The following is a 69,653-nucleotide window of genomic DNA, read 5'->3' as shown; positions in this document are numbered from 1 at the left end:
GAAGGCATCACCAATATGAAGAGGCCCAATTAGTTTGGATTCCAAAGAAGATTTGAAATTCACAAGTTGGCTTGGGGATTTGGAAACTTGGCTCGTAAGATGAAGTAATGGTTCAAGCAAAGAAGTCAAGTATACAAGATTAGATGCATTAATGAAGATTATAATCATCATATACCCAAATTATTATCCAAAGGTAAACAAGACAAAGGTTTTAGATGCTAAATTCTCTAAATTGATGAATTTACTTGCCTTGTCTAGGATTGCATGCTCTCAATTCAATTTATTATAATTTCTACTGTAGTTTTTTTTTCATATGGTAGGTTGCTTGTGTTTCTTCCTTTCTTATGAGCAACCTATATGGTTCATTAAATGTAGGTCCTTTCATAACACTAGTTTTATAATTGGTATCTTTCATTGTGATTTTGGGACTAACATATTTTTCAAGTAATATCTTTTGTAGTCTCATGTAGTGATCAACAAGTTCCCAGAGATATGCAATACTTAAAGGCTTCATTTGGTATCATAGTCAATTCATTTGTTCATTTAAGCTACCTCCATACATGATATAACTTAAACTTCCTACCTCTACTTATTATCTAGATGCGCATATATTGCTACATTCTTACAAGTGGTATTCATAAGTGGGTCCCATTATATATATATATATATATATATATATATATATATATATATATATATATATATATATATATGCACACATGAAGGGGAGTTTAAATTATATAATGTGAGTTTTATGAATTATGATCCTTGTTTGTCTTTTTTTAATTTATATTAATGTCTCATATCCTTACAATTGGTATATCCTTTCAATTAGTATCATTTTATTGGATCATGATTTTTGAAGCTCTCTCCCATGTGCTTTAATGCTTTTCCTCAAGTTCAGCATATGTTTGTAACCCTTTTTGAGATTATTGATAAAGGAGGATAAGTTTAATGACCAAAGCAAAAAGCAATATGCAAGATGTCTAGGAATGCCGAAGTTAACAAAGAGAGAGAAGAAGAAGATACAAGAAGCAACATGAGGCACCTAGGTTGACAAAGGAGTGAAGTTCTTGCATGGGTCGATAAAGAAGATAGTGGCAATAGAGAAAGGAGGAGCCACAACAAAAGGAAACTAAACGGTAAGAACATGCATCCAAGCAATATAGTAAGACTTTATTCTCTTTATGATTGGTATCATTTATTATTTGCCACTCATTTTGGTTGTATTGTCATCAATCAAAAAAAGGAAGATTGTAGCGAAAATGATCCTATTAAGCCCTGATTGTGATTTTAATGATTAATGACAACATGGTCATTTGGGCAAAGATGTTTGATTAAATTGGAGAAGTCCCGTGAGAATTGACCTCACTGATGGTCCGGTGTTCAGGGTTGAACTCATTGGAGTATTTTGTCCAGAGACAAAGTGAAGGCTGATGACTTCACTGGACGGTCCGGTGCTCTGTGTGATAAACTTACCAAAGTATTTGTGACAAAGGAAGAGAAAGATGAGGACCTAACCAGATAGTCCAATGATCTGCACTGGGTAACACCGGAATATTTCCTGCAGAGAAGAATACAAGTGCATAAGACTGAAGATCAACCCATCGGATGGTCCGGTATTTGATATGTGCACACCAGATTATAGCACCGAAGTATTTCTTACAGAGGCAACTGCAAGTGTTGAAGAATGAAGAATAATCCACCGGAAGGTCTGGTGCTCTAAAGATGAATGCACCAGAGTATTTTACACAAAGAGCCTGCAAAGGCTCGGATGGCTCAAGATAACTCACTGGAAGGTCCAGTGATGGATTTGAAGGCACACTGGAGCATCCGGTGTTCACAGAGGTATTGAGTGGAGTTCTAACAGCTAGTTTATGAGGTTGTACTCACCGGATGATCCGGTGTCAGTACTACTGTTCTTGCCGGATCATCCGGTTTTAACAGCTTCTCTAAGCCTTTAGGAAAACGGCTAGTTCGCGGGTTTACGATTATAAATACCACTTCATTCAGTAATTTGAAGGTGTGGCAAGCTGTTGTAGTCTAGATGAAGCCCATACACACTTGAGAAGACATCCAAGCCACCAAAGTGTTTAAAGTGATCATCCAAGACAATTAAACACAAGATTAGTGAGTGATTAGTGCTTATAGGCCTAGAGAGAGTTGTAGCTAGGTGCTGCAACTTTGAGAGGGGATCAAGGAGTGATCCTAACTTGTACCAAGAGGTACGTTTAGATAGAATTTGATATAAGTTTATCTTATGAAGTTTTTGGAGCCAATTAGGTTTGAAGTGTCCTAATTCACCTCCCACTTAGGCCATCACCGATCCTCACAACCGTCGATGTGCTTTTGTGATGACCTTTGTAGGCTTTACGAGTCACATAACATATACTACACATATGGCATACGCTTCTTCATGTGTGTCAACTACCAGTACGACCCGCCTTGATATGTACCGTACGAGTATCCACTGGTATAGCGACATAGATCACTAATATAACTTCATAGAATGCACTCGTTGAGTCCCTGGATTTATTGCATGACACTTTTCCATACGGTTTCATGCATTGTCTTACTATTCTCCCCTCTTATTTTATTTGTCTAGTCTTCTTCACCTATCTGTGACTTCATAGAATGGTTGGATATGGAGCAAAATTAGAACCAGAAGTAGTTGGTGGACATGGAGATATGGTGGAGGAGGAAAGCTTACGAATGCCGCAAGTACTAGCAATATAAGGAGGAACGACGGATGAAGCGGCAAGAGAAAGAGCGTATCAGGACGACCGCAAAGGAGCATGCTGTGGCTGAAGCACGTGAAGCAGAGAGGGAAAGGAAGCGAGAGAGGGCCCGTCGCGCTAAGGCATAGTGCTCTGATGCCTTTGGAAAGGGCAAATATCCTAGGTGCATTTGGTAGAGAGCATCTATTATAACCCAATATATTTTTATTTTCTAAGATATGTTAGGATTAGCAGCAGCAAACTATCAGTTTAGTCTTTAGACATACCTTACATGCTAACATTTGTTATCGTCATCTCTTTATGGTTATTAGCGTATGTAACCTCCATACTAGGTTCTATGATAATTGTGATTCGCAATTACTATTTTCATAAAATTAGATTTCGTATCCTCTCAACGTTACTTTACTAAAATATTACTCACACAAATTTAGATCAACTAAATAAATAAATGTAGATAAAATCACATCAAACTAAAATTAGGGAAAAAAATGAACCATTCTGAGATGCCATTATTTCAGCCTCATTACAAAATATCCACTCGCCTCATTGCCTCAGCCTCCTTGTAGCCATAATTGCTATTTTCGAACGAGTGTGACTTCTATAGAATATACATGAGTTCTGGCTCTGCCTCATTAATATTTCTCAAGTTTTCATTAAAAACAAAAAACAGATATAACATGTCGGCACGTGGAATACCGACAGATCTGTCGAGTATTCCAATTACCAACAGATATGTCGGTATTCCAATTACCGATAGGTCTATCGATATTCCACGTGCCGACAGGCTTGTCGGCTGTCAACTGGACCGATACTCGTATCGGTGTCTACGCGGAGGCCTGTCGGCACGCGGAATACCGACAGGCCTCCGGGCCTAGTGTCACATAGCATGTCTGCATGCGAAGTACCGACATGTCTTTTATCGGTACTCCGTATGCCAACAGGTAGTTACTCTTGTAATTTTATGTTTTTGATTATTATTTTTATAATTTTTTAATAAAATAATATTATTAAAAAACCAGGTTCGATTCCTGTCCTCTGTCATTCCAATGTGTGGAACCCACGTATCAGTCATGACAGTTTGGGAAAAATGGATCCCGACACTAGGAATGAACCTTGAACGAACTGCTGCTGTTTAGTGTTTGGAAAGACGAGATAGATTAACCATTTTAAATTCGAAACAATTCAAATAATGCCGAAATATTTTGGCCCGTATGAACTAATACCCTAGGGTCCGGTATGCTGAAAATCGCCGGTTTTCGGCGAAAATGTGAACCACTCAGCGACCTCCCCTAGAGCTATCCTGTACAGGTAACACTGGAGCCTGACCTTAATCCTCCTGTTCCTTCGTGTCACGTTGTCCGTGAATGCGCTTATGAGTAATAACACGAGGGGACTTCATCGACCCTCTGTTTGGTACAACTTGTCACAACTCACAAGAAGACGCTAATTCGTCGAAAAGAAAACAAGAGTGCAGCATAGCCTTCTTTCTGCTGTTGAGCCCCTGCTCGAGGTATAGCGTGCTGCTCAAGTGCTCAATCAGATGTGATTCAGACAGCTTTGTGAATAAGGTCCAGTCGTATGCGGATTTATTGAGGATATAAGTTGAAGTTCTGATTTCAGGGAGTGGGGCTGTCTCAGTTTCTTCCAAGCTGATCAATAGTTAATTCTCGGTCTGAATCATATCAGTGTGTGTCCTGCATAGAACAAATTGACGGACTCAAAGATAAATGAAGAAATAGCAATAACCTTATTAAACTGTGTCGTTCGTAATTTTTTTGGATTAAATAAAATTGTTCATCATACAATTGTTCAGGCTCATAATACGGCACAAAACATGTGGATCGATCCTGCCCAAAGGGAGCAGGCAGGAAGTGAAAATGTGCAGGAGCTACGTGTGGAATCAAAGAATCTTTGCTGCAACCTAGTAAGATGTAAGATCGCCCTGTCACCCTGCGCCTCTCTGCCCTAGCGCATGCTATGCTTCTTTCTGTTGAGGAATCAGAAGTCGAAGATGAGCTTCCGGAACTTCTCCATGTGCTCGGCCTGCAGCGAGATGGCCACGGACAGGCTGCCGTCGCGGTTGGCGCTCGGGAGCACGAACGCGAGCCCCTCGTAGGCGATGCCGCCGGGGCCCATGAACACCGGCCTTCCCCACCCGAAGTCGGCGTCGTGGATGGGGAGGCGCACCCAGCTGGTGAGCCCCAGATTGGGGCACCGGAACGTGTGCGCGCCGCGGACCAGCGCCGACAGGTCCGGCTGCAGCTCCAGGTAGTCCAGCGCCGACCGGCAGTAGCCATCGTCCATCCGGTCCAGCGCCGCCTGGATCACGGCCGCGCCCTCCGCCACCCCGGCAGTCACCGTGCCGGCCTCGGCCAGTGGCGTGGCCGTGAAGATCACGTTGCCGAAGTAGCCCTCGGGCAGCGGCGGCTGCAGCCGCTGCCGCCCGTCCGTGGCGCAGTACAGCTTGGTGGGCTGGTCCGCGGGCAGGCCGCGCGCCAGGGACGCGCACCGCCACACGTGCGCGGCCAGCACCGCATACGTGCTGAACCGCGGCGCGCCCTCGCGCACGGGGAGCTGGGAACGGAGGCGGCCAAGGTCGGATCGGTTGAGCCTGAAGATAGCCACCGCGGTGGGCGGCGTCGCCGGCTTGGCCGTGAGGGCCTGCGGCGGCTCCGAGGACAGCATGGCGGGCGCGGGCTGGTACTCGACGTGCGGGTAGGACGGGGTCGGCGGGTCGCGCGCGCGGAGGAGGGTGCGGTCGATGAAGGGTAAGACGGCGATTGGGACGCCGCGGCAGAGGTCAGCCCACGAGTTGATGAAGTGCAGGCCGGAGAAGCCGTCGGCGACGTGGTGCTGCATGCCCACGCCGAGCGCCACGCCACCGCACTTGAAGTGGGTCACCTGGAGCAAAAGCGCGCGAATTTAAGTTAGGTTCAGAAATCACATCACATTTTTGTTTTAACTAAGCAGGTGTTTTAATTTGTGAATAGATTAACGATCACAACGTTATACTCCATGGACCAAGATCCAAACTTCATCAATATCAAATTGTAAACACTAGATTGCAGTCCATGACTCTTTGGCAGAACTCCAACTTACAGTCCTCATCGGATTTTAAGTTTATAAGTTAAAATAAAATAGTTTAAGTTTTTATTTTTAGTTTAAAATAAAAATAAGATTACTCATCTAAATACTATCAATATACTCTAGCCTCCACAAACTTGTGAAACTAACAATACCCCGCTACAAACGGGCCTAACAGCAGTAGATGCAAGTACGCAACCGTGTAGAGCGTGAGACTGATGATATTTCTTTCTTTTGCGCTGAGTGGCTGACAACTAAGCACTGACACAACAACCAACTGGGTTGTCTGAATTAGTTTGGCATGTTTCGACTTCAGTCTAATCAAGAGGTTAGCACGTTCCATCAAAGTACAGTTTTGCGCTTCCCGCAAAAAAAGTACAGTTTTGTGCTTAAGGTTTAATGTCAATGTTGGATTATTGCATCCCTACCCAAAAAAATACGAGGATTTGGTCGTGCCTGCCTAACCAACCTGGAAGTTTCAGACTACCTAACGTGACGTGTATTCAGAATAATTCAGAATGCAATATAATCATGGATCGACAGCAAAGTATGGACAAAAAACCGATAGCTACGAGCCAAGAGAACTTCGTGTCAGAATAGAAGAAACAATCAAAAGTTGCTTTGCTGTCGCAAGGAAAAGATTTTTGACACTCCAGTTAGACTATCACTTTCTTCGAACGAGCATATGACGTGCATCCGAAGCAAAAATCAGCTAGCAAGTAACCACATCTCCCTGATTGACGAAAGGAGATACCCACGCTACTCATAAGAGTCGTTGCTGAGTCACATCATGATGTGCACATGATTATGGTCTGGCAACGCTAACATATTAAATTAAAGGAGTTTATTTTTTTTAAGTTCAAAATGTGTTGGTTCGAAATCATGCTTCAGAAGATGCCATCATGTTCACGAGTCGAAAAAGTGAAGGCCTACGAAATGCCAATCGGGTAATGCGGTGCCTCCGTAGAAACAAAGCAACACCAGAATAGACCAAAGAGGGATAAGCTCGGCCTCGAGGTTTTTCTGAATCAGTGATGTCAGATTTGTTTTCATTCCCAAGGCAAAAGGCTGTTCGAACATCCATTTCAACCTAACAGTCGGTTGGCACCAATAACGAATGCAATGGTATCCAAGTTAAATCATGGTAGAACTCGCGTAATTCTATTTGGCATTCTCGTACTAGCCTAAGCTGACAGACGAAAATTCTGTCCAAAGACCTATGAAACGAAAACAATTTCTACTCTTGTCCACGAACCAAAACAGCGAGGGCGTGTTTCGAATGGATGATTTTCATAGGAATCTTGCAAGAATTCCAAGAGAAACGGTGTAATTCCTAACAAAAAACACATTTCAGACGAGACTTCAAGGCACGAATTCATTGTTGCAAGAAATGAGGATTACGTACATTTTCGCGGAACAAGAAACGAGGATATAATGATATATCGCAACACCTATAGCGCTAGCGACATATATTTCCAAATACTAGGCAAGATGATATTCTGCAAGGGCCGAAGATCAGCCTTGGTTTTTCCAGCCTGAAGAGGGTCTAAGGCTAACTCTAGCAGTGACTGTAAATTTATAGAATCTAGTACTACAATACTTTATGGTACTGTAGCACTAAAAATCATCTCCAGTAGAGTCTGAATCTAAGTGCTACAACGCTGCTACAATATTATAGAGAGAACATGGAGTATTATAGTGCTGCTACAATGTTAAGAAGGGAACATGAAACTATAAAATTGCGAAGTTATTGTAACATCCACAACACTGTTAAACTGTAGCAAAGGCTGACAGCGGGTTCAGAGAGAGAAAAAGAGAAAAAGATAAGAAATAGAGTAGCGGCTGAAGGTGAAAAAAAATACTATAATATTAATAAAGGATACTGTAATAGTTTTTTTTTTATAGCTGCCGGAGATGGTATAAGAGTGTTGGTACGAATTTCTTGCGTTGTTACAGAATCTCCCCACCGACAGATGAGCACAGTCGACAGATGAGCACAGTGATTAAAATATGGCACGGCACGCGTGACCCGGCCCCCCCGTCGCCCACCGATTACTTTCCACGGCCTTTCGTCGTGGAGACAGCGGATTTTTGGTGGCTCTCGCCGGCACATCTCATTCGGCCCAGGGCCATGTGTCGTCGTCGACGACGACGCGGCGCATGCGCCGACCCAGACGAGCCCCCACCCCCCGCGTCTGCCTATGTTGACCGAGACGTTGGGAACTAGCGGCTCGATCCAAATCAAATCAACCACCTCGCGCAACCAGACTACGGCGGCGCCGAGCAGGCGAGCACTCTGCTTCCAAGCCTAGATCGAATCCTAGCAGTACTAACAGCCGATGGGTGGGTGAGGTCGATTAGTCAGGTTTACCTGGACCACAAGGAGCGGGAAGGCGGAGATGTCGTCGGTGTACTCGACTGCGGGGATGAGGCGCTTGAGCCCCATGGTGGGCGCGAAGTCGCCGAAGTCGTCGACGGTGGCGTCGGGCGCGTCGGCCTCCTGGAAGAGCACCCCGGCCGCGTTGCAGTCGATCTCCACCCGCCCGTCCTCGTCGTGCGCCAGCCGCCCCGCCATCGGGTAGAACGGTACCAGCGCCTCCGCCAGCGCGCGCCGCATCCGCTCCCCGTCGAAGAAGCTCCCGTCCGCGCCCACCTGGTCCTCCCCGTCCCGGTTCTTCCGCCGGAAGAAGTAGACGCTGGGCGTGTGGAACCGCGGCACCACCAGGTCCGGGCTGGAGTTCCACAGGCGCCGGCGCGGCGTCTCCGCCGCCGGGTACACCGTCACAGACCCGCGCACCGTGATCTTCATCTGCACCAACACCCCGGCCCCGCACGCGTCAATTCACCCCCAAAAATCCACGCGACGCACGCAGATCACCAAACAGAGGACAGCCATCCAACCAGGAAAGGCAAGAACAGAGGCCACCAACCTTGCGCGCCCGATCGAAGAACTCCGCGGATCTGCGATGCGAGAACCGGATGCCCTCAAACTCAACGTGGCAGCAAACGGCGCGTTGTAAAGAAGTCGTCGTTAGGTAGTAGTGGTATTAGCTCTTGATGGAGAGCTGGTGAGCTACGGGGGGTGGAGCGCCTTTTATAGGTAGCCGGACGAGGCATCCGTGCGCCTAACTCTTCTCCTCTTCCTTTACCATGACTGAATTCGATTTTTTTTCTCTTTTAAGTTAGTGTTCGGTTCATGAAGTGAGACAGTATAGAGTGAATCTATTTTATTTTTGAGTTATTTAAAAGAAGAGTAGTGAGATAAAATAGTTTGAATTAAAATATTTTTTTTTAAGATTCGAGATTGTAGAAATTTTTTAAAAAAAATGTAGAAGTAGTCGTCCTGATAATAAATCTAAGATATTAAGATATATTTTTCATCTTACTTGCCAAATAAACATGTATATATATATATAAATAAAATTATTTTATCTATAAATATATAAATAACATCATCTTATCTTATTTTATTCTCCGATCAAATGCTAGCTAAAAAAGCTTAAGCGTTTGGTGAGATGGATGACCTGCGGAAAGCTATGGAGGTGGGAGTGGATCCGGTTGGTTTTTGGCTTTACGCGGACGAGGAGCTGATCTGGAACGCGTGGTGCCTTCCTCGGTGGACGCGGTCCACCCCCACCGGACAGGTGGACGCGGGAGCCGGTGATCCACCCCGATCTGATGATATCCGCACTGCATCAGCAGTGACAAGCCTAGGAGTTTTTCTACTGTCGCCAGCCAAACGCTGCCACGGACTCGCTCTTTATAAGCCAGGGCTGCCCGATCTGATTTTCCTCTTAATTACCGGGATTGCACACTGATTACAGAGATATATTTGTTACCAACTACAGCCTAATCTATACAGCTGATCATATCTTGGTATACAAAGTTACAAGTTATCCTCTCCGATTATAAATACACATCGTTTTAGAAAAGATTCAGTTAAACTTCTAAAATTTTGATTAATAATAGTCTTTAAAATATTTAGTTTGAAAGCCTCAAAATTATATATGTAGATTTATCTTAAAAATATTTTCATAATATTACAAATTCAATTAATTTTATAAATATATTTTAATAAAAAATAATTATAAAAAATATGTATTAGGACCGTATCTTATACTAAAGATCATATGTTTATGATGGAATGAAGCAGCTAAGTTAACAAGGCGATGCTAAAGGAACCATCGCAGCCTCATTGCAACGCAGCCAGCGCTGCGATCGCATGGCGTTTGGAATGTTAAAATGTGCACACGGTTTTTTAATATATTCCTTGTATGTTAAGTATAGATCGATTTAGATTGGATTCTGCAGTTGTAAGTTGTTACATATTGCTGAGTAATCCTACTCGTTGTAATCTATTTGTAAGCTCTTGGCTATGCCATATATATACATGCTCCCCTGAACCTTGAAGTTTAGTGCGTCAATTTGAAAGTGTATCTAGCACTATATATGTTTTTTAATTAATTACAATATTTATGGACTAACAATAGTGGTGAGAATTATTAGTAGTTTATTCCATACGTAATGTATGGAGAAGTGATATGTATCAAGATGACTGAGCTCTAAGTGATGCTCAGGTAAGTCAATGATAATATCTATGAACTAACAATTATGTTGAGAATTGTTATTAGTTTATTCTATAGGAGATGTATAATTAATGAAGTATGGATTCATTAAGAAATATTATGAGTTTAAAGAATTACATCAAAGTTATTGCAATCTTAGTGATGCTCATGAGAAAAAAGGAAAAGCTCAAAGAAAAAACTTAAAGCATAGAGGCTAAGTTACTTGTGAAGATCAAGTAACTAAATATATGAAATTGTCAAGTTTTATGGACTAATCCATGTGCTTTGTACATGAGAGTGAGTTGGGGTTAGGATCTATAAAAAGACATAAGTTGAATTGAAATCATATATGCCAAAAGTAAAAAAACAAGAGTGGACTTCATATTTGATAAAGTGAATTCCTTAAGTATATTGAATATAAAATAGTTTTGTATGGCATAACGGTGAAGGGCAAGCAAGACTCGGCTGTGATGGACCATCCGGTGGTGAAGGGTAAACAAATAGTTTGGCACCGGAGTACTAAGGCAGTGGTAAAGAGCAAGTGAATGCTTTGCGCCAACAGACTGTGTGAGACTATAGGAAGCTATGAGTGATTCGCATCAATCATATGAAGAATCAAGAAGAGATAGAGTGAAGAATATATAGAAGTTGACAACCCTCAAAGTTTGAATGAAGAAGTGGTACTTGAAGGTAGTCAAAGACTCAAATTGTTTCAAACAAGTTTTATCTTTAAAATTGAGTATATGTATGCCGCACTATTAAGAGGGATGCAACGTAGAGCTAATTGTCATGTCTCGGTGCTCAAGAGTTTTCTAACCAACCCAAAGTGAGAGTTAACTTTAGGAAACTGGTGTGGAAAGTGTGGAAGTGTCGAAATGAGCTCGTCTTTGATGATGGAGAAGCTCATCTTCTCATACAGCACGTACAACTCCTTCACCTCGTTCACCCAGCAAAGCAACCACAATGCGCAGCACTTCTCAGCGTTACAGAACAAGAGTGCTAAATTTCTCATCAAGATCTACACGTGAGATACATAGTCGTTGGTTAGGTGGTGCTCACATGAGGTTTTGGAGCCGATCACGGTGGGCTCCTCGCACCCCAGTGTAGGTCTGCTGAACTGCTTCAAGGACGCACACCCCATGGGATGCGAGCTTCAAATAGCAACGCCCGCGACGCGACGACGGGCTCGGCAACTCCTCTCCTGACCTTCGAATCGACCACCCACCGTCATCTTCTCCCCTGACCTTCGAATCGGCCAACCCGCACCCGCAGGCTCGAGGAATCTAGAGCGTCCTCGAGCGTCAGCTCGAAGCATTTAGAATCTGTAGAGGCACCGATAAACGCTGCTCCGTCGTTGCACGTCCTGTTGGTAGGTGTCGATTTTGTGTGGGGGAACGGGGCGTGTCGAGGAGGGCGGCGGCTGGGGAGTGTCGTCCGCCCGCTATTTGGAGGGGGAGGCACAACAAGAGGACGACAGCGGGAAGGTGTGGTCTCGGTCGGAGCTCGATGCACGCAAAGAAGACGGCTGCTCGAAGGCGCGGCTTTAGCCGGATATCTGCACGGCACGACAGAACCGCCGGCGAGCGGCGGGGGGTAGGGGGAGTGGGCGAACGGAGGGAGTTACGGGGCTTACTCGTAGGTACCGATGACAGTGGTGAGGAGGAGCGTGGCGGAGATCCAGTTCTCGGAGAGCATGTGGTGGATCTCGGTGGTGATGTCCTTCCACAGCCCCGACATCACCTTCTGCTGGAACGGCGAAAACGCATACACCACCACCTTCATCCGCACCGGCGTCTTCCCTATCGTCCCCCTTCCGCCTCGCCTCGCCCTCCTCCTCCTCTCCTGCTCCGATTGCCTCGCGCCATGGGTGGGTGGGGTGGCTTTTGGATTGTTCGCTCGCGCCGGCGGGTTCTGATGGGATCGAGTGGAGACAGTGAAGAGGCGGGGGCGGCGACGGAAGACTTGTGGCGGTGGTGAAGAGGAGGGGCGGTGGTGGCGGTGTGGCACTCGTCCATGGCGGCGATGGGGGTGGCGATGAGCGGCGTAGGGGAGGTGTGGAGGTTGTGGCGGCGCGGCGGGAGTGGCGCTCGGGGAGGCTTAGGGTTGTGTGGCACAGCATGGGGTGGCCGGCCGGATTCTTTTCCTTTGATAACTCTGTTTTTTAAGTTTGGGTTTTTTTCGGTTTTTTATTAGGTGTGAGGAGGAGGCAGGAAACAGACCGGGCAGAACGTGGTGAGAGATAAAGGGGTCGTTGGATTGTATCTGAAGGGTTAGATGGTGTGCTCGACATCAAACGCTTTCATGCTTTTATAGTTTAGATCTATCTATAAGCTCATCTATACCATATATATACATGCGCCCATGAACCTGAAGGTTAGTGCGGCAATTAGCCAGATCTCGTATGGAAGGCCGCGCGCGCTCGTCCGCTCGACAGCCTCGGGCCCTCGGCTCGACCTTGTCCTTCGTTTTGCAGTGATGGGTCGGTGGCTCAGTGCACCAGCGGCAGCGACGTACGGCTTCCGGTCTGTGAGCGGGCCGGAGCAATGCTAGCTGCAGCCACGATCAAATCTAGTACGAAACCTTTGTAGAAAATTCTCATTGGTCTGTGGCGAACTGAAGGAGGACCGCTTCAATGGCGTGCGTACGAGGACGGACATATGCACACGCGCGAAGCGATCGAGAGAAAGGATCACAACAAATACAATGCATGCATGCAGATCGTTTCAACCTGTGCAGGTGGAGGGTTAGACCCGGTACTATATTATACCTTGTGATGATCTCTATTGATCGTACCATTTATTTTGGTTTTAGTACGTACGAGCTCCGTAGTCACATATGATAATTATTACTCCCACTAGTGCCTGTCATGCATGATCCAGTGTCAAATGACTTGACATTTGATTTGGAGCCTCTCAACCTTTCTCAAATTGTGTTACTCCACTATTTTAAGGCCGCATTTGGAACGCGGAAGAGTTCCATGTGATTCTCGCGGGAGTTGAGCTGTTTTCTAGGCCCTAAGATTTTGGTTCGCTGTAGCCGGCCTGTAGGGGATCAACTAAGCACGTCCTGGCAGCAACAGGCAGCTCTACCGTTTTCTGAACTCGTGCCTTTTGCTCCATCTGATAGCTAGGATCATACAAGACATGGAGCTTTCAGGAGTGCAGATCAAGCAAGCAGCCTACAGTTGCGATTCTTAGGTGAGACTCTAATACAGCTTGGAAGGACAAGCACAGCCGTAAGCTAGCGTGTTTGGTGAGAGGAAATGGAAAGAATGCACGTGTGGCTCGAGCAATCAGCTGTGGTGGGTCGGTGTAATTAAGTGCAACACCGCTGCCACCACGGGGGCCACATGCAGTCTGAGCTGCCTCGACCGATCGACAAGAGCCCGAGAAGTGATTATTGCCCTTCATCGGCCTCAAGAAGTGATCCGAGTCAGCAAGAGGTCACCGCACACGTACGCCGGTCATGCGATTTTTTTTAGGAACCAACGGTGTGTTTCGGCTCTCCGCCGGCGTGCGCTATTACGATGCTAATTTACGTTAAGATTCGTATTTAAAAGATAGATAAAAAATTAGAAAATCAATTAGAAAATCAATAAATAAAAAATATTAAATGAAAGAAATAAATAGTAGAGATAAGCTGTATCTAAGTTTTTAGCATGCAGTATTGCATTTCCTGCAACAGACCACGCAGTTCTGACTCGTGATGCCGCAGCTGCCGGCTGAGCCGATTAGACCTTCACCTCTTGATCTGCCCTCTCGGTCTCAAACATCTCCAGCAGCTATTTTAAATTTTCATCCTCAAAATATTATTACAGTATCCCCTATCACTATTACAATATCTCTTATTTTTTTTCATCTCCAACAGCTACCTATTTTCTATCTTATACTACTCTTTTCCCCTCTTTTCCTCCCTCCGAACCCACTATCAACCTCTATGAATATTGTTACTACAGTGTTTTCCTCCTTCGGGACTTGTTGTCTGTCTCTATGAATAGTAACGTAGCACTAATAGTGAATCTGTTGTAGATCAATTTCCAGTTGTACAGTACTTACAGGGTACTGTAGCACTGGATATCTGTACTGATGGAGATGCCCAATTTTTACTGCTACCGCTGCTGCTGCTGCTCGGCTGCTGTAAATTATTTGTCTGGATCAGGTCAGCACATATTGACAGCAACCGGCTAAACAAGCAAGTAGCTCAATCGACAGTTCTAAATCAAGCCTGTGCCTTTTTGTTATATCTCGGATAGCTATGAGGTAGGGTAGGAACATGACACACCGTTTTAAAGAGTGCGAATCAAGTAATTATTTTGCTCTGCTTGAAAGGGCACGGCCGTAAAGCATGAATCGGTGTGTTTGGTGAGTGAAAAAATGGCAAGATAATACGTATGCGGTGGCTCGAGTATACTTTGGGTGGGTTGGTGTAAGTGCAACATCGTAACTTTTTAAGCCTTTGACTAGAAAAAAGGCTCGATCGATCGGCAAGAGTGAAGAGCGATCACTATCCTTGATTCATCGGCCTCACGTAGGTAGTAATAGTTACATTAGACCTGAGTCAGGATGAGGTCACGGACCCCAGCCAGTCATTAGTGCTCGTGGTAACAGTGGCGGATCTGGAGAGTCCGGTCTGTTCGGTTGTTCGGCTTAGACTTAGACTGCCTGGGACATAAGCCAGCCCAGCCCAAATCTGGCTGGATTGTTAGAATTATAAGGACTCTTATAATTTTAATGTTTCTTAATAAATCTTAAAAACTTATATTATGCAGAGGCGGCCTATGATGATATTCACCTTCTATTAGTACCATATTATTAATGTAGGTGGAGGTAGATGTTTTCTCCCTATATATATTTAAGGACCCCTACCTCATTATATGAATTATATAGACTGTTAATTAAGAGTATCCTTTAAATTGGGAACATACTCATTACTTGAGTCTATATAAGACTTAGAGTTTTTCTCTCTCTCTTTCTCTCTGTTGCACTGCCGTTGTAGTCTACTCTATCTCAGCGTCGGCGTGCACCGTCAAACGAGAGAGCATGTCTCCGAAACCATTGCTCTTGAGATCCTGTATTGGAAGAGGATGAATAAGATTTTTGGTAAGTGCTCTGCGCAACTACTCAAGTTCTTCACCGTGGTTCATCTTTCTAGTCGCTTAGACGTCGCCCGCTATCATTATCAACAAATTCGATACATCGATCGTGCCGTCAATATGGTGCAACCCACATCCTCAATAGTCTTCACAGCGCAGGACCAATAAAAATTATGTTACTCGTAATTTATTTTCTACGATTTCTAATTTCGAGTATAATAGATCTAGTTATTTGTAATATTATATTATATATGTCTAAATTATACTTTGATGATCTAGACATTTAGTTTATCATTTTCTGCTTGTGAATTATTTATAGGTTAAGTTAAACCTAAAAATAACTTATTTTCCATCGTGAATCATTTATGTCGACTATAACAAATTTGCAAGTTGTTATCGACATGATTGCTCCTGTCTAGTCCTCTGCTCTTGTTTTATGATGTCGTCCATCATATCGTCACAGTCGACACATTTTAGAGTAGAAATTTATTATCTTATAACATTGGCACATAGCTTATTATCTTATAATTTGGGTATAATCGGGCTAGCTAGAACTACATTGAGTTCACTTCGTGGAACTCTAAAATTTCCTAGCAAATTCCCTCCAAAAGGGAAAAAGATGTTACAATCTGCATCACATCACCATCCGGTCATCCGACTGGCGGCATCGAGATAACTCACAGTCGGAACACTAACCCTTAACCCCCCGTACGGTCGTACCGGCAAATATCTCAGCCTCGGCGACCCAGAGCCGTCAATTCTCGCCGCCGAAATGCTCCGACCGCAGCCGGACAAGGACAACTGGCCCTTGTCCTGTACGCAGCCGCGAAAAACCTCTTTCACAGGCGCGCGCTAGGCGCTAGCACACTCGCGAGCCGGCCCACCACAGCCCACGTGGCCCTGTCTCGAAATACCAGCGTCCCTCCCATGCGCTGATGGGCCCCACACTTTTTGTGCTGATACTTTGTGCTCAAATTTTTGTTTTCAAATTTTTTAACAGAACTTTGTGCGGAAAATTTTGTTTAAAAAGTTGGCGCTGAAAAAATTTGTTTGAGAAAGTTTGTGATGAAAAATTCGTCGGAAATTTTTCTAAATTACCTTTTTTAAAACTTTTTATCGGTAATTTTTTCTTAAAATTTTATTGATAACTTTTCTGCGTAATTTTTCTCAAAAAAAATTTCTTGCAATTTTTTTCTTAAAATTTTTTGAGCCAACTTTTTTTGAAAATTTTTCTAAGCTAACTTTTTTCTTAGTTTTTTTTCATCATTCAATGTCTTTGAATTCTGAATATTTGGTTCAAAACATTTTTTTCTAGATTTTTTATCAAAACTTTTTAAACAATTTTTCTTCCAATTGAGTGCCTGATGCTAGCCTCCTTGCACATGGGCTGTGCACAACTAAGTCACAGGCTGGACGAGCCACAACGCCCATTGCCTGGGCTGGCTCTTAGGTGGCACCGCGCATGCTCCATCTGGGCCCTAGATCGTGCACTTGGCCCTCTGCACACCAACTTGACATCGTAAGTGTATTGTTATTTCCTGTCCGAATTTGCGCTAGCGGTCCTGTTAACACTCACGAGAATTAGGGACTGTTTGGTTAGGCTAAGACTTTTGGTTTTTTATTTTTCTAGTTTCTGGTTTCTATTTTTTCTAGCTGATAACTTTTTACTATTAGTTTTTTTAATAAATTTTGGCTTAGCACATCAAAACCCAAAACATCTATCTCAATCAGTTTTTCAATTTTTAATTTATTATCTATCAAAAATCAACTTTTTTACTTTCTAAAAAACCAAATCAGGCGAAAGACCAAACTGCCCTCCCAAATCGACAAGAACTCCACCCCGCACCGCAAGCCCTAATAACACCTCCGTGATAAAACCCCAGTCCTCCCGCCCGCGCCCGCCTCCGCCTCCGCCTCTGTCGTCGTTGATATAGAGGTCCCCCAGCTCACGGAAAGCTTCGATTCCATCCGCTCGCGCGCCCTCCCTGCGGTCGGGTTCAGGCCGGCTCGGCTGTAGTTTTGGATCGGAGTAACGGAGCAAGCATGGCAACGGACCAGCCGGTGATCAGCCTGCGCCCGGGCGGCGGCGGCGGCGTTGGCCTGCGCGCCCCTCGCCTCTTCTCCGCCGCCTTCGCCGCCGGCGGCTTCCTCGGACCGCACGGCGGCGCGTCCTCCGGCTTCGCTGCCAAGGTGACCGCTCGATCTGTGGCTTGGGAGGGGCGAGGCGGGGTTTGTGCTAGGGTTTTGGTTCGGTTTGCGCTTGCGGCTCCGAGGGAGAGATACGCGGGTACGGCTGGATCCTTGCTGCTGTTTGGGTCGCGTATTGGTAGGGTGTCGTTTTAGTAATTAAAGCCGGGAACTTTATTATTCATCGAGCTGCGCGATGAGGTTGTCAGTATTTGTTGAGGCATAGTACAGCATACACATTGATGTTGGGACATGTTAGGCTATTGTACTGTGTTACTCTTGCTGAGACTTTTTTTTGGGTCGGTTGGAAGGCTCTGGTTTGATGCTTTTGATTAGCATTATTAGATGGTCGTTGTGTGGAACGCAAACAGACCCTATATTTGCTTAAAGAATTGTGCGCCTTCATTCCTTGAAAGAGCACTGGAACACTTCCCTTCATTCTTGTTCATATAATGAGCCACGGAATAGTTTGATTTGTTAGTAGATCAATATGAAGTTTTGTTACATGCAACTGGATAAAAAATGGATATGATTTTTTATTTAGGCTCAACCTAGTCAGAGTTTACTAGGTGCGAAATACTCGATTGTCTTATCAGTTATCACACTGTTAGGGATAGTTCTGAGGTTGCTCCACTCTAGAAACTTCTGGACCTTTCTATAAATATGCTAACCTGCTAGACCAAACAAACCACAACCACCTTCACTAACTGGTTGCTTTCTAAAAAACATCTAAACCTTCACGTGCTTTTGCCTCCACGCCTCACAGCTTCACTTTTTATGGCCAGGTCAACTCTTGACCGGCTTTTGTGCTACCTTTGTCTAGGATACATCGATATATGTTAGGTTATGGAATCATATATCTCTGAGTGGAGCCTATCAGTCACTACAACCTGTCCATAAGGTGTACCTAACAACAAAGCTGCACTCTGGACAGCGGACACTCTCCAAAAGAGACGGCTAATTGTCTGCTACAATTTGCATAGTTTTCAAGTCTATATACATAAAAAAGATTCAATGTATGTTTTTGATCGATATTAATATACTCATAATTTCAAAATTCAAATAGGAAAAACAGCTACAAGGCCGAATCCCGTACACCATACACCACCCTACAAGGTCAGGTGATAGTGATCACCAGTCACTGAGTTTTAGAATCTTGGTTCTTATGAGATATCATGAGCTTATTTTTTCATGCACACTGCACAATCCAAAAGAGTTCCAACTGCATGCGTATTTGCACAGGTACGAATTATTGCGTAAGGAACTTCCAACTGTAACTGTTAATTGTATTTATTGAAATTCCCCCAACACCCTCCTGCTTAATTCAACAAAATTCGAATTAAGACTGCAAGAGTGCAAACACAAACTTCAATTACGCCAAGAGAAATGTTATATTAAAGGGTCCTGGTTTTTTGTTTACTAGTTACACGTACTTCGCGATATGCTTGTATCCTGCCTCTAAGCTAGATGCTACTGTTTATGGTTTTTCCACTTCCTTGGCAGAGTTGCCAATGTAAATATATATGTGACCAGGAGTATAGATTAAATGATCTAAGCTCGGCTTTTAGTAGACATAATACTGAAAACAAATGATACACTAAACTGCACTATGACCATTATATGCCTAGCTAGGCCAAGAAAATGGTACACAACCCAAGTTTCCTGGTTTAAGTGCTGGCTAGTTTCAAATGCATATTGTTGGTGTGCATGTTGCTAGGCTGTCCAGTTAATTCTGCGAGCAACAAGTATTTATTGTACCCTTTTCTTCGCTAGGCTGACTTCTGTAGTAATCCACTGCAGCTTGGAGATTCACATTTTGAGCCTCTCGAGTGGATTCACTACACAAGAGATCAGCTTCTTGAACTGCGTGAGGTATTCATTCAGTGCTACTTGTTTTACTCGTTCTGTTTATCTAGCTGCTTATTTCAGTATGTGAAAGTAATGCCTGTATTGAACATTTGGGACGTCTCTCTTGCGTAATGAGACATCGACCACATAGCATACCATGTTGAAATCATTTGACTCTTGTGAGAACTGGGAACAATATTGTGGCTTCTCATAATTAAGTTTTTTCATTTGTCGTCAAACATTTTCTATATTTTTGGTGTTCTTATTTATATCGAGTTGAAGGGGCAAGGAAAACAAATCTATTGGTAATTCAGGGAAATATGCATTAAGAATTGAAGATCTGGAAGAGAGGAAATATATTCTTTTTATCTGAACTTCACTTCAAGTGTTCTATTTCTGCTTCAACAGTTTTGTCGATGATCAGATGATGTCACCGCTTATACTAGTCTATGTTGTATGTGGGGATAGGAAATGAGGTGATCCCATTAGTTAAGCAAGTTGTTGCTTTTTGCGCATTGATTCTTTCATATTATCTACTTCCTCAGTCACAGAAGAGTGACATAGGCACAGTGTTCAAAAGACAACTTTGACTGCTGTTATATATTTTTTGAACCTAGTAAAGCTATAATATTTTCTAGGCAAATCTGCACATATTGTATTCATATGTTCAATCTCAACATTCGTAGAGATGTCGATATTTAAGAGTTAAAAAGATTTAACTGCACATATCCCAAAAGATGGTCTTTTGTGACTGGATGGCGTAAACATTTGGAAAACCAAAAACATTTTTATTTTTAGTGCCATCCTAACTCTGCATAACGAAGTGGTTTTGTTAGGATTGATGTTTGGCCCCGTATAGAGAGGAGCCTGATGTTTCTCGTTCTATTAATATGGTTTCGCCATCCATTCTTGAATTCGTCTCCAAATATTTGTGTATCTTGTTGCATGTTTGTTTTCAATTCTCTTCCTGAGCATGACATCTTTTCACATTTTCATGTTTTGGTTAAATAACTTTGCAGATTGTTGAAATAACTAATGACATCTTGAAACTTAAGCAAGGTATTGATGTTGAACTCCATGGTGAGGATCAAAATTGGGCTGGCAATGACTCAAATGTGAGTGATCTTCCATTATTTTAAGATGGCATCTTATGTTACTTCTTTTGTCCTGCTCTAATATTCCTCAGTGTTGACAGGTTTTACTTGTTAAAGTAAGATCATCTGATTATACTATTATCCTTTCCGTGCTTTATCGTATCTGATAGGTACAAACTCAGTCATATAACCGCTATACTGAGACAGACAGCCATGACTGGCGTTCACGTTCGCAAACTCCTGTTGTTATTAGTGAAGAGAAGTCTTGGGACAAGATCCGTGAAGCTAAAGAATCCTACGCTTCAAGTGGAAAGCAAGAGCAGTCAAGTTCCCAGTTTGGTGCTAAAGCTCAGGTATCTTGCAAATAAAAAGTATCAACAATTGTTCTATCATTAATTTTGGCTCAGCTCTCTTTTTCTCTATGAGTTTGTCACCGTATATGTCTTATAGTTGTTATGCTAAACTGCCACACTTAATCTTGTAGATACTTGGGTTGTGTTGTAGAGATTGTTTTATGGAAAAGTTCACATGGGAGCAAACTGTGCCTAACTGCCTACTATGTGTGCACATCATGACATGCCTGGTTGCTAGCTGTGATTACTCTTTAGGCAATGCTGCATAAGTAAAGCATGTACCCTGTAAATGCTGCTGCAATGGTTGTATAGCCTTTATGTAATTCAGGCCTTAAAAGCATTACTCAAATATTTTTACGATCAGTGTTCAAATTTGCTTAATTTTGAACGCGTGGACTTCTTTGTTAGCAACATGATAATGTTTGCCTCATCATATTTCATGCATAGCAATAATCGACGCTGCATTCATCTTTGGTCTGTGGATGCTGCACGAATAAAGCTACTTGCAAAAGTAGTGTATGACCATTTGCATATGACACCTAAATGGTTCTTCTAACATTCCTGATTTATTGTAAAAGGCTGGTCCCACCCATGCTCTTGTCAAGGCTGAAGTCCCTTGGTCATTCCGCAGAGGAAATCTCTCCAACAAAGAGAAAGTTCTGAAAACAGTGAAAGGGTATTATTTAATTTGGAAACTTTTGCTTGCTGTTGCTTCTGTTAAGGACTTTATCTACAATATCATATTCAGAAAGTCAAAAAAAAAATTTTGTTTCTTGAAAAAAATTATTTGTTCCTTGCACAGTATACTGAACAAATTGACGCCCGAAAAGTTCGATGTTCTGAAGGGCCAGTTGATAGAAGCGGGCATCACTTCAGCTGATATTTTGAAGGTTTGTTTATCCCTAGTCGTTTATTCTTCTGGCTTTACTTTTTTTTGTCAGTGCCTTGTGATTTGACCTCTGCTCTATTGTCTATTTAGGATGTTATTACTCTCATATTTGAGAAGGCTGTTTTTGAGCCCACCTTCTGTCAGATGTATGCTCAACTGTGCTCTGATCTCAATGAGAAACTCCCATCATTCCCTCCTGAAGAACCTGGTGGTAGAGAGATTACATTCAAACGTGTATTGTTGAACAATTGTCAAGAGGCATTTGAAGATGCCAGCAATTTACAGGCCGAAGTTGAGAAATTGACTGGTCCAGACCAAGAGATGGAGAGATGGGATAAAGAAAGGCTAGTTAAGCTTCGAACTCTTGGAAACATTCGCCTGATTGGTGAGCTGCTGAAGCAGAATATGGTGACAGAGAAGATAGTTCATCACATTGTTCAGGTACATATGTGATCTTTCTTACTCTTTAGTCGGATAGTTCCAGAAAGGAAAACAATTGGAGCAAGATTTTGGACTGGACCAAACTGTGTTTAAATGGGTGATCTGAGATTATCATTTCCTTACAAATCTATCAGCAGGAATACACTTCACTAGACTGGTGCCCCTTTCTCCACACTGTTTTTGCTCTGTGAAAGATTTTCTAACTTGTTTGCTGTAAATAGGAGCTGCTTGGTTCTGGTAGCAACACATGCCCTGCTGAGGAAAATGTTGAGGCCATCTGTCAGTTCTTCAACACAATTGGCAAACAGTTGGATGATAATCCAAAGTCTCGTCGATTTAATGACGTATACTTCAACCGTGTGAAGGAGCTTACAACTAATTCTCAGTTGGCACCACGATTGAGGTTCATGGCACGTGATGTCCTTGAACTCCGTTCAAACAACTGGGTGCCTAGACGTGAGGAGGTAGATGTCTCTCACCTCTATCTTTAAATTAAATGTATACTGTTCTGAACACTCACTACTTACAGCCAGTGGACCCTAGTAGTTGCTTATTGCATTGTAGTGGTATTTGTAAGAAACGTAATAAAACTTGTATTGCAAACTTAAGTTTCATGTTTCACATGCTTATAATTGAGCTGGCAGTAGTCTACTTCAAGAGCAATCTACTTTTACTTGCTATTCTTATGCTATTCTTATGGTTATTGAGCATATTAAGCATTTAGGCTTGAACCTTATTTGTGGTTCCTCTGCAAATGGTGTCTGGTTTGATTTTTCTAGTGTTCACTGTTCAATAACTCCGAGATTTTGTTATTTGTTTCTCAGATAAAAGCCAAAAAAATCAGTGAAATTCATAGAGAGGCAGAAAAGAATCTTGGATTGCGGCCTGGTTCAACCGCAAACATAAGAAATGGTCGTACTGGTACCGGAGGGCCACTTCCACAAGGATCTTTTCCAACGAACGGACCTGGAACTGGTGGCATGATGCCTGGTATGCCTGGTGTGAGAAAGATGCCCGGAATGCCTGGGTTAGATAACGATAACTGGGAAGTTCCACGTTCTAAATCGATGCCCAGAGCTCAGCCACTTCGCAACCAGGCCCAGCTGATGAATAAGCCATCGTCTGTTAATTCTAGGCTACTTCCTCAAGGCAGTGGAGCATTAACTAGTGGCAAAACAAGTGCCCTTGTGGGCAATGGTGGTCCAATATCCTGTCCATCAAGTTCTCCTGGTGTGACTGTCACACCAGCTCAAACTGTGGGGCCACCAAAGTCCCTCATCCCATCTCCATCTCTAGCACCTGCAGTTGAGAAGCCAGTTGCTGCTCCGAAGTCAAACTCTGCTGATCTTCAGAAGAAGACCACCTCTCTTCTTGAGGAGTATTTCCACATCCGAATTCTAGATGAAGCACAACAGTGCATTGAGGAGCTGAAGGGTCCTGGTTACTACCCAGAAGTTGTTAAAGAAGCCATCAATCTTGCTCTTGACAAAGGTGCCAATTCAATTGATCCTCTTGTGAGGCTATTTGAACACCTTCACAGCAAGAATATTTTCAAGGCGGCAGACTTGGAAACTGGTTTCTTGCTTTACGGGTCTCTTCTGGATGAACTGGCTATCGACCTTCCGAAAGCTCCAGCACATTTTGGTGAGGTTATTGGGCGGCTGCTCTTGTCACGTTGCTTGGGCATTGGAGTTGTTGAGGATGCCCTAAAGAAAATGGAGGACAGCTTCTTCCGTGCGGTGGTTTTCAAAGCTGCAATGAAAGCCATCGAAGCAAATCCGTCAGGTCAGGCTCTCCTGAGCTCTCATGCCGCTGAGATCAACGCTTGTAACGATCTTTTGTCCACGAAATAAATATTTGTGCTAGCTTAACTGGAAAAGCAGGAACTCGCAATTTATTACAATTAACCGTTTCTCAGGTTTTGCCCTAGTGTTGAGAAATTACAATGCTGCGTTAGTGAGAAACAGTATTCGTGAGCTGTATTTTGTTTTTGGGAGGTTAGACGAGTGCTTATTGTCACTTGGACATTGAAAGAAAGGACGGTAGAAAGCCACCAATTTTGTTCTCTTGTAACGGCAAGTTAATTTTCTGTAGCATGAGATGAACTGAGCATTAACGTGGTCTTTTTCTTTTTCGCCACATTTATGATATTATTAGTTTTCTGCACCTACGCATTCTATACACTCCATATAACATGTATTATGTTTTGGCAAATATACTTTTGGATACAACTGTGTTCTGAAGTAGGTCAGCAGTTGAGATCTAAGATTCTTTAACCCTTTTTGGAACAGTTGCCTGGATGAGTTTATGATCATCCGATATCTGATGGTCTTCAGCGAAATAGGGCTTGGTAAAAATGAAATGGTTGGTTCTCGTGCGTGTATCAGCACCTCTAAGTCCCCAACGATGAAGTAGGAGGAAAAAAATCGAAAAATAGATACATATATTATCGTATTTATTAAAATAGATAATATAATGATGTATTTATAAATTTAGTATATGTATTTAGCACTTCAAACACCGAAAAATAGTTCTTGTACATGAGGCATCGAAAAATCGATTTAGATGCTGAATACAGGCGGGGTATGGTGCTCGTGTCCCTTCACGTTGTGTCATCTCGTACTTTCGACGCATCTCCCACGTGTTGTTGTCCCCGATTTCATTTTTGTCGATTTTTTTTAGCTCACGCACTGTTGTCCCTGCTGCTTTTACCTCCCGCGCTACCGTGCTTGCTATAAGATGAGAGTGGGGGTGATAAGGAGCCGTGACGTGAGAAGAGAGGAGATAAGCAGCAGCGTGAGCAAAGGAGAAGCAACACGAGGTGAGGAGGAGTAACGCGAGGAGAGGAGAAACAACACGAGGTGAGAAGTAGCAGCAGTACGAGGAGAGTAGAATCAGCCCCGAGTCGAGGAGGAGTAGCAGCGCGAGTTACAGTAAATACTTAAATTATGTATTTAATTAATACTTGCAGCAATAATAATAATTATTAAAGTAAGTAAATTGTTTAATCCGTTCAATTACATTTGTTTAATTATTTGCTTAGTTTGATTATACGAATTTGATTACTTGATTAGTTAGTGTAATAATAATTAACGTGAATTTGTATAATAATAATTAGTAAGAATTTATATAATAGTAATTATTTACTTAGTTAGAGTAAATAGGTTGTATAATAGTAATTAGCATAAATTTGGTTAGTCAGTGTAATTAGATTATTTAATTAATTCAATAACATGATAGTCAACTAGTACCATTTTGTGCTAGTGGTGACGTAGGGTGATGGTCTAGTGCATGCATGCTCTTGATATGTATAAATAGGGTGTCGGTACAATTAGAGAAGAAAGAAAAACAAAGGAAAAACAAAAAAAATAAATTTAATAAAGATTTAAAAATCTTGGGTTGGACAGCATGATTCGATTAAAATCACAATGCATCAAAAAATTGTCAAATTAATAGTGGTGTGTACCTATTTAATTAGTATTTTAATTCAATCCATTAACATAGTGGTGCGCATAGAACAACTGCAAGGACAGAGAGGTGGTCAGTGATGAGATGTGATGTTTAAGAGTTACTATCCAGTCCCTATCTACGACTTAAAGAGCTACTATCTAGTCCCTATCTACGATAGCATTGTAAATGATATGAGGCTTACGATGGGGTATCGATGGATTCATACCAAGCTGAGTTGAGTCAACAGTAAGATCATGGTAGCTACTCCTGGGTGATAAGTAATCTGGACGTCCTCAACGCTGATCTCGTGGAGTGAGATCCATGGTGTATGGCATGAGTGGCCGAAATTTCGACTGGAGAGCTCATCGCATCATCTTGTTGACCTGACTCAGACTTATAGATGACCATATGTTTCTTGTTGTATATGAATAATGTGGAAGTATATTCTCTAGAGCATGCACAGAGGCAATTCGGGTACCGATAAGTGGTGCCAGTACCTCCCCCATGAGACGTCGGTCGGGCGCACGAATAAGTGCGTTATTGTAGGTAGCATTAGTACTTTGTGTAATCCATATTAATAAATGATAACTGTTTATGTCACATACAGGAGGAGCGCATAGAGGGACGAAGGCATGCAGGATTGGGTATCCATGAATGCCGAGCACCTACAGAGGTGGACGGAGTTAGCCGCGGTGGATGTCGTCGTTCCTGCTGGATAATACGACGCCGCAATATACTGGGAATACCTTTTGTGGTACCGTCCGTGCACGTGTGCCACCTTACTCAGCAGACTTATAGAGTTGACCCCTAGACCCTTCCCTGAGGATAGTGCTTTCATGTTGTGGCAAGTAATACGGTACTTATAACGACTTTTATTAGTTAAACCTATGTATTACTAACACGATCTTCATCTTATACAGACCGAAAAGACATACGAGATGCATACGCAGACGGAGCAAGCTTGTGGGAAAGCAAGCAGGTCATTAACACGGAGGGACTGAAGAGGTACGCTGGCGACTTAGAGTCTTGGTGACTCGCAGGCACCTTGTTGACCCTGCGACTCAATGTGGAGCGACGACAAGACACGTGTATGGGGACACGTAGATCCTTGCCTTGGTGGCTCAAGCTCCAAAGTGATCATGGAGGCAAGCGATCAGAAGAGATGTTTGTGGTGAGACCTTGCCTTAGTGGCTTGTTAGCTCATCCGACTTGAGGCCTTAGTGGCTCAAGGGCCATGCCCGGGTGCTGATTGGGAGCGTATCCTTTGTGGAGCTTCAATATTGACTAAGGGTGGTAGTCATACCATCGATACTATGAGATAAAAATCTATTGTGCCGAGTTTTCTCTCTCTATCTTATTTACACTTTTGCATTTATATTTTTTGCAATTTACCTTCCTAGATAGGTTGCAATCTCTTGCGAACGGTAGAGTAGACACAATAGATAAACATAGAACATATTTAGAAAGAAATTGATATAGGTTTATCTTGTGTAGTTTTTTTTGAGTCAGTTTAGTTTTTAAATGTCCTAATTCACCCCCCTTTTAGGACGTCACCGATCCCTACATACCCTGACACCTCCGTCTATTGCATCGACTCGTCATGAGGATGTCGTTGACTACACACAGCAAACGTCTGACTGGAGTGGCATGTATGATTTTGACTAGCCTGCTGAAATGTAGGTTGTCAGCTTCATCGAGCTCCCCAGCGCACAATACTCCAATATCCCGATGCACTTGGAGGTTCATAGTGGTACCAGCAGGGCGATCCTTCGGCACACCAGACTCTGTTAGAGCACATTCTAGGGACGTCCACACTATCGCATGAGGATTCTTCATCATGGTACGTGCATGACAGAGTTAGAGGGGTAGGATACACGTTCGGTGAGGGTCCCTATCGATGTAAAGAATATAGGGGTCCCCCACCAGGATGGCTCGCAACGGTCAATTTTGGTAGTATTCACTTTTATTCTTTGGCCCATGACCCCCGCGTGACCAGTCAACGCCAGCGCGATCACGGCTATAGCCTTCGCAGGATTCCCCATGACCAGTCTTTACTGGTCGCGGGGCAGGTACTCGTCTATGCCTCAAACCTCATTTAATGTTGCTACTCACACCGTTTTCCTTCCCCAGACAGTTTACTCTGGCTGAGGCAGCATGGCCGGCGCAGAGTTACCGTATCCTGTCCCACAAACATTAATTGTTACAGGACGAGCTCGCTGACGTGATAGGGGGCGCAACATGCGCGCATGGGAAACCTGCGATAGGACAGGGCAGGCGGGCGTTTCGGGCCTGACAAACGGGGGTGCGGTCAATGTACGGGACGGGCACCGTAGGGATCCAGGGCAGGCACAACGCATGTATACTTGTAATGATTATTTATATTGGTTCTCTAGGCAGACATGAGTCTTTTTGTTGAGCCCACCTATAAGACTTCTACCCCTCTGGAATATAAAGGGGGGATATCTTCTGTAAACAGGGAGGATAGAGCAGAATACATAGGATGTAGTGCTATTACCCTACGGGGAGCCTGAACCTGGATAACTCTGGTGTTCTTGAGCAACACACACATATTCCATAGGCACACTCGGAACGCCGATCACGCACCCACTGTCCAGCATACTCCGGAATCATTATCAGGGATTTACCCACAACAGTCTCACAGGGTAGGACGATGATGATGACGAGCAAGGGAACACGTAGCAGGGGCTAGTGTAGGCTGCTGGGATGAGGGCCACACACCCACCAGACGCGTGCACTCCTAGAGATTGCATGTGGTGTCATCGTCGTTGAGTAATCAGTGTAGTTGTTTGGTACACTGGTACTTGTTAATGACACATTTATTATTGACTTTATTGTTGTAGTCATTCCTATTATGTATTATTCATTGTATTATTAATTTAATTATTTTAATTTATGTTATCTTTGTCAAATAATTCTAGCACATAACTTTATTTGTTAGTTATTTATTAAGCTTTGTTACATATTAATTATGATATTTAATACTTCTTTAATATTTCTTAAATAATCAGGGATTGTGCTTTGGTGCCGAACCATAATGTTGCAATGAAGGATCAATAAATATATGACGGGATCTTCAAGTACATACTTTCTATAAACACCTACAATGATTCATATAACACTTAATGCCTCCTTGCAGGTTGTGCGTGAAGGCAAGAATAATTCCTTCAAGGAGAACAACCTAATCCAAGCCATGCTCAAATTACATGCAAGGTCTTTCTATTCTGCGTTAACCGCTTTGCTCCAATATGTAATTATCGAGGACCTTAGGACCCTTTTGCACGAGCAGCGTCAAACGTATCTCAGGGTGTGTGAACTAGTCGACCATCCTTCTTTTCTAGATTTCTCTAGAGGCAAAGAATTATAGTGATGTTGCCCAAACAGTATGCATCCCACATTCAGATTCGTAATTTTCTATGTAGTCACCCTACTTCTCTTTTTTTTCATCGATTCGAATGCTCCTCTTTTACGTTAGGTGTTCCCGAAAGACGCACAATTGATCAACAAAGACATCACAAACTTCTTGGTGATGTATATGCTCTTCGGCGGGGATGTCATGCTTGGTTTGCGTAGAAGATGACGACGGTCAAAGAACCTAAGTGGTATAGGGGCGCCCTCTACTACTCATCTAGAAAACGACGAGGACGATGAGGATAAGGATGTCATGCCCCCAATGTGTCGATGTTCTAGCAGCAATACAGGAGAAGGTTTAAGGAATATTGCAAGAGGATATTCACGCACCATATCGAGATGGCGTATAACCGGCAAGGAAATATGATGTGCTACTATTGTGATAGCTCAAAATGACGATGACAGCAATTTCAGGACATAACGACCCATCCCTCTGAGGCCTCCATTTCCGGAGAACATTGATGACCCTAAAAATGATGGTGGATTTGCTGGTATCCATCCTTACAACTTCCCATTACCACCTTGGAGACGACAACTATCTTACGCATATAGCTTTGATGGGCACAGCTGATATTCTTCTGCTAATTTGCATCACCAATTTTCTCCACCATCTTGAGATGATCTAGGTTTTCAACATCTATGCACTATGAACTATGCAAATACCAGACAATACTATTTATTTTGTTTACCTTCCCATTTCATTAGTTTAGTTCGATGGGTATATAGTTAGTGTCTTATATTAACATACTATGTTATGAACTATTTGTAAACTTTATATCTAATTAATGTGATGGTAAGTTTATTATATTAATGTACTATCCGAGTGTAATTCTTTCTAACATATGAAAAGCATTACTTACAAAGCTACTTAAGTATCGTTTAGACACCTCTATTCTGACTCAGGTTTTAGACACACCAATGCTTATGCTAGTGTCCTCTTATGTCTAATGTTGTAGCACGAGCATCTTGGGGATTGGCACAGACTAAGATTGTATCACCAGCATCTTGAGGACTAATATTAATTGTAGCTTTAGCATCAACCATGTGATTGTATATACCTTTCAGCACAAAAGGATTGCTTGTTTTAGGATGGATGCTTAAAGTAGGCTTTAACTTTGGATTAAGATCAAAGGGATAAATATTACTTATACACCCACTCAAAATCAATAGCTTTCATAGGATTGTATGCCTCCCTACAAAGACAACAATAATTTATTGTTGAACTTTTACATAATGAAATGACCATACCAAGAAAAAGCTTTCACAGGAAATATTTGTCAAGCATCAATGTTATAACTTTTTCAGCTTTCACATGGACTCCTATGCTCTAACCCCTAGCCAAGCCTATGCACGCAGTACATGCACCAGCCCTCAATCACCATGAATAACATCACCCCCATCCACGGATAGATCACTTCTTCCTCAACTCTCTCAAATACAATGTCTTTCTTAGCTCCACCAAGTCCACCCATGAAATATTGAGGGATTTTCATCCCTCAGGGGGTCGAACCGCCGATGTGCTTCTATAGCAACCTTTATAGGCTTCACGAGTCCCAAAAAATCTATTATGCATATGGCCTACGCTTTTTCATGTATGTCAACTACTAGTACGACAAGTTTCGATATGGACTGTACGAGTACCCACCAGTATAGCGACATATATCACTCATGTGGCACTTTTCATATAATTTCATGCACTGTCTTACTAATCTCTCCTCTTGTTTCATTTGTCTAGTCCCCTCCACCTATGTGACATCATAGAATGGATGGACATTGAGCAAAATGAGTACCGAAAATGGTGGGTTGACATGAGCATGTGGTGGAGGAGGAAAGCGTACGAATGCCGGGATTACGAGCAACAGCAGGAGGAACTACAGCTCAAACGTTAGGAGGAGAAGCGTATGAGGAAGGCAACGAATGAGCGGACTGCGGCAGAGGCACACGAAGGAGAGAGGGGAGAGAGCCCGTCGCGCTAAAGAGGAGGGCCCCGATGCCCTGCAAAAGAGTAAATATCCTAGATGCACTCAGTAGAGAGTATTTATTGTAACCCAATCTATTTTTTTCACTAAAGTATGTTAGGTTTAGCAGCATCACGCTATTAAGTTAGTTTTTATGCACACCGTATATGCTAACGTTTGTTGTCATTATCTCTTTATGGTTAGGGTTCATTCGCGCAGCAACAAAAAATCCCATATTTCATGTAATATTTATCAGCATATATAACATCTATGCCGGGTTATATGATAGTCATATTTCACAACTATTATTGTTTAGCAAATTAGAATTTGTATCATCTCAATGTTACTTTACTAAAAATTTATCCACACAAATATATTCAATGAATAATAAAATATCGATACAATTACGTTAAAATAAATTTACACACACTCACTCATCCAATTCCTTTCTTTATTTATGTGCTCGTGCCCTTATAAAATAAAGTTGTGCTACTGCACTCTATTAAGCTCCACTATCAACAGTAGTTACTGCACTCTATGCAGAAAGATAACACGAAATGACACACACTCACTCATCAAGTTTCTTTATTTATTTATTCGCTCATGACCAAATAAAACAAAGTTACGTTACTGTACTTTATTTAGTCTCACTATCACTAATAGTTACTATATTATATGTAGAGAGATGACACAAAATGACACGGCAAGACGCGATGTGAGCAACGAAAGCAGTATGTGACAAGGTGAGCCTGTTTTCGGTATATGAGGTGCTAAATATGGTACTGTGCACCATATTTAGCAACTCAGATACTAAATACATGGTGTTTTCAACATATGAGGTATCGAATATGGTGCACAGTGTCGATTTGCCGCCTCAGGCTTCGAAAACAGGTCGATCCATATATTTTCGGTGTCTTACGTTCCAAAATATTTGAGGTGCCGAATACAGATGTTAGATATATAAATATGCTGCTATATTATCTATTTTGATAAATATGATGACATATATTGCTTATTTTTGAATTTTTGCATGAAGTAGGAAGATGGAGTCTAAGAGTCGATGTGCTCTATTCGTATTCGGGTCAACGCGTTATTCTGTATGTAGCTCGAGTCATCAACGCCTTTTTACGATAAGGCTCAGCTGTGCGCTACTCCATGTTGGCTGTAGCATTCCCCTTCTTTGCTATTTCCTTTGTTATAAATATTTGATGTTTTAAATAAAAGGCTTGGTCTTCAAAATATGATTTTGACTAATATTTATTATTCTACTATATTTATAAATACAATAAATTTGTAATATTATGAAACTACTTTTTAAAATAAATAGGTGTATGATTATTATATTTTTAATCCAAATACTTTGAAAGATATTAATAGTTAAAATTTTAATTTTTTTTATCTAAAACGTTAAGTATTTATGATGAAAATGAGTGTTTCTCTCCTCTTATCTTCTGGGATTCAATTTGTGAGCACGGTTCAAAAATGTGACGGTTACCGACGAAAAATCGCGGTTACCAACCTTCTCGGTAAGGCTCGGTTTCAAAAGTCGAGCGGTTATCGAATTTAAATTCAAAAAATTCAAACTGATTTCGAAAAAAATAAAAAAATCTGATAAAAAACTAGAGATAATTTCAAGAGTATCTGTGAAAAACAAACTTTAAACAAATATCGTTTGGACATCCAAATTGACGGACAAACTTCAGATATATTTTAAATGGGCTGTTTTGTGTACTGGGCCGAATATACAGTAGATGCCGACCCGTTTTCAGCCCACGGCCAGTGGATAAGATAGTGTCGGTTTGGAGCTAGCTGTGCACTGCACACTTTCCCCACCCCACCTCCCGTAGCTCCACACGCGGCGCCGGCGACCGCCCGACCAAATCCGGTGAGCTCCGGCGCAAATCCAGCGAGTAATCTTCGGTTATCAAGCGCAGGTGGGCGGTTACCGACCGCATTGGAGTGGTAACCGAAGGTCTGCCCCAGCTCGTCGCCAGCTATCGTCGCAGCTCAGTAACCGTCGGCCAAGCTTCGGTAACCGCTTCAACGACTTTGATTTTTAGTGCTTATCGGTCGATAATCGATGTTATATGGTCGGTAGTGATAGATTGCGTGGTATTTCGACGATGCACTGCGTGATGAGTTCGGTTGTGGACTGTTTAGTAGCTTTTTTGTGTAAAATGCTCGCTAAGCGGTGTAGCGGTTGATTCGCTGGATTATGGACCTTATTACATTGAATTGTCCGTGTACATGCGAATGATGGTAATATTCGTGCTAGATAATTGGCCATTTACTATCGATTTTAGGTGCAAATGGTGCTAATATTCGTTCAAATAAGTTTATTAGTTGGGTAACCATTGATAATTTTTGTTCAATTGAGTTGATTAGCGATTTGAACATGTGTCGAGATATGTATTAGTAGGCTAACCATCGAGATTTCTTCTTCCAACAGAGAAATTGCAAACTAAGCGATGACGTATAAAGATGTGGTGTGGCAGCATGGGGACAATTTGGCCCCAGGTTTTAGGTGTAATTATTGCAATAAGGAAAAGAGAGGCGGTGGTGCCACAAGGTTGAAAGAACATTTGGCAGGGTGCGGATCGAATGTTGTACATTGTGATATTGTGCCTTCAGATGTACGTGATTATTTCAGACGTGAGCTGGATAGGGCAAGAGATAAGAGGAAGGGAAAGGCTGACGAGAGGGTTTGGAGGCAAGAATCAGCTAGAGTTCAACTAGATTTGACAAGCAACACTGAGGACACGGAAGAGGAACAGGTGCAGCGTGCTATGGCTCAATCGAGGGACGAGGAAGAGTTCAAGAGGAGGGTAGGCGAGTCCTACGAGCATGGAGGTGGTAGTGGTAGTGACAGAGGGGGTTCTGTGTTAAAGAGGATGCTTAGGAGAGCATCGTCAATAAAGGAACCACCACCAAGTGTCAGGGATTACAATGTTACTTTAGCAAAAGTCCATGTGCAACCGAGGATTGATACCGGGTCATAGAGTGCTAAGGGAAAGAAAGTGAAGGAAGCTATTGGTGTGGCATGGTCTAAATTTTTTCACACTTCAGTTATTCCTGGCAGAAAGACGGACGATGCATTCTTTGTCGCTGCAGTTAAAGAAACACAGAAATGGAGTGAATGATTAAGTTTGTAATGAATGCATTCTTTGTTACACTAACTTTTTTCATCTCGTAGGTTGCACGTGGCGTGGATACCATAGTAAGTACCGAAGGATGAGATGTAATTGCGTTTTTAGCTTTACTACGCATAATTCAATATATATTTATTAATTTCAGGCACTGCATATGTAATATACGCATATATTGGAAGCAACAATTATATGTTTGTGCTTGAATTGCTATTATTATCTATTTGTTTCCTTCGAAATTTCAAAATATAGCAAAGGTCATGCCAAAATTTTATATGATATTACAAAACATACCATGGTTCTATACTATTTTTTCCATGATTTAGTGATCATTTTTTTCTTATGATTTTACTATACAATTATTGATAATACGTCCATACATCTCGGTAATTGCTTAAAATTGTTCGGTTATTGTATCAATTCAGACGGTCTTTTATCCCTCGGTTACCGAGCAAACCGCTCGATTTACCGAGCAAACCGCTCAGTAACCGGTCCAAACCGACCGGTTATCGAACGGGCAAAAAATCGATTTTTCCACTAAATTTCAAATTTTTTCAAATAAATTTTGTCCGAATTTTTTTTATTTTTTGTCCGGTAACCACGGTAACCGCGATAATTCGGTTACCGCTGGAGCTCGGTAACCGAACTCCGATCGGTAACCCGAACCTTGTTCGTGAGACACAAATTCCTAGATAGGAATGTAGCCGAATGTCACCGGCAAGATTTGGCCAACTAGTTTCCAGGACTAGGCTCCCCTATCCGCCTCTCATTCGATAGGTTTTGCCACCACGAACATCATGGTTGCCACTTCTAGGTATGATGACTTTATTTTTGCCAAACTCTAAATCCGACAAAAAAGAATGTGAATATGGTAAAAACATTATCAATACAAATCTAATTTGTTTTTACCTTACCGAGGGCTAATTAGACTTTGAGATGGTAGACTACGATAGTGAGAAAAGACTCAAAAAATATAAATGATTTGTTAAATTAAAATACAACACATAATTATTAAATTTTAATAACTAATGATATCAACAACGTATATAGTCCACGTTTTGTGAAAAAATTAAATGTACATTTGTACACCCTTTCCCAGGTGTGCCCGCCCACGGATGGCATGCATCATACTCCGACGACAGACAGGTGGACACGAATGTGCTTATCCTATTTCGGTAATTTCTAGTGAGATATCGGAAGTAAATTATATAAAATCTAGTCCTATAAAAAATCTTTTCCTTTCTAACGATAGGTGTTCACTTTTACTCTTTTCTTCTTAATTTAGTCATTAGATCAGAAGATAGATAATACAGATAGTTTTACACGGTTTTTCTAGACAGGATCTATAAAATTTGTTTCCTGAGATATCTGCAATCTTGCTTCCACACACCCTCGTCTCCTTTGCGAAACCCAAATATTACTATCACAATTGTTTTATTTAATATGTCTTCTTCACCAAATATGACAAGTATCCAGTTATTTTGTTGTAACCCTACTTGCAGTTTTATAAGGAAAATATTGCAACAAGTTGTTTGGTTGGTGTAGTATTTTTTTTCTTCAAATGTCGTAAGACTCAATCTAAAATGTTGTAGTTGGTTTTAGCTGTTTTTATTTGTTGCCACAGTAGTTCTCACCTGCCTCAAAAAATTTCTTTATTGGCGACAATAGGATTTATTGTTTGTTGCAATGGTTCGTCTTTTTGGCTTTTAAACTCTTAATGCTAGAATTTTCAGGTCACATTATCTGAACAAGCCCAATAGTTTAAAGCGTTTCAAATAAAAATTATATATATTCCTATTCTTTTTAATTTAAACCTTACAATCATAGAAATAAAAAATATTGCAAAAGTTCTTGAGTATTAATGTATCGGTGTATCAATGAAAACCACTATTATCGAACATCTAGGCACTAAAACAACCATACCTACAAAAAAATTACTACAAAAACAACCATACCTATCAAGATTTAACTTAGGAATATAAACATTAAATAAGAGCAAATTTCGTTTGAGACCATGTATTAGTCAATTTTGTACTTTGAACCATTTTTAACAAGTCATTTTTAACCATATATTTTACACTAATATTTTAATTTGCACCATGTTTAAAGAATGCGTCTTTTACCATACTCACGTGAAGAACAGTTCCATCTATCTCAGGTCCTTTAGCTCTATATATTCAACTATAAAAGCATCCTACATATACTCCGACCCTTTGATATATGTTTGTTAAGTCAACTTAGGACATAACATTCTAGAGATAGGTGGCAGTGAGGTAGAATGACAGTAGTGGTGCGGTGATGCAGTGGCAACTCGAGGAGCAGTGACAGCGAGGTAAACATAGCTAGAGAGGAGCGTCCGTATAGATAACGGCTTTGAGGTGGTGTCATCAAAAAGGAGTACAAGCTGATGCCAAAATCTATGAAGGACGTCTAGAGGCCGGTAAGGGAGACAGTTCTAACAATTTGAGGCTAAAGGGGAAACAGGCAAGGAAGAATGAACAAAGAGGATAAAAACTGGGTATGAATGAGCAGTTTATATTCCCAGTTGAATCTGTGAAGCTGAGGCGGATGAAATTGTATGTGACATGAGTATGATTAAAGATCAAATCTTTAAATATGATGCAAATTGAGAGATTATTTAAAGTGGTATTTATTGTTACATGCGATTGAAAGTGCACTAAGTATATTAATATTATACGATTCAAAATAAAATTTTCTCTTTAAATAATGCTCACTACAAAATATCCACCACTCCAACAATCCAAAGTTGGCATCCCTTTCCCTTCGTCCCTAATCTTCGTCTCCTCGCTTTCCTCGCCTCGGCTCCTCGGATACTCCCATCGGCGACCTCGGCGCCTGCTCCATGGTGAGATTTGCTTACTCCAGCCTCTCCGACTCTGGGGTTTCGGGGGGCGACGTGATGCGCTAGCCGAGGCTTTAATGCCTCGTGGCGTGCGTGCCTGTTTCAGACCTAGCAGCTGGGGGATCCAGCGACTTTTGTTTGTGCATTTCGCGATTGATGGTAGGCTGTTGATGCGATGCTAGCAGATTGTGCTGTTCTAGTCACTTCTGCGTTGCTTCTTAGGGTGCGGATAGTCGGATTGGCGGAATTAGAGTAGCTTGGGTCCTTCGTTTGCATAGCTTGAATGTGTTGTTAGAGTGATCTGCTATCCTGTTTTTCGTTGGTTTGTACGGGCAGTGGTTTTTGAGTGGGTTGACAACGGGGCGATATCTAATTATCTATTTAATTCAGTATGGACATTCTGATCCAAGCACATTTTATAACTCTCCCCAGCAGACTAATTCTTCTTTGTACTGATTTTTTTTTTTTTTTTTGAAACTAGGAGTTAGGATGTTCTAAGACGACCTAATCCTGCGTTGACTTCGATTCTGTTGTGGTAGTTTAGCGGCCATGTTATTGACCTGTATTAGTCATAGGAACATGGTACACTGTACTAGCTGCTAACAGTACTTTGTATGCCAAACTTTATTTTCATTCAAAACTTTACGACAACAAAGTTTTTTTGAAGCTCATATCTTAGGGGATCTTAGAAATAACAATAGAAGTTTCAACTAAAAGATAACAAGGCCTGAAAACCAAATATTTCTCTCTAATTGAGGAATATGTGGTCTGGAGAAATCTACCTTTGTCTCGACAACGAAAGTACATCACGTGTAAACGCTTAATACTCACCTGCCCCCTACCGACCCTGTGCCCATGTGAATATGCTTGATTTTGTTACTCTTACCCTAGCTCTATTGTGCGTTCATTATTCACCCTTCACCATGATGCTAACTCACAGTCCACAGCTGTGTTGGAAATAATTAATTGTTGTCAAGTGGTGGCACCATTAGGTTCCCAATATGGTCTTTGTCTGTGTTGTTGTATTAGGTGGGTGATGCAGCAGAGATTATTGTAAATTTTTGAGTAAATTTCGCAAAACTACACTACGATTCAAAGCTATCATAAAAGTACATTTTTTAGAAAGCTATTTCATAGAACTACACCTTTTTCTGTCCTTTTGTATCATAAAACTACACATACTTTACAAAAACTATCAGAAAACTATACTTTCATGTGACCTTATCGAAGAACTACACAATTTTTGCCTAACGGTATCGCAGAGCTACACTCCCGTTTCCTAGATCCATTCTGAAGGCTAGGCCCTACTTGGCATACTCAGTCGCGTGACAGAGTCTGTTTGCTGACGTGGCATCCCTTGTCATGCGGGCTTTGGCAATACACGTAAGCAAATCTACCTGGACCTGATGAAGGTGCGCCTGGGAGCAGTTTGGGGCAAATTGCCGCGTTGCTAAAAATGCCTTTGCGCTTCCGCATGACACTTCTTGGGTATCTTTTAGTGGCCCAACACGTATGTCAAGGCCCATTTTCATGCAATACACATCTGGCCCATTTTCAAGCAACACACGCACACATGCAATTATAGAAGTGTGTTGCATGAAAATGGGCTCCGGAGTATGTGTTGGCCACTAGAAGATACTCAAGAAGTGCCATGCGGAAGCGCAAAGGCAGATTTTGGCAGCGCGGCAATTTTTCCACCCAAACTGCTCCTAGGCGTGCCTTCACTAAGTCTAGATCGACTTGCTTACGTGTATTGCTGGAGCCCGCGTGGTAAGAGATGCCACACTAGCGAACAGACTCTGTCATACGCCACTAAGTATGCCAGGTGGGGCTTAGCTGTTAGAATGGATATAGGAAACGAGAGTGTAGCTCTGCGATACCGTTGGGCAGAAATGGTGTAGTTCTTCGATAAGGTCACATGAAAATGTAGTTTTCTGATAGTTTTTGAAAAGTATGTGTTGTTTTATGATACAAAAGGACAGAAAAAGTGTAGTTCTGTGAAATAGCTTTCTAAAAGTGTAGTTTTATGGTAGTTTTAACAATTATAGTGTATTTTTGTGAAATTTACTCTAAATTTTTTACCACTTTCTTTTAGGAATGTTCGTGGGACTCTGGATAACAAGAAAATTCCTGTTACATCTAGAGTTTTTCGCAGCATGTTTTATTCTTTTCCAGATGTTTTCTCGTGATTTGAGGTTAGACAAATATATGTTTGATTGTAATTTTCCTGCCGTTCTCAGCTAGTTAACTCTTGTTTGTGACTTATCTTGGTTCAAGAAAATTGTTTTTTTCTTCTACTCAGATTCTGGTGCAATTTTATATGTTTGAAGGAGTTTTTTCCAACATATATAATTGTAAGACTTAAAAAAATAGCAATATCCTACACGGAGAAGCATAATGTGTTGACGTGTATGAAGTGTCAATCCCTTTCAGATAGAAAGAAAGAAATGCTGTTTCCATGCAAGACTACAAGAATGTTGTTGATAATATCTCTTATTTCAAGGCATTGTGTTGGGTTGAGACGTCGAGTTATTCTATTCCCAGAGTATTATTGTCTGTAAGATCAGAAGCTCTTGGATGCCATAATTGTGCATCCTGTGTGAAGCCAACTTAGTGATGATGAGATCAACATTACAATGGCTGCTCAAAATAAAGGAATCATGCCAGGGGATAAAAAAAAAGTTTGTATCGTGTTTGATACACTCAAGGGGTTCTCTAGTGAATCTTCGCTTTTGTAGTGATGACTCTTTTTAGGAATACTGCAATAATATAGGAGTTGCCATGGGACATAGTTTCACTTTTAGGAACCTGTTTGGACTTTGGACACTCAGCAGCTATGAGCATGTTGGTAATTTCTTTAGCATTGATTAATGTCCGATGCTTTGCACTTGTGCTATCTTGAACTAGTTGCAGTTATGCATTGATACTTACCGCACTTGGTGTTGATGTGTGGATTTGACTTCTTGAATCTTGCAGGCTGGGAGGCATACCATCATTCTGATGCAACCATCCCAAAACAGGGCTTCTAGAACATTTATGGACTATAATTCAATTAACCATGCATTGGATGGTACGTATGGTTTTAAAAAGGGATCTGCAGCAGCAATGTTCGAATAGTAACCCTTACGTTATTAGTGTGATCCTAGTAGTTTTCATGTGATCCTAAAACTTCATGAAGTTGCTTTTTATGTTTTGTGTCTGCAGCATCATTTATTTATTGTTACTGTGGCTTTCCCCTCAAGCACTCGTGTATTTTCCAAGTCTAGAAGAACTGGCTTGAGATTTCACTAATAAATTAACAACATTGTAGTAATAGGCGCATAGCTATCCAATGCTGCCTTTCAGAAAGGAGATGATGATTCTCTGGTATCACACTGGTGATATTTTATTCGGAACCGATTTCTTTTGTTTTCCACACTCTACTCTCTACCAATGGGCTAGTTTGACATGGATCCATCCTATATGCCCCACTGAAATCAGAATTGTGCCATTGTTCAGTGGCGCTTCTTGATTCACTTCCCTTTATAAGTTCAGGAGTTACTTAATACTGTTCTCTACTGAAATGGTAGGAATCTGTGGGCTTTATGAAAGGAAAATTAGGGACATCAACCCAATGGTCCCGAACATAACCTATGATATCAGTGACCTGTATAACTTCATTGATGGCCTAGCTGACATAAGTGCACTAGTGTGAGTACAAGAACTTTTTAGATCTTTGAAGTGGTCCGAAGTATTTATACATGTTTGTGTTCAAAGTTAAAAACTTAACAGCTCTGTGTTCTCCATTCGCAGTTATGATCACTCGATTCAGGCATTTCTACCATATGATCGACAGTGGATAAAGCAAAAGTTGTTTCAACACCTGAAGAAGCTGGCTCAGCGGTAGCGAGGTTGCTGTTGGTTCAATACCTTGTCACCAACAAGCAAGTATGCGTGGTCATGGGTATCCCGATCAGTGTATTGGGAGATGTTTCTTGTAAAATTATGAAATGTTACGTTGCACCCATGTATTCTGGATGTTGGACTGGGATTTCATTGGTGGCTTGCTTGTGGCACCCTATATATCGGATAATCTTATCTGGTTTGAAGTGAGGTGAATCAAAGAAGGCTCCAGCCATAGATGATCTGCCTAATACTGTTCTTAAGAAACAATTCCTTATTTGATTTTGCGAGGTTGGGGGTCGACAGTCAGCAAGGCAACATAATATCGGCTGTTGTATAATATTTCAATACAAGTGCCAATTGTGTTGTGTGTAAGCTCACTGTTCAAAGTTTCAAACTTAGTTCTGAACTTTTGGGGGGGGAAAAGAAGGAGCAATTTGCTAGGTATTATTGTAAAAATCATAGAAGTTGAAAAATAGATGACATGTGGGTCTTAGGTCTATATATATCATTTTCACAGTCGATGGTATTCTTCTGATATGGACACTTCTGTAATAGTATGTACTTAATTTTGCGAAAAAGGAAAAATGCAATAAGTACAAGCAGAGCCAGAGTGGACATTTGTTAATGATGCAAGAGCTGTCTAGGGAAGTAGGATGTGAGACGGGATCCAGTGATAGGTGATGGCTGAACATTTGTCCGAGTAAAATTAAGAAGTTTCTTTGGCGATTTGCTCACAATAACTTGGCGGCCAGAATGTTTCTTGTGTCACCGTCAGGATGAGGATGGTTCACATCTATTTATGAAGTGCAAAAAGGTAGAAGAGTGCTGGAGAATTTTGCAGATGGAAGACATCAGAAGGGAATTGGCCAGCTGCTTTACGGCTTTAGATGCAGTTTCAATCCTGCGGCGCTTACCGGTTGAGGAACAGCTCAAGATTACAGTGGTCTGGTGGCTATGGTGGGATAATAGGAATATAATTCGTGAAGGCGAGCTTGGCTTCTCTTGTGAACATATTGGTTTCTGAGCTCAATGCTATACTTTTGAGTATTTGCAGTTGTTCAGGACAGAAGGAAGGGCAAGACGCACGTATACTAAAGTGGTCACCACCTCATGGAGATTTCTTAAAAGCGAATGTCGATGGAGCATAAAAAAATGGTGCTCAGAGATAGCAAAGGGCAATTCGTAGCTGGCAAAGCTGGAAGGGCTGATCATGTGGCGGATGCATTCACGGTAGAACTCAAGGCCGTCACGGAGGCAATTTCGCTGGCGCTGGGGTAAACTTCCTCTTGGTTTCTGCTCTCCACAGAAGAGATTCCGATTCTTCAGAATGTGCGGTTTTCCTCCAGGAAACAAAGATGCTGATGGCGACGTGCTTCCACAAGTGCATCATGCAGTATGCTAGGCGAGGATGTAACTCGGCTGCTCAGGAGCTAGCCAAAGTGGGGTATTGTTCTCATGAAAATGCCCCGATGTGTTGGAGCGGTTGTATCAGCGTGCATTACTGGGATTGTAACGGGTGAAATGCCCGACAACGTTGATTAATAAAGTCCCGGCATTTCCCTAAAGAAAGTCTCAGTTGCTAATTCTGTTTCCCCAAGCTTCACAGTTTATTGACTTACATCATGGTATGTTTGTGAACAGATAGCAATAGCCGCTATTTGCAGGAAATATGTTTGCTTGGCACAATCTAGAAATGGTGTTATAATGACTAAAAAGTAAAAATTTCATCAAGTACAAGTGAAAACCCGATTGACGAGAACAACAAAATCATGGCACCAGCACCATGGGTGCACGCCCATCAACTTCAGTCTATGGAAGCAACTTCAAGCCTGAAGACAGATAACAAAGTAATTCACCCGGTACTGGGGATCTTTCATCACTTCAGTTCGGTCAAATTGGTTGTGCCATCATCAGTGCCACCTCTGCATGCCTAGCAGATCACTGCCAGCATACAAGCCGAAACATCAATGCCTACCAGTGGAGCGAGGCCTGCCCCTAACCCCAAAACTGGCCTTAACCCCGACTTCGATTGTTTCTGATGGTTCAAAGCCACAGGATTTCATCATTTTGTAGTATTTATTTGCCTCTTCTGAGAATCCACCGTCGAGAAGACCTCTTATAATCCTCTCAAACTGATCAGCCTTCAAAAGTCTCTTCTTCTCTTCCAATATCTTGAGGGATTTGCGTGCTTTCTCTTCCTGGCGTGACTTTGCATACATATCGGCAAGGAACACATGGACTTCTATGGGCTCTTCTCCCAGCTTCTTTATCTTCTGCACGAGTTGTTCAGCCTCTAGAACTAGCTGCAACATAGACAACCAATCTAGTAAGACGAGATTTGTCTTGACACCAGGTTTAAGTCCTTCCTTCTCTAAACTCAGCAGCCAGTTCAAAGCCTTGTCTAGTTGGTTCTTCTTCATATACGCAGCCATCACAGCAGCAATAGAACTGTCATCTGGTTCATGTCCAGACTTCCTCATTTGTTCAAACACGGAACAGGCACTTTCAAAATCACCAGTGCGTCCATATGCTTCCATACGTAATATGAACAATTCTGCTGTAGGCTGGATTCCAGCAAATGTCATCGTGCTATGGATCCTCTGGGCTGCATCCACCATGCCACGCTGAGCATATGCCCGCATTACATCTGTGTACATTTCCCTGGTGGGTTTAATACCCATGTTATTCATAGATTTTATCAAACTCTCTGCTTGTACTGGTTCTCCATGGCTGATATAGCAATTAATCATCGAACTGAAAAGTTTCAGATCTGGTTTGAAACCCTCCTTCCGAATAAATTCAAATGCCTCCTTGGCTTGCTCTAGATTGCCTGTCTTGCTGTACATGTGGACTAATGTGATGGATGTGAGGATATCGGGTGCAATACTTTTCTCTTTCATTTTACCAAGTATTCTCTCTGCACCTTCCACATTGTTTGCTTTAGAGTGAAGATCAATTAACTTGGAGTAATCTCGGATGTTTGCATCAAAGGATTCTTCAGCTAAAAGAGTTTCAGCAACCTGTAAATTCAAATACAGAGCATACATTAAACTCCAAAAAGAAAAAGTTCAAGAGGTGTGAAGATGAATGCAGGGTTTATAAATTTTAAGGTAACTGGTCAATTGATGTAACAAGTAACGGCAATAAGAACCTTGGGCAAATTAAATGTAATCACACGTTTAAATGCTTAACTCAAACGATGTTTTGCACAAAAACAAAGGCAGACTAACATGAAGAGATTGAAGCTGACTTAATTATCATTGACTGCAATTGAAATGTTATGAGCATTGTCAATTACTGCTAAAAGTTCTATTTCCATGTAAAATAAGCCATTGATCTGGTTTCACGCAAAGTCAGTGTAACCTATTTTTTCAATCATAAGTGGAATGTGCAATAGCGGTCTGTATGATTATTAAACCACCCAAGGTTTGAGATTATCTAATTATTGATGGAGTATGATGCTCTGTCCAATGATGTATCAAATGATAATCACCTTCTTGGAGAGAAACTCATAAAAGCATTTGGAAATTCTAGAATTATCATCCATGGCCGTAGGGTAAGGGACGTAATGATCCTGCGAAGTTCATGACCAAACTCGACTGCACTTGATAGGCATGGTAAGGAGAAGCAGCTCAAAGGAACAGTGCAATCACTATGCAGACCTAAACCTATGAACCTATCTCATTCTGTTTCTCCCAATTGCAATCAAGTTTTTGCAGGGTAAAGTAGCATCCCCTTCCCCTACATCCACAAATAATTTCAGAAACTTTGAGGCCTTAGTAGGCTTAGTTCTCACTAGGTTCAAACGAAGAAACGGTTCTCACTAGATACGCCTTCACTCCCTCTGTTCCTAAAATATATAGTTTCTGATAATGCTTCGCATGGTTCAAATGAAATCTACTGAACTAACATCGCAGCATGAAGCACACAAGCTTTCAAGATTACCAAAGATCTCACCTTGAGGTACAACTCGACATTCCGTGCCTTAACCCGCTCGAGCAGTGCCATCCAGTCAACACGCTTTGGCCGGAGCTCCTCCTTCCATTCCTCCATGGCGGGAGCCGGATCTCCTTTCCTAGGGTCAACAGACAGCAGCCTTTCCTCAGCCTTCTTTGCCTTCCCTTCTACAGCCTTGGCTTCCGCAGGCACAAAATGCGCCTCAGCCTCCGCGGTCCGCTCCGCCACCTCGGCCCACTTCGGGTCCGACATGTCCAGCCCGTACATCTGGTACTTCACCTCTCCTTTCCTCCGCGGCAATGAGGTCACCCTCGGCGGCGGCAGGGCGGGGACCGGTTCGGCTGCGGCCTCGGCCTGGGAGCGCATGTCGTCGAGGCCGCGGTAGAACTCGACCTCCTCGAGCTTCTCGCGGGCCCACTTGAAGCGGAGCTCCCGGAGCATGGCGCCACGGATGCCGACGTCGACTGCGAACCGCGTCATCTCCTTGACCTCGTCGCAGTGGAGGTAGTGGCGGAGGTCGGCGCGGACCTGGTCCCGGTGCATGGCGTCGCGCACGGAGGCGCTGACCTCCCACACGGCCGCCCAGAGATCGTCGCTGAGCTCGATGGAGTCGGGCCCCGGATCGGACCCAGTGAGGCGGCACACCACAGCGTCCGCGACGAGGCGTAGCATTTCGTCGAGCACGGGGCGGTCGTGGTCGGGGAAGGCTGCGGTGAGGAGGGGACGGAAGGCGGCGACGAAGCGCGCGAGGAACTCGTCGAGGGCCGGATCGGATGCCAGCTCAGCCGGCTCGGACTCCTCGCTCAGGGTCAGGCTGGGATCCGATTCGAGTATGCGGGAGACGAAGGGCGGCGGTGCCTCAGGCGGCGGCGGCGGAGAGTCGGCGTGGAGGTGGCGGAGGAGGAGGAGGGGTGGTGGGACGCGGACGGCAGAGAGGGAGGTGGGAAGCCGGCGGGCGAGCCGGGAGAGGGAGAGGAGGGCTCTCATTGTGACCGTCGCCGTGGTGCGGCTGCCGGGGTGAGGAGGCTGCGGTAAAACCCTATGGCGAGGGGGAGAAGTAGGCTATGGGGAGAGTTGCGCCTCGATCTGCACCGTTGATCGTCGTATCTGACGGTTACTTTTGCATGCTGCCCCCGGCTTGGATCGTCGACTTGAGCGATGGCGGAGGATCACTCACGAAGTCACGAGTATTCCATTTTCGTATGGATTTATGATGTTGACAGTGAGTAGTGACATTTTTCACAAGGCTTACATGTATTTATCATTAACATGATTATGCATCTTATCGCATATTACCTTTCTTTACAAAAATTTCAACATGTGCATCCAAAGGTTGAAAAACGAGGTTGAAAGGAGAGGCCTCCATACAACATTTAATTAAATAGCGTGGAGTAGAACTCGAGACCTCAAACGTCACAAACATATGCTTTTAACACTAAGTCATGTGGGTTTCTCGTCTTAAACGCCGGATAGGTTTGTGACTTGGTCTAAGGCTTCCTCACCACCGTCGCCCTTAGCCTCTGCAAAAAATGCTTCTCATAGATCTATTAGTACGATTTATTTTTCCTCTTCCTCACCATCGTCACCCTTAGCCTCTGCACAAAAATGCTTCTTATAGATCTATTAGTACGATTTATTTTTCCTCTAATAAAAATACAGTGTGTCAGAGTTTCTCATGGTGACTATGATGGTGTAGCGTTTATGTAGAATTGGATTTCTTCATCTCTTCTCTGGTGACAACGGTGACTCTGGCGAAGTGCATGGGAGGTTAGATTTTCTCCATCTCTTTATAATAGGATTGAAGAACTTCATCATCCTCTTGTGCAGGTTGTTGTCTCGGGTCGATGACTTCATCGCTATTAACACCAAATTTTGTTTTGGGTGGTGCCATGTTTGATCCTTTACTTTTTCAATGAGGGTATTGCCGATGTTCGTTCATAGTATCATATATGTTTTGATAGTTGATTTGAGGCGTTGGTTATTATGGCTATCCATAGGTTAGGGTTTCTTATCGGAGTTGGTATAATGTTTCAATGTTCTACTTCGCTCAGCTACAGCAAGGAGGTGAAGAACGATGAAGGTTACTGGAGGTGAAGATGAGGACCTAGTTGTATTATTTTTAAAATTTTCTTATTTCTTCAAGACCTCTATGTAATATGGAGATATAATTCTTCCAAGTTTAATATAATTTCATCCCAATTTAAAAAAGGATCAAGAGACTGTTATCTAACTATAGAATAACTACCAGAGCTTCATGTTAATTTCAATTCCCCGTAAAAGGACATGTAGATTTTAGAATTTCTAACTCACTAAAACATGCAAAAGAACACATGAATCTACAATCCCTCACACAGAATAAGGGAGAGAAGTCTCCGCAAATTAAAACCCTTTGGCTTCCCCAAATTGTTGTTCACACTACGGTTCAATTCTACGTCTCCGCCCAATTCCAATGCCCTCAAAGCCCTAACCCCGCGACCCCTACCCCTAGCTACCTGCAATGGCAAACCTCCCCCATCGAAGCTGACGGGGATGTCGTCAGCTACCATGATGGAGACTCTCGAACGCTTGAGGTGCACATAGGTGAGTGGGCGGCGAGGAAGATGCTGGCTGGCGTCCCTGCCTGCCAATGCATGCTGTCTTTCCTCACCACCGTGCCGAAGGCAGTAAGGGTTCATTATTGCGGTAAGTGACTTTTGGTTAGACGGAAATGAACTGTCTCTCTATTGGCATGTGGAGATAAACTAAACTTATCAAAACGGTTTTGCTTTTGAATTGGAAAATTCAACATGAATGTTGAAGCGAAAATTCAGCTCGGATGGTTCTATTGGCTATGCGTAGTTGCGGGTAAGATGAAAAAGGAAAATGCCGCATCAGTTTGGCAACAAGCATGTGAAGCTTGGGGGTGAAGAAATGTGTATACTCTAGTGAAAAATTATGTGACACTTTAGACAACTTGCTGCCAAACTTTAGTAACCAACCTGGGATGTGTTCCCAGTGGAAATAAAAGGAGTTTGAACCCATTTCGTATTGTTTTCCTCGATAGAGAAAGACGAGAGAGAGAAAAGTGAGTTTGAAGAAAAATAATAATATTGTCTTGAATATCTAGATTAGTTACATGAAAAATAACGAGTACATTTGTCATACAAGTCACTTTCGTATTCTTATACTTTGTACTTTTACAATTATATTGTGATAATAACTAATGGTCAAAGTTCGTAGCACCAGGAATGTTTCACAGCAGAAAGTAGCAAACATGGGGAATTGACATGGAAAGGAAAAACAGAAATTTGGTGGTATGCAAAGGACCATATTTCTTGCTATATTTTTAGTGAATGGCACCCCAAGTATCTGAATAACCCCGCGACTTGTTTCTTGTAAGTTGTTTCTTGTCTGGTGCTGGTTGAACATAATGTTTGTTGGAAAATACAAGAAATAATTCTATAAGATTTAGGGTCTGTTTATTTCAGTTGTAGAGGGTGAAAAACAGTTTATAGATTGTAAAAAATAATTTATATGTTGTAAATTTTAAAAAGTTGAATTGTAAAAAGTTAAGGTTGTTTGGCATCCTGGATTGTAAGAGGGTTGGATTGTTGCTTTTGTTGTGCAATGTCTATACTATCTTCAGCTGCTGTGAATGTATATTTACTTCTGTTTATCATTTTGTATCATTATTTTTCATGTTTTCTAAGAATGGTAGATATTTCTGAAATACAAATTTGCAAATTGAAGCAGAACAGTTTGTCAATGTCATATTGGCTTAGGCATTACCACAAACACCTTGAGGGTGAACACTGAACTCAAGTTGATGTTCCTGCTGTAGCTGTCGAGACACTCTGAAATTACGAATTCAAGCCTTCAGAACCTACTGCTAAACTGAAGTAAACTGGGGTTGATGAACCACAAGAGATTGAACGAGACACCAGCAGCACAAGCACGTCGGTTATCGGCGTGAATGGAGGAAGGGAGCGCGCGATGGGGAGAAGGATGGCCAGTGAGCATCAGCGCGTCGCAGGGGAGCTCATCGAGGTGCGTGTCGACGTGAAGAGGCCCTGGAGTGGCGGCGGCCGAAAACGGCATACGACGAAGATTTCGATTGGAGCTCGCTCGGCTACGGATCCACCATGGGGAGAGATCAGTGAGCAGCGCAAGAAGGAGAAGGAGCTCAGCCGCCGCCGCCCTCTTGCCACGGCGTGCACTCCCTTCCTCCTCGGGCGAAGGAGAGGGACGGCGGGTGTGAAGGCAGTCGGGTCGGATGCGTCTCTGGTGGAGAGAGGGACAAGCGAAAAAACGGTTCGGTGTTGAGATTGTAACGGTATTGATGGGTAAATATGTTAAAAATTTATGTTTATATTGGTGTGCTTACATTTTATAATATAGGAAAACTGTTTTTCATCGGATTGTGAGATGGCTATAATCTGAAGATTGGATTGTTGTAATCTAGTATTGCAATCTAGCTATTTGTTTTAACTTTAGATTGTGCAATCACAATTTCATAATTATAAGTTGAAATAAATATGTTCTTCATCTTCAGAGTGATTACTCTATTAAATTTTGAGAAATTTAATAAAATTACGTTGCGTCTTTCGTTCTGTTTCACCAAGAATGCGGACTGGATGCTCGCAATAAGAAAGATCTGATTGCACCTCTTGGTTTGCAATTTCGATCACTTCGGTTGGAACTCAAAGACATTTCTTTAACTGTGAGACATTAAACACATTATGAACAGCGGATAGGGACGGAGGCAAGTCCAATTGATAAGCTATCCCTCCACACCGGACAACAATTTGAAATAGTCCACATAACGAGGTGCTAGCTTCTCTCTGACTTGAAAGCGTCGAACTCTTTTGAGTGGGGACACCTTGAGATACACAAAATCTCTAATCTCGAACACAAGTTCTCTCAAAAAACTATCCACATAGCTCCTCTGTCGGAATTGAGCTGTGAGGAGACACTTGCGAATAGTCAGAACATGTTCTTCTACCTCTTTGATCAAATTCGGACCTAGAAAAGATCTTTCGCCGGATTCAAACTAGTTCAACGGTGTTCGACATCTTCGACCATAAAGAGCTTCGAACGATGACATTTCAATGCTTGCTTGATAACTGTTGTTATAGAAGAATTCTACAAATGCCAAGTAAATTTTTCACTTCTTGCCATACATGAGAACACAAGTATGTAACATATCTTCTAATATCTGATTCACTCTCAGGTTGGCCATCGATCTGTTGGTGGTATACGATGCTGTGGAAGAGCTTAATTCCTATTGCCTCATTAAGGCTCCTCCAGAAATGAGAAGTGAATTGAGTATCTCGATCAGAGATAATTTTCTTCGGAATTCCATGGAGGCAAAGAATCCTAGCGAGATACAACTTCGCATATTTCTTGACCGAATACATGGTCTTGACAGGAAGAAAATTAGCGGACTTTATCAATCGGTCCATAATGACCTAAATCGAGTGATAGCCTTTAGAAGTCTTCGGCAATCCGGTAATGAAATACATACTAGTTTCCTCCCATTTTCAAGAGGGAATAGGTAAATGATAGAACGTATCGGCCGGCTTAAGGTGCTCAGCCTTCACTCTTCAGTAGACATCACACTCAGCAATATATCGAGCGATTTCTTACTTCATGCAAGCCCACCAGAATCTAGGCTTGAGGTCTTGGTATATTTTTATGCTCCCAGGATGAAGGATAGCAAGAAATTATGAGTTTCATCCAGAATCTTCTTCTTCAGTTCCGGGACTTTAGGGACTACTAGCCTTTTCTAAAACCACAAAACACCTTCATCGTCTAGGACAAAGCATTTGGTTTACCCCTCCTTAATCTTGTTATGAATCGGGAGGCACAAAACAAACATGTTAAAGTAAACTAATAGTTTCATAAAACTCTCCTTTAAAAGAAATTATTAATTATTTTGTTGATTAATGGGATAAGCAAATTTGAAGCTTCAAATATTTTAAAATTTTTAATTCAATAATGCATTATAACTGTTTTTTTCTTGTATCATCGATAAAAAGTTCTAATTTCTAGAAAAAAATATCAAATGAAAAGTCTCCAATTCTTTTAGAATGTAACCCAAAAATCTTTACAAATAAAGCAATCTTGTTTGAGTTCAATCTTGTTTGGAAATGAATATGCGGAGTACCATTTTTTTCAATTCTTCATGTTAAAGAGTAATCTCGTTAACGAGCAAAAATCACAACTGTTGAGAAATGTCAAAAGCACCAATGATGGATCGGGAGGCACTAAGTGTGAGGAACAGTTAATAAGAAAAATAGAAAATTGGGGAAATTCGTTTCGCGCACAACAAAATGGCCCCCAAATCTCGCAAGACACGGCAGTCCTCTTCTTCCCCGGTTCACGTCTTCAGTCCATTTCAACGTCTCCGACCAACCCAATGCCCTCCAAACCCTAGCCCCTAACCCCTCCCCCCTCGCGGCCATGCCAGATCTGAGCACCGTCTACCTCCCTCCATTCCCCGAACTCTCCGTCGAATCCGCCGGGGACCTCGCCGTCGACCACGCCGGAGATGCCGCCGCCGCCGCCGACGCGGCGCCCGCACCCGCGTCTCCGTCCGCCTCTGTGGGCGGCGCTGGCGGCGGCGGCGCTCCCATTCTTCCAGCGGAATGCCGGTGGAACGGCCGCGTGCGCACCTTCGCCGTGGCCGGCGCGGGCGCGGGCGCGGGCGATGGCGCTGTGGCCGCCTGCCCCGCCGCGCGCCGCGGCAGTGGGAAGAAACCGTCATCCGCTCCGTCACCCACGCCCGCGCGTACGCCGGCGCCGGCTCGGACGCTCGAAGAGCACGTGAGCGAGTGGGCGGTGAGGAAGGCAGCGACCGGCATCCCTGCCCGCCGCTGCGTGCTGCCTTTCCTCACTGGTGCGCCAAAGGCGGTGAGGAATTTTACTCGTGATGCTGTTGTTAGACAAATGTCTGCTTCAGCTTACTTGTGATTCCATTTAACTCGGACTCTATGCTGGATGGGTGGAGTAAATTGGTATTCTGGGATATTAGATTCAATCGAGCAAAATGCCACTCTCGAATGCTTCAGTTGGTAGCGCATTCATGCAGTTAAGGTCAATGCTGAAAATTCTGAAGCATGTTGAGTGCACGCAACCCAAAATGGCACTTATGACTGGAGGGAATAGGAAGAAATGTGATGATATGCACTTTCATATCTTTTGATCTAAACTTTAGATAGAGACTAAGACTGGATTTGTGAATCTATTAATATCCTTTACATTAGTTCAGTGCTAGTTTTTTTTTTGGTTACTACATTTGCTCTCCATTCATCTCGTATGCTCTCAGCACTTCAATGCCAACAAGTAGGTCTGGGATGTCTGCAAAGTTCTTTACTAGTACTCATTTACTGAATACCTGATTGAAGTAGTTGGGGAACATTGTATGTGATATGCTTGGCTAATGGCTATTGTTGGATTAATTTGAGAAGTTTTATTCGGCATGAGCACCGAAATTTGCTTGTTGCTCATTTCACAATGTAGAAGTCTTCATATTTTTATGTACTTCTGTCTATCAGTTAACATTTATATCTGCATCTCATTAATCCTGAAGTAACTAGTCTTATTTATCTCCTTAGGATACAGTTTGAATAAATTTTCATCTGCTTAACATCTCAAACCTTCTTTGTTTGTGGACAGGTCGAATGCCGTTTATGCTCCAAGATTATCTATGCTGGAGAACAACTAAAATGTACGGTTAGTCGTTGTCGAGAGATGTTCCATCTGACTTGTGCGGTGAAAGATACTGCAAACTTCATCGCTGAAAGCTTTAAGTGTCCTCAACATGTAAGTTTCAATTTTATAACATGGTTTGTGTTTCAATGTGTGCCCCTTCACATTGTGGAACATGTAGATTTTACCAAATATATAAGTCAGAGCTTCAAATTGAACATTAGTTGTCAATTTTTTTGACTTCTCTGATTGTCATACTATAGTGTCCCTATTTTATTCTAATATGCTCATCTCTAGCTATTTCTTTTTTCATATCGATGCTTGTTAATATTCAATATACAATGGCAAGATATGATGATCTGAAGACAAGGTATGCATCATTGCAGTGTGCATTATAAATAGAGTAATAGGCAGATCTGCCATAAAAGTGTAGAGATTTGTGTTCAATAAACCTGGGTTTTGTTATTGCAGGCATGAAAATTAGATTAGTAGATACTGTCATTGTTGCCGGTTAAACCTGTATTTTTTTTATAAATGTTTTGTTTCAGTTCTTATCCTTGCGCTGGTTACATTACTTGATCATGAGGCACATCAGTTTAACTTTCTTTATCTCCTATTAGGGCTGTATGGTTTGTAAGCAAAAAATGTTCTTTTGGCGTTGTGGACGTTGTACAGTTGCAGCACATACAAAATGTGCACCATGGCCAGTGATTCACCTAAAAGATGACCAAGGAAGTGCAATTTGCTGGAGGCATCCTTCTGATTGGCTCCTGCAAAATGAGGTCTATCCTTTTTCCCTTAAAATTGGTCACTTCATGTTGTCATATATGAAGAAAATAATAACAGCTTATCCAGTCTAACAAGAGGAAAATTTCTAGTTTGTGACTGTATGACTTGTTTGTGACTTATTTGTAAAATTCAGATCATCTCCCAATAAAAGATTATTTATATTTTCTGCATTTCTTTCCTAATAAAATATTTTCTTCCACAAGGAGCATTTAACTTCTCTGCTGGTTTACTTTCAACCATAAGAAGATATCTTATTGCATGGCTTCGAGCTCACTGCTGACTTCTCCGTTACATTTCAACTAATTTTGTTTCATTTCAAGATTCTTGGATGATTAGTGGTGTGCAAGAATAAGTTACCTTTTTAGTTTATGCTTGGACAACATTATCACTAATTCACAATGCATTCCACACACTCTTTTGTTAATATTTGTAATGGTTGAGGTGGCTGACAGGACTACTTTGTTTGCTGGTGACAGAATGCTGGCCTTACCAACAGCATAGAGGTTAGTGCACAGATGAAATAACTGTACCTTTGCTATCTTTTCTTCTATGCTTGTTTCATGTAAGTTGTGTTTTCTTAGATAATCATTTCCAGAGTTTCTTTAGCAACTTGTCCTCGGACTGATAGTGTTGGGTAGGTTTCAGAATGTTCTTTTGGTGGTGTTTTTAAAATTCTCTTAAAACAAGAAAATGTTATATATTATAATCCTTGCTTTCTAAAGTAAGTGATGCTTTAAAATGTATAGTGCCATTTGTTTGCATTGTTGACCACTAATATGTGTAGAAGTATTAGAATGTCCACACGAAAATGACATTAGTAGATTTGTTGTCGAAAGTAGTTCCAATGCTATTTTTCGTTTCAATCTTTACTTTTACAAAAAGTTATGGTCATGTTGCACCTTGGGACTGAAAAGTCCAAACCACCACATATTTTAGAGTCGATGTTCTATTTTTTAATTGTACTAAGCTAATTTTACAACTGTTTTGACATATGATAATTATGCAACTGTAGCGTGTGAGAAAAACAAAGATTTGGCGAGTAACATGGTTAATTTTCTAAAGCTGTAAAGCCTCAGAGAAAAAAGCCTGTGACACTTCTTACTTGCTCCAATCCCAGTACTATTGTCTCATCAAGATGAAGTGCTTTGCCTGACAAATATTTATTCATGGCTACATTAACATGTTTATTTGATAGGAAGTTTTTTGTCGGCTACCTCTTCCATATGTTAACGAAGACTTCAATATTGATTCAACCATCAGAGATTTTGCCGAGGTTGTTTACAAGCCACCCCCCTATACGCCCATCAGACGCAGTATCCTAAAGCATTACATGTTAAATGAAGATTTCTATGTTTCTGGAGCTATTTAGTGAGATGTGTTTTCTATTTGTCTGCTTTTCATTTCTAAACAACTGCATATTGTTGATATCTCTTAATGAAAAAAAGATGTATATTTAATCAAGAAGAAACGTGCTGGTGTTCGTATGGATACTGGGTGCACAAACTGCAGTGCAGATTCTACTTGCAAAGATGATTGTGAATGCAGGTATTGTTTCTTACTCTGTTGAAACATGCCAAAGACATATGAGTATTTGTGCAAAACTGCAAATGTTTCATTGTGTTCTAAATATATTTCTAGCTAAAGAGAAAGAGAAGGCTTAAGCATGCGTTATCTGATTGTATCAACGCTCGAATGTTACGCTTCATATATTAATTAAAGATATAGTCTATAGTGTTGTCTTTTCCTAAATTGTACTTACATTATTTGTGTATATTGCGCTCAGAGGTTGCAAGAAACTTGCATAAATCCAGATCTGTCACTCAAATAAAATTTGTCACTATATGCTATTGGATGTACCTTGGTTTGAGGGGAATCTTGACATAATAAACTGTTTACATGATGGCACTTGAGAGGACATTCACTTGCATGTGACAAAGTGTTGTTGGGACTCTGCTTAGGTCTTTTTGGAAAACAAAGGAATTTCACTGTAAAAGTGTAGGATTCTCCATTCCATAGGAATGGGTGTGCATTGAGTGTATGGGACACCAGAATGGCCAAAAGAATTTCAGAGGATAGGATTCCTGTCCCTTTTATTTTGGTGGAATTCCACATGAATGTAAACTTCCACTCCAACCTCATTTTCTGTCTTGCTTGCGTAAGACCAAGCAACAAATCCTCTGACCCATCCAAAAACTCACCCCCTCCACTTTTCCATGTTTTCCAGTCCTATGGGTTTTGCTTCGACTCCTATCATATTCCTTTGTTTTCATCCCCTGTGTTCCAAACAGGGCCTAAGTACTTGTTTCAGTAATATACTCATAATTTCATATGGTTTTCCACGTCATGAACCAAGCAATGCAGTGTCATATTTGCTGAACAGTAAAACTGGTACCTGTTCACATTATAGATATTTGCACTTATGCGTGTTACTCATATTTGCTAAATCCGTTTGCTTGTGTGTTTATAAGGTTCTGTATGATGTAGAAATTTAGTATTGAATCCATACATAACACTTTCCTGCAATATGGCTGTTTAAATTTGACTCTGATTATCAGGGGTCTTTCAATGAGTTGTTCCAAGAATTGCCGCTGCTCAGATCTATGTACCAACAAGCCGTTCCGCAAGGATAAGAAAATTAAAATTGTGAAGGTAGCTTTCTTTGTCAATGATGCCCTCACTTGATTTTCTCGGAACTTATGTTACCATTTTGTCCACTCCTTATTTTCCTTTCAGTACACAAGGTGTTGCCAATCTGTTCACTCCTGAGTAGTATTAGAACAAAACAGCTAATTTAAAGGTTATATGGTCTGCAGTGCTATTGTTACCTTAATGTCAGGCTTCTATTCAGTGCGAATTACAAAAGCATATCTAACATATTTTTTTGAACATTGTTTTAAATTTACTCTTAGGGTCTGTTTGGATAGGGGATGTAGACCCAAATCCTTAGGATTGAGTTGAAATCCCCCTCATCCAAACAGTCTCGTAGGTTCTTTACCTTCCTTTAGTGCTGCCAAAGTAAACACTGTACGTTCAAACCCAAATCCCCTCTTGTATTGTTTTTGGATGCAAAACATGTGCCAATGATCGGTTGCTCTGTGAAGTTGACCTGGCATCGTGTAGAATAGAAGTCACCTGGTTGGATGTAAAAAATTCCCTCCATCTCTTTTGCACGCACCGCACATGCATGCATGTATGGTCATACGCACCTCCATGTGGGCCATAGAGATCACCTGTTTTAGTGCTGCAAGGGTGTTTGTTTTTCTGATAGTTAGGTATTAGTTGTTTTGGTATTGTACTTGCTCGAAGATGGCATTAGTTTCCTTCTTTGATTATGATCGCAGCAACATTTCCCCTTTACAGACAAAGCGGTGTGGATGGGGTGCTGTTACATTGGAGCCTTTGGAGAAAGGTGATTTTGTAATCGAGTATGTTGGTGAAGGTAATGTTATTTTGCCATGTTATTACTATATAGTGGAGTCACATGTTGTTTCTGTGCTCAAATCTGCTATATTTCAAATTATATCGATTTAATTTCACCCAATTTTGCTTATATTTTGTGTCTCCAAATAAATTACTCAAACTTCCCATTTATCAGTGCTCGATGCACTCTTAATAGGTTAATAAGTACTAACGCTGAACAGTATTTTGAGGAGAATGATATACTGAAAATATATTAATCTAGTGAAGTTCGTAAAGGTGTTCTAATTGTTATCAAAATCCTTTCTAGTTTTTTAGTAGTTTGCCAATGTAAATCTTGCAAGTTATCTTGTTCATGTTGTAAAATGCTATCAAAGGTTACATGTGGCTATCATAATTGGCATGTTGTTCAATGCATTGGTCCAACTGGAAAGATAGCACTGTTTGATTAAAAAAGATATTTTGATTTGGTCTGATACTTGGAGAATGAAGGGCAAGTTTGAGCCAGTAATCGTAAACCTATAATGTAGCTGCGATTAAGAGCAGGGACACTTGTTCATTGTGTTCATGATGTCGGAGGCCTGGAGATAATTTAGCTGTGATCTGTTGGAGGCCTGGAGATGATGTGTTCAGAACCTACTGTACATTACTGTTCATTGTGTTTCACGAATTTTCTTTTATCACCACCTTTTTTGTCTTTAGTTCAATTTTTCATTGGTGCCGCTGAATGGCAGCACTATATTTGGTCAATTGAGAAATCAGTTCACTGAAATTTGTGTCTTTTCTTCCGAGTCACAAGTTATTTTGTGTAAAGCTGATTGTATTGTATATTGTATCTCATGTATTTTCTGTTCCTCCTATTGTTAAACATTTTTCAGTCATTGATGACGCGACATGTGAACAAAGGCTTTGGGATATAAAACTGCGCGGTGACAAAAACTTCTACATGTGCGAAATCAGCAAAGATTTTACAATAGATGCAACATTTAAAGGAAACGTTTCACGTTTTCTAAACCACAGTTGTGAGCCCAACTGTAAATTAGAAAAATGGTAATATTTTGTTCTTGGCAGAGGAAAAGAAGTACGGCATCATGTCCTGATTGTCTATATGGCTTTACCAGGCAGGTTGACGGTGAGACAAGAGTTGGTGTTTTTGCCTCTCGTTCCATCGAAGTTGGAGAGCACTTAACTTATGACTACAGGTATTTGCTAACAATTATTTTTATTCTTTTTTGCAAACAATTATCTTATTTTATTCTACTTTAAAGAGAACATGCATCCTTACTTGAAGAAGGTAATGTGCACATTCCTGTACATGGAGAGGCAATTGATATCTTGCACCATGAAAGTGCCTCCCTGCAATTAGCTTTGATTGCAAGCATTGCTGGGCCCTATTTTCAGTGATTTGGTTAATGAAATTTTGAATAAAGCCTGTAAACATAGGCCAGGATAGGAGGTTAGACTTTGCTTTAGTGCAAACTGCTTTTCAGCTCTTCTAAAAAGCTGAGACAGACCATTTTTTTGCAGATAAATGTTTGTGGTACGTTTTGGTCTACGCAGCCTTATGCTTCTGAGCTGTTCCTATCATCTAATTAACCAATCACTCTTCACTTTAAGAAAGGGAGAAAAACTTGCAACCGGTAGATATTTTCCATGTTATTCACTGTTAGTTTCCATGTTATTCTGCTGATATTTTGGCTGATTTTTATAAGACCAGGATTATATTCAGAGGACACAATATTTGTATAGGGTCTGAGATATGCTAAGCAAACATCAGCAGAATAATTTACGAAACTGAATTGTGGATGTTTTGTCATATTTGTTGTAGCAACAATAATTTGCTTGGCTTTGGCAGGTTTGTGCATTTTGGGGAGAAGGTCAAATGCCATTGCGAGGCATTAAACTGTCAGGGATACCTGGGCAGCCAAATAAAGAATCCAACTCAAAATGCTCTTGCAACTGCCTCATTGCAAGGCCAGTTGCTAGAATATTTGCCCACACAAGACAGCTCTGCTTCGGCATTGAAACCAATGACTCATTTGTTACCCTGGACCAACTGTATAGAGGTCTCTTTTAACTTGAGAAGCAAAAGGAAAATAAACCGGTTATGCTGGGGGGGCAAGCGGAAGAGAACATCCCTTGTGGTTTCTTCGACTAGCATGCAAACGTCGTTGAGTGAAGCTCCTGCCGTGGATCTCCTGTCACCCTTCCCATAAAACTCCTGCTGAGGCTCGTTCTGTATAATGTATTTGTCATACATTATTATATACATTGATTGGAACCATTCTTTCACATTGCTCATCTATGTTGTAACCTGTAACATTCTTTATTTGATATCATAGGGAATCCGTTCGATTTACAGTTGGTACTTAGCAGAAACCATGTACTCAGATTTTATGATGCAATTAATGTTGAGGTTAGGGTATTATTTATTTATTTGACCTTTCATGTGAGATGATGTTTCCCCTGTCAGGATGCTACAGGCAGCATGGAGCATCTGCTGAGTTCAATCATATTCCAGAGGTCGCCAGTGAGCCTCGTGGAGGCAAGGAAGCGCAAGAAAAACTGTCATCTTGCCTGGCACAATACGTGCCTCACGTCAGAGTTCAAACAAAACAAATAACGAAAACACCCCACGTGCCTCACGTCTCGAAGAGGTCACATTTGGCATACCATTTTCGCGAATCCAATCAACTTTGCCGGACCCGTTGCAACCACGGGGAGTGCCTATCTCAATCGAATCAGATTCGTGTGTGCATGCCCACGTCCCAACCACCACCACCCTGGCGATGGCCAAGTCCAATTCCAAGACGTCAGGTAATACTGACAAAGCCGTCCATATGTTCTCTTCACATTGTAAACAGCCTAAGATCACGTCCAAGAGATTCCCATTGCGAGCGAAAATCTCATCGTGAAAGAATTTTCGTTCACTTTAGTGCTCAACGATTTTCCTTCACGGTTTTCGTTACGAAGGGATTTCAGGTTATTTTTTTCAAGACGTGATTTTCTCTCTTTTCACTTCACAATTCCCCTGGAAAAGAAACTGTTAGAGATGAGAAAAAAATAAAGGGAATAGAAACGAGGAAGGAAATCAGAAAAAGTATGAAATAAAGAGAATATGGTTAGAGATGATCTATAAACTGTCTGCTGGAAACAGGTCCCCAGCACAAACGGACCGATAGAAATAAGCATATTCAGATTAAATATATTTCAGACATGGAAAAAGAAAAAAAGAAATGATAACAAATAAGGACAATGGAGCGCAAATGCCAAGGAATTACTTAAAAAGACTTTATTCAGATTGCCTTCAAACAGAGACTTTATTTAGATTCATACGGGGTTTTTACACAAACCATATCAGTACATCTGCTCATTGTGGCAGACAAAGCTGGCCACCTAGAGCATTTTATTCAAAATAAGCATGTGCTAACACACCGTATGAATAACCAAGGGCAGCAACTCTAAATTATAACAGAAATCTCGGGTCGTCTTCTCTTCAATCTTCAGTACAGCACAACCCTAGCATCAACATTTCATCTTCTTCGCTTCCCTCCCCTAGCATCAACATTTCATCTTCTTCGCTTCCCTCCCATCTGTTTCCTCCACAGCATCCGCTTCCCAGCACAGAAGAGCGTCAGAATTACCATTCTTCGACTCATCCTCCACATCAGAAAAGCTATGAATTACAGATCTTGGTGACCCAATCGCAACTTCCCCAGTAGCAGTGAAGCTCTGATAAATGAGCAAACCACCAGATGGCAGCTCCTGCTCAACCATGTTGTTGCAAGCATAGGCCTCAACATCCAGCTTCTTCCCCCAGGTCTTTGCATTGTCCCTCTCACCAAACATGGTCACTGCAACAGAGAACTCAGACGGGCCGAAGCATCTCAGCACCCTCTTAACCAGGTCACCATAAGCGAAAGAAGCAGGGTTGAAACCCATGACCTCGTAGCTTGCATAGCTGAAGCCGTCCTCAGGGGTCACATGAATGGTCGAGAAAGCAGGGCCATGGATGGCATTCATAGAGTAGCCGCAGGGCTCAAAATCGAAGTCACAAATCTCCATCTCTGGGATTATGTCTGAGATACCAGAGAGCTTGGTCATCTCCATAGCACAGGATGCGTGGCCATCAGCAGAGGTTTTGCAGAAGACAGAAGCTTTCTTCTTGTCCAGCCCAGTCATGCACATCTCAAGAGTAACCACAGGCTTCTCATGGTGCTGGGTGGCATAGTAGATGTGCCACTTCTGCCCGGGCTTAGCAGGATCTCGGATCACATAAGCATTGCCACCCGACTTGAGACCACCAAAGTAGCGGTTCAGGAAGGCAACCTCATCAGCAAAGTTCTTGTGTGGGGAAGGCTGTGCATCAGGGAATATGAATGTCCCACGAGAATACTTAACAGCAGCAAGCGGCAGTGATAGCTCCTCAGCAAGCTCAAGAATCCTCGGAATGGCAAGCAGAAGCTTGGTAGTCCCACATGTCTTGATCACAATCTTGTAAGGGTACACAAACAGGCTCGATTCAGATAAGACATAAGAGTCGAAGTCTTCATTTGATAGCTCAGACACAATGGTGCACCGCGCAAGGTCAAGGACAGAGTCAATCTGGGCACGCGAGAGTGCGCGCAAGCCCATTCCATTGGGATCAGCAAAGACGGACGCCTCAGAGAAGCTGATCTCGAGGCGCTTCTCATATCCCTCAAACCCAATTGCAGAGACTGGGGGAAGGCCAGCACCGTGCAGGACTGCCATTGTTTCAGAGAAAGATGCAACAGATGCCAGAGGGAGGAAGACAGAAAACAGCTTCTTGGGAACTTCTGGTCACCGGAAAACAGCTTGCCAGAGAGATTTACGAAGATCGAAATGAAAATGCAGGTGGATTCTAAGCTAATAGGACAATATCAACGGGAGGGGTTATCAGGATGGCTTCCTCGCGCGCTGCAAGAGATGAAACAATTGACATAGTAAGCACCAAATCATCCATAAGAACTGCAAATATGGAAATAAGGCAGATTGGTTTCGGTGCATACGTTCGAGTAAGCAGCAGAGAACTTCTTGATGCCACCAGCTGGTCGGAGGTCCTCGATGCAGTAGCCGAGGGGAGCTTCGTACATCAGGGAGGAACGACTACTGCTAGACTTCTTCTTGCCACCCTTGGACTCCATTAGCACATCAATTATTCACTGCAGAGGTGAACCGACGAACTGATGAGAAACTGTTTGGGTTATGTAACAGATTGCGGGAGACAATCGTCATCTTTTCAAGAATTTCGTCAGCCATAAATTAGAGGAAGATATCACTAATTTCTTTGAGAACTATTGACTTCCTATTAGACTTAGTTCACAACTTCTCCAAATATTGGGAGTATAGCAAAAAGAAAATTACTAATCACCACGGACGAAACAAATTATTCAAGAAATCTAAAACAGAGACACAATGGGAACCTATAGAGCCAAAATCTATCCCAAGTTTAGGTGCAAATAGATCAGAAAACTACAACATCAAACCCAGATGCCAGAGGGCTATCAAAATTACATCCAGCATGACCCAAGGGATATTCTTGCACCACGAATTCTTGATAGAATTAAATCGACCCTAATAACGCAGCAAAAAAGCATAATCCCCAGTTCTCCCACCATCTATTTCTCCCCCATAAGATACATAATTACCCAACCATCTACGTCCACGGGAGCAGGGTTTCCCCACAGAACCCAGCATCGCCAAAATCCGATCAAACAAATTATCTTTCGATCAGATCGAACAAGAAGAAGAGATGGGGAGAGAGGTCCTTACAATCCCACGAAGGTCTGAACCTCGCAGCAACCAGCGGCCTGGAAATCTGCTCCTAGTCAGACAGGTCCCGATCCGAGGGAGGGCGACGAAGAAATTCCCCCTCTCCGGTAAAGCAGGCTTCTTGGTTCCTAGAGATGGCGAAGGATCGATTCCTAACCAACAAGGCGACGAGGCTGCGATGAGATGGGAAAGCGGAGGCGCCTGGCCGTATATTTATAGCGGCCCCTATTCGATCTGGGTTGCGTGGAGGAGCAGCAACAGCCTCAACGACCACGAGCGCGCACCTCGGGTCCACTGGACTAGTAGGTTGCCCGGGTCCAGTGGACTAGTGGGGTGGGGGGATTCGGCACGGCAGCGTCCAGAGAAACGGTGGACCGCGTTCACGCAGCGTCGTTCCGCTACGTGTCATCGTCGCCTCAAACGACTCTCTGTTGCTGCCACGAGCCCGCGCCGGTGGGCCCTACGGCTAGCCGGGTTGCGCCGCTGGGACGCTGAGCTTGTGCCGCGCCGTTGGACGGCGGCAAACGTGCACGCGCCCGGTGACTGCGGCGGCTAATCGAAAGCCGCTCTGCTATCTTTTTTGATATACTAGGACGATGCGTGACTCTGAGGCGATCAGCACCGAGGAACGAGTCGAGTCACCTCATGCCTGCAATGGCACATACGGAGTCACGAAGTAGGAGCTCTCACTAAGACAATTTTGACTATTTTTCTTTCATTTTTGTTACTTTCTTATTCTTATTTTTTTATTTTTCTCATCTTCAACATAGAATCTTGTCTTGTAGAGAATGCTCTTAGTAATATCTTCGCGAAAAGAACTGTGTAGGAAAACCATTAGAACACTGAGAGGAACGAAAATTCCTTCGCAAAAAGATTCTGATCACGAAAGGAATCCGTTGGACACGGTGTAAAGGGCTATTTGGTAGGTCGTGCCTTCGATTGCCCTGGTTGAGCGCTCTGATCAGCTTTTTGTTGTGCAACACTGTACTGGCAAGCTCCACGGAAAGGCATTCAGTTTCTGCTGGGCTGCCTCTCTGTGCAGCCGGATGTACGTGTATATTTTTATTTAACTCTTAATTTTATTTAAGGATATAAGAGAGATTTAAAAATTCTAAATATTTCTATAAATTAGAGCTCACTAGCAACCTATTTTAATTAGTTTGATAAAAAGACTAAACTAATATTTAATTAAAATTATTAAAAAACCTATTTTTTATAACTTTTAGTAATTTTTATGCTTCGAATATATTTAAAAATTAGAAAAAATTCACTAATATTCTCACCATGCGATGTATTAATTTATAAAAATATTTTAAACCCTAGGATATTGATTAAAAAAGTGAGTTCCTTTTGTGATACAACATATACTCATATGAGTAATTAAACACTATTTCTTCTTAATCAGACTGAACACATACAATAAAAACAAACTCTATTACATCTATTCAACCGATCTCAGTAGATACGAGCCAGACACTAGCCCATACAAATAACCAAATAAGTCATAAATCTCTTTCACCTATTCTCTTCTTCACTTCTAAGCTATTGAAAGGGGCTACTTCAGCCTCCAAGTGCACACCCCCCCCCCTCCCCGGGGGCCGGCTCAGCGTACAAATCAGTATTCAGAAAAGTAGGCTCGTCAGAGTCCAGATTTCCAGCGTGCCAGTCGGAACGAAACAAAGACCCGGCGCGACGCGTGGCAGGCTACGAAATTCGGCCCGGCTTCGTCGTGATCCTGGTGATTGCGCGAGCGTGAGCAGAAGCCGCGTGAGCCGAGAGTCTGGGCTCGCACTGCAACCCCGGGTAAACGGGCCGGCAAGCAGCCACGCGGGCGGAATGGCGCCGTAGGCGGCGGATCGCGCGTGCGGTCCGGTCTTGGCGGCCCAGATGGGCCGTAAGAGCCGCAGCGTCTTCGGCTTTCCTGGGCTCGGTCTTCTCTTCTTCAGTTCCGGCTCGGAAAAACCATCGAGGTTGACCCGACCGGTTGCCAAGTGCCACCAGCTCCGCCTCCTCCCTTCCGCCGCGCGACGCCGGGAACCCGCCGCCGTCTCCAGCTCCCTCCACCAACATGGCCGAGGTGAGCTCGCAATCCTTCTAGGTCCTTCCACTCCATCGGTTGGATCTTCTTCCGCCTGGTTCTTCCGGAACCACCGTAGCTTTGCGCGCCCGCCGTTAGGTCGCCGCCGGTAGATTCCAATCTGTTCCGGACGACCGAGTAGGATGCGGAAGCACGAGAATCCGAATGATCGTGGAGGAATACGGTGATTTTGGTCCGGATTTTCGTATCAAAAGCGGTATTATTCATTTTGATTTATTCATGCCATTTTAGGGCGTTGGTTCGCCGCGCGATTTTGCGGCGACGCAATTTGGTTTCGAAAATGCGACCATGCAGCGATATAAGCCCTCATCGGAGTGGCGGTGGGGTTGCATCTCGGGATGTCCGTGCACTCATCTCTCCTTTCATATTGACCATGTAGTGACGTATTCCTGGGATCAGTGAAAAGAACGACAATGTGTTTTGCATCAGATTCCTTACATTAGAACTATACAACTCCAGGCTTCGGCTTGGTACATGTCAGAATGATGTGACGATCTTTCCTCAATTGATTATTGTTATTTCCTCGATGTATTCCTTAATTCTGGATGTGTTTTTGATTAAACTGCATTTCTTACTATCTTGCTGGCCAGCTCCATATGTTCTACATGTCTCCTCTACGTTTTTGTTGTGAGATATTGCGAACGTAATTTATAGTGGTTTAGTTTCAGCATGATTGTTGCTTGTACTATCCATTCCATCTTTTAGCATCTGCAAGTTTTTCTGCCCACTTCACATCATTGGAAAACTAATCTTTCCTGTGCTGCCATGCTTAGTGAAGTTCTGTTGTTGTTATGGAGCTAATCTGACATTTCAGTTTGGTTATGCAAATAAGCTTATCTTGCAAATCATGTATTTCACTATGTTTGTTCATGTCCTTCCTGAAACGTTTACTGTCAACTTTGATACATGATACATAAACACTTCTTTCTTTGCTTCTGGTTTTTATATCAGCCTACATAGAAGTGCTTTGTTTGTGTTTTATCTTCCCTCACAAGTTCGTTCATTTCCTATTTTGTGCCAGATTGAGATAAAAACAGCACCAGCTGACTTCCGCTTCCCTACAACAAACCAAACCAGGCATTGTTTTACTCGCTACATTGAGTACCACAGGTATAACCTAACCGTATAATATGTTTCAACTTTCTATGCAAAACGCATGATCATATATTTTTTTTCTTGCTAACTACTTCAATTTCTACGAAATCCAGGTGTTTGAACACCAAAAGGGACGATGCTGGTGATTGTGACAAATTTGCTAAGTACTACAGATCTCTTTGTCCCGGAGAATGGGTGAGTGATTCTGTTGACAGCTTCCATTGTTAACTATGCTTTTGGAGAAACATATTAAGTGATGAACAATTGGTTATTGAATTTTTCACCACCATCTTTTGTCTGTTTCTTTTGGATCTACAAGTCATGAAGTTAGCAGGATGCTTCAGCGGGCGTATTAATTTCCCCTTCATGGTTGATCTAACTATGTCAAAGTCTGTGTCTTTAATCAATCTTTTGCTCCATGGAACGTCATTCGACTAATAGTTTGCTTGTGTCCGGTGTTTAGTTGTCTGCATTCAGTGTCCTGACCTAGTCAGTATTTTTGTCAATCTGGATTTTGTCAGTCATCACCGGCTCTTCATGAGCTAGCTTTTGAATAATATTCTCCCTTCTCAGTGACTATAACCTTTAGTGCTCATTGGCTAGGTTGTCGTATAGTCATGGATGTGCTTGCACATGCAAATACTGGGCTAGTGGCATGTGCATGCAACTTCACATCACAAGGAGGTGCTTATGCATTTACCTTGACTTGCTTTATTACCAAATGCATATCACGGGGAGATGTTTACAAATTTACCTTGACTTGCTTTATTATCGACTCGGCCCCTTCTCTGGTTCTGTTTTTTGCCAGTTAAAGACTGCAATAACTTTTCTCGGTATCATCATTCTGAGGGTCCCTGTCCTTGGTGATGAACAGCTGCTGTTTGTCTTGGGCAAAAATGGTGCTATTCTGTGTTTTTGATGATTCTAACTTTGCTTCCTTGCATCAAGGAGACAATGAATGTTGGAACGATAATAGTGGAATTAGTTGTTGGTGCCTCGGTGGAGTATCATAATAGCATAACATGTACTGTTTCTTGATGGCGGAGAATGAAAACATCCGTGCTAGTTAAACTTATATTTTACCTCCAAATTTAGTTCAGGAAGGAGAGTATACCTTATTCTTGCAACTTTCAGTATTATCAATTGGTGCATCAGATGTGGTCATTGGCTTGCAGAAGCTATCATAGATTTGGTCCATCTTGAGACATTATATTTGTGCATGTTTGGAATCCAGTTTAAATGATATAAACATACTTATCAGAATGCTTCAAACATGCTATATTGGCTCTAATCAAGTGTTTAGATCATTAATTTTCCAATGGTTCCTTCTACGTTCTAGACTTCTACCCCTGAAAAACCATAATACTTTCTTGTATTTGCTAATCTCTACTTATATAAAACACGAGTTATTTCCGCGTTATCTCTTCTCTTGCTCTCCTTCCATCTAATAAAAAACTCTAAAATCTAAATAATTTACCTACTTTTGTCATCCACCCTCGACTCCAACCTCCCTGCCTCGTTATCGGTTGAGAATATAGGATTCGTTTTATTAATAAAAATAAATGAAGAAAATAGGAGAGAAATTAGTAGATAATCTCTTTCTTTTTTAATCCTATTTAAAATCAAATTACGATATCACTTGATGTATTCTTTTGGTAATGTTACTGTAGCGTATCTGCATCTTTATACTTGAGTTTATGCATAATGTTACTGTATCTAATATTTGTGTTTTTGTTGTAACATATGGACACTTAGCCAGTGTATTGTATTATGTTAATTATTTTTGTGTTAGTTTCCTTTGATATCATCATTATCTGACTGTTTGCTAAATCAGGTTGAGAAATGGAACGAGCAGAGGGAGAACGGGACGTTTCCAGGACCTCTCTAAATCTACCGGCTCAGACCTCGCCTTGGACTAGTCAATGCTCCGGCCAGTTCCACTGTTGTATTCTGCAATTCTGCTTTCAAGTTCGTCAATGCTTCTGTCCCTTGCTTTTCAAGCAGTCGCTATGAAACTGTTAGTGATGCTTTCTTTACGTTGGCCTAATAATTGGCTACAGTTACCTCACATTCGACCTCATGTGGACCTCACTTTATTCGTATATACGTGTGAATTTAAACTCGCATTTTTGGCAAAAATCCTAAAATAAGCAATAAACGTCACTCAATTTGCTAAAATAGATAATATATCGGTGTATTTGAAAATTTAGCATGTATATTTAAGCACCTCAAACACTAGAAAATCGCTTCTGATTGCTGAGGTACTAAAAACTCTTGTATTCGGCATCTAACGTGCTGAATACGGTGAAAAGTGAGTTTTCACCTACAAAATACAAAATATAGAGTGCTAAATATGTCACTATTCACCATATTTGGCATATCAGGTATTGAAAACTTTTAGTATTCTATATTTTGCACCTTAGGTATACCTGAGGTATCGAATATAGGCCGGTCCTGTTTACGTCGCGTCGTGTCGGTGTTTTTGGTGCACTCAGTCGTGTCGTGTTACACCGTTTCGCTTTTGTCAGTTTTTTAAACTCACATACTGTCGTGTTTTACTATATAATACGAGCGAACTAGTAAGGAGCCGCATCGCGATCAAAGAGGAGACGAGCAACGCGAGTAAGGGAGGAGAGAAGAGGAGAAACAGCAGCGCAGCGCGTGGAGAGGAGAAGTAGCGTGAAATGAGGAGTAGCAGCAGCGTGAGGAAGTGGAATCAACTTAAAGATGAGGAGGAGCAGTAGCGTGAGTTATAGTAAGTACTTAAATTATGTATTTAATTAATATTTGTAGCAATAATAGTAATTAAAATAAGTAGATTGTTTAATCTATTATATTTGTATAATTATTTGTTTAGTTTGATTATATGAATTTGATTATTTGCATAGTCAGTGTAATAGTAATTAGCGTGAATTTGTATAATAGTAATTAGCATGGATTTGTATAATAGTAATTATTTGTTTAGTTAGAGTAAGTAGCGTGAATTTGATTAATTAGTGTAATTCGATTATTTAATTAGTTTAATAACATGATGGCCTAGTAATGGCACTTTGTGCTAGCGATGGCGTAGGGTGATGAGCTAGTAGTGGCACTTTGTGCTAGTGATGGCGTAGGGTGATGGGCTAGTGAATGCATACTCTCTATAAGTGTAAGTAAGGTGTTAATGCAATAAGAGGAAAGATAGAGGGTAAAGGATAAAAAATAAAATTTAGAAAGATTAAAAAAACTTGAGTTAGATAAAAGATTTGATAAAATTCATAATGTACCAAAAAATTGTCAAATTATTATTTTTTAATTAATAGTGGTGTGCACCTATTTAATTACTATTTTAATTCAATCTATTAAAATAGTGGTACGCATAAAAAATCCTGTCCTTCTTTGAAGAAAAGAAGCAGCTATAAAATTAAATAGAGTAATATTTCACTGTCTTCTACTAACCGTAGACTAGTCTTTTTCTCTTTTCATCTCACTCAGCGTAAAGAAATTTATGAATAGGTTAATAGTGCATTGTCAAATATGAATACTGAAATTTTATTAAGAACTATAGATATAGTAGTATTCACCATAAAAATGAGATGATCACCCAGGTTCAGAGCGGTATGTTGACTCTTCTGACTTTTGGAAGAGTAAGTGTGGTATAAAGAAACTTAGCAAAACTAGCTTTTAAAATAGTTTTGAAGTCAATTTATAATGAGATTGAATATTTGGTCAATATAACTTTCATGTAAATTAATTAATATTTTAATTCAATATTAATTATTAATTATTTTATTTGAATTCAATATTAAATATT

At 41.8% G+C, this 69,653-nt stretch overlaps 7 protein-coding genes across 10 annotated transcripts; 4 read left to right on the top strand and 3 right to left on the bottom strand.

Moving 5' to 3' along the window:
* Window positions 1-4,501: 4,501 nt before the first annotated feature.
* Window positions 4,502-8,906, bottom strand: LOC133919276 (hydroxycinnamoyltransferase 2). Its single transcript, XM_062363630.1, has 3 exons — window positions 8,753-8,906; window positions 8,194-8,631; window positions 4,502-5,639 (listed from the first exon to the last, which is right to left on the bottom strand). The coding sequence occupies exons 2-3, from the start codon at window positions 8,629-8,631 to the stop codon at window positions 4,737-4,739; spliced, it is 1,341 nt and encodes a 446-aa protein (XP_062219614.1). The 5' UTR covers window positions 8,753-8,906; the 3' UTR covers window positions 4,502-4,736.
* Window positions 8,907-17,349: 8,443 nt separating this feature from the next.
* LOC133919275 (eukaryotic translation initiation factor-like) lies at window positions 17,350-24,459 on the top strand. Of its 3 annotated transcripts, none has more exons than XM_062363628.1 (9): window positions 17,350-17,669; window positions 19,467-19,538; window positions 20,570-20,629; window positions 20,779-20,961; window positions 21,540-21,637; window positions 21,764-21,851; window positions 21,941-22,291; window positions 22,513-22,755; window positions 23,116-24,459. In XM_062363628.1, exons 1-9 carry the CDS (start codon window positions 17,523-17,525, stop codon window positions 24,142-24,144), a joined length of 2,271 nt encoding a protein of 756 aa, XP_062219612.1. In that variant the 5' UTR covers window positions 17,350-17,522; the 3' UTR covers window positions 24,145-24,459. The 3 variants fall into 3 exon arrangements, with proteins under 3 accessions (XP_062219612.1, XP_062219611.1, XP_062219613.1); XM_062363627.1 differs by having other exon boundaries at window positions 17,351-17,669; window positions 20,534-20,629; XM_062363629.1 differs by lacking the exon at window positions 17,350-17,669 and adding an exon at window positions 18,843-18,908 and having other exon boundaries at window positions 20,534-20,629.
* A 12,570-nt stretch (window positions 24,460-37,029) lies between these two features.
* LOC133919274 (enhancer of rudimentary homolog) lies at window positions 37,030-41,394 on the top strand. The gene is made up of 4 exons (XM_062363626.1): window positions 37,030-37,140; window positions 40,114-40,207; window positions 40,707-40,827; window positions 40,930-41,394. Exons 1-4 carry the CDS (start codon window positions 37,138-37,140, stop codon window positions 41,021-41,023), a joined length of 312 nt encoding a protein of 103 aa, XP_062219610.1. The 5' UTR covers window positions 37,030-37,137; the 3' UTR covers window positions 41,024-41,394.
* Window positions 41,395-42,577: 1,183 nt separating this feature from the next.
* On the bottom strand, window positions 42,578-46,045 carry LOC133919273 (pentatricopeptide repeat-containing protein At5g65560). The gene is made up of 2 exons (XM_062363624.1): window positions 44,980-46,045; window positions 42,578-44,042 (listed from the first exon to the last, which is right to left on the bottom strand). The coding sequence occupies exons 1-2, from the start codon at window positions 45,964-45,966 to the stop codon at window positions 42,987-42,989; spliced, it is 2,043 nt and encodes a 680-aa protein (XP_062219608.1). The 5' UTR covers window positions 45,967-46,045; the 3' UTR covers window positions 42,578-42,986.
* Window positions 46,046-51,283: 5,238 nt separating this feature from the next.
* Window positions 51,284-59,310, top strand: LOC133919272 (histone-lysine N-methyltransferase ASHR3-like). 2 transcript variants are annotated; one of them, XR_009909909.1, is made up of 12 exons: window positions 51,284-51,870; window positions 52,636-52,782; window positions 53,289-53,450; window positions 53,934-53,960; window positions 54,653-54,770; window positions 54,903-55,002; window positions 56,013-56,106; window positions 56,818-56,896; window positions 57,753-57,924; window positions 57,996-58,076; window positions 58,402-58,514; window positions 58,730-58,870. XR_009909909.1 is itself a non-coding variant. In XM_062363623.1 (11 exons), exons 1-11 carry the CDS (start codon window positions 51,421-51,423, stop codon window positions 59,088-59,090), a joined length of 1,791 nt encoding a protein of 596 aa, XP_062219607.1. In that variant the 5' UTR covers window positions 51,286-51,420; the 3' UTR covers window positions 59,091-59,310. The 2 variants fall into 2 exon arrangements, 1 of the variants encoding a protein (XP_062219607.1); XM_062363623.1 differs by lacking the exon at window positions 58,402-58,514 and having other exon boundaries at window positions 51,286-51,870; window positions 58,730-59,310.
* Window positions 59,311-60,175: 865 nt separating this feature from the next.
* Window positions 60,176-61,791, bottom strand: LOC133919271 (S-adenosylmethionine decarboxylase proenzyme-like). Its single transcript, XM_062363622.1, has one exon. The coding sequence runs from the start codon at window positions 61,624-61,626 to the stop codon at window positions 60,436-60,438; it is 1,191 nt and encodes a 396-aa protein (XP_062219606.1). The 5' UTR covers window positions 61,627-61,791; the 3' UTR covers window positions 60,176-60,435.
* Window positions 61,792-64,580: 2,789 nt separating this feature from the next.
* On the top strand, window positions 64,581-67,986 carry LOC133919270 (cytochrome c oxidase subunit 6b-3-like). The gene is made up of 4 exons (XM_062363620.1): window positions 64,581-64,744; window positions 65,787-65,875; window positions 65,974-66,055; window positions 67,695-67,986. Exons 1-4 carry the CDS (start codon window positions 64,736-64,738, stop codon window positions 67,746-67,748), a joined length of 234 nt encoding a protein of 77 aa, XP_062219604.1. The 5' UTR covers window positions 64,581-64,735; the 3' UTR covers window positions 67,749-67,986.
* Window positions 67,987-69,653: the final 1,667 nt, after the last annotated feature.

This window comes from Phragmites australis, chromosome 5 (assembly GCF_958298935.1).
Source record: "Phragmites australis chromosome 5, lpPhrAust1.1, whole genome shotgun sequence".
NCBI classification, from domain to species: Eukaryota; Viridiplantae; Streptophyta; class Magnoliopsida; order Poales; family Poaceae; genus Phragmites; species Phragmites australis.
Note: the sequence above shows the minus strand (reverse complement) of the source record. Positions and strands in the feature narration are given on the sequence as shown.

What these genes read in the sequence shown, in the direction of transcription:
- LOC133919276 (XM_062363630.1), bottom strand. Translation starts at nt 8,631, where the DNA reads ATGAAGATCACGGTGCGCGGGTCTGTGACGGTGTACCCGGCGGCGGAG. An exon ending in TCCCGCTCCTTGTGGTCCAG is followed by an intron (nt 5,640 to 8,193) that starts GTAAACCTGACT and finishes CTTTTGCTCCAG; the next exon opens with GTGACCCACTTCAAGTGCGG.
- LOC133919275 (XM_062363627.1), top strand. Translation starts at nt 17,523, where the DNA reads ATGGCAACGGACCAGCCGGTGATCAGCCTGCGCCCGGGCGGCGGCGGC. An exon ending in CCTCCGGCTTCGCTGCCAAG is followed by an intron (nt 17,670 to 19,466) that starts GTGACCGCTCGA and finishes AATCCACTGCAG; the next exon opens with CTTGGAGATTCACATTTTGA. An exon ending in AGTTTGGTGCTAAAGCTCAG is followed by an intron (nt 20,962 to 21,539) that starts GTATCTTGCAAA and finishes TTATTGTAAAAG; the next exon opens with GCTGGTCCCACCCATGCTCT.
- LOC133919274 (XM_062363626.1), top strand. An exon ending in AATTAACCATGCATTGGATG is followed by an intron (nt 40,208 to 40,706) that starts GTACGTATGGTT and finishes CTGAAATGGTAG; the next exon opens with GAATCTGTGGGCTTTATGAA. An exon ending in GCTGACATAAGTGCACTAGT is followed by an intron (nt 40,828 to 40,929) that starts GTGAGTACAAGA and finishes CTCCATTCGCAG; the next exon opens with TTATGATCACTCGATTCAGG.
- LOC133919273 (XM_062363624.1), bottom strand. Translation starts at nt 45,966, where the DNA reads ATGAGAGCCCTCCTCTCCCTCTCCCGGCTCGCCCGCCGGCTTCCCACC. An exon ending in ATGTCGAGTTGTACCTCAAG is followed by an intron (nt 44,043 to 44,979) that starts GTGAGATCTTTG and finishes TTGAATTTACAG; the next exon opens with GTTGCTGAAACTCTTTTAGC.
- LOC133919272 (XM_062363623.1), top strand. Translation starts at nt 51,421, where the DNA reads ATGCCAGATCTGAGCACCGTCTACCTCCCTCCATTCCCCGAACTCTCC. An exon ending in AAAGATGATTGTGAATGCAG is followed by an intron (nt 55,003 to 56,012) that starts GTATTGTTTCTT and finishes TCTGATTATCAG; the next exon opens with GGGTCTTTCAATGAGTTGTT. An exon ending in CACTTAACTTATGACTACAG is followed by an intron (nt 58,077 to 58,729) that starts GTATTTGCTAAC and finishes TGGCTTTGGCAG; the next exon opens with GTTTGTGCATTTTGGGGAGA.
- LOC133919271 (XM_062363622.1), bottom strand. Translation starts at nt 61,626, where the DNA reads ATGGCAGTCCTGCACGGTGCTGGCCTTCCCCCAGTCTCTGCAATTGGG.
- LOC133919270 (XM_062363620.1), top strand. An exon ending in CGCTACATTGAGTACCACAG is followed by an intron (nt 65,876 to 65,973) that starts GTATAACCTAAC and finishes TACGAAATCCAG; the next exon opens with GTGTTTGAACACCAAAAGGG. An exon ending in CTCTTTGTCCCGGAGAATGG is followed by an intron (nt 66,056 to 67,694) that starts GTGAGTGATTCT and finishes TTGCTAAATCAG; the next exon opens with GTTGAGAAATGGAACGAGCA.